The 72,089-nt window shown below is 41.5% G+C and overlaps 1 protein-coding gene across 1 annotated transcript; it reads right to left on the bottom strand.

The window, feature by feature from the left end:
- Positions 1-19,072: 19,072 nt before the first annotated feature.
- DUSP10 (dual specificity phosphatase 10) lies at positions 19,073-53,411 on the bottom strand. The gene is made up of 4 exons (XM_067564917.1): positions 53,291-53,411; positions 50,546-51,394; positions 25,703-26,074; positions 19,073-21,202 (listed from the first exon to the last, which is right to left on the bottom strand). The coding sequence occupies exons 2-4, from the start codon at positions 51,348-51,350 to the stop codon at positions 20,937-20,939; spliced, it is 1,443 nt and encodes a 480-aa protein (XP_067421018.1). The 5' UTR covers positions 51,351-51,394; positions 53,291-53,411; the 3' UTR covers positions 19,073-20,936.
- Positions 53,412-72,089: the final 18,678 nt, after the last annotated feature.

Here is a 72,089-nt window from a genome sequence, read left to right as displayed (position 1 = left end):
ATAGAAATGCAAAATCGTTGGTCTATGTTGGAAGACATTAACTACCTTTGTAGTCGCACCCAGCCATACCCTGTCAGATAGATAAGTGACTGTATGTGACTCAGGACTTACTGGCACCAGGAGAACCACCGGGACATGCTGGCACCAGGAGACCCCCATTATGTGTTATAAGTACTCTATGTGCGGTAAATGACCTGTTAAGTATCAGAAACTCCACTATACGATCTGTATGTAAAAAGGAATCTTAAGCAAACCTATATAAGCCATCTGTATTTTGTACTAAGGTGAAGTTCCAGAGATCAGCACGGGGACGTGCTGCCTGGGCTTCCCAATAGCTATAGCTTCCTGTGTGTATGTCACAATTAAAGTTCTGCTCGATCCAAACCTAAAAGAGAAGCTGCATGATCTTTTCCACGACAATACTGAAACCAAATTATCTAATGTCGGAACCACAATTTCATAAATTTCACTTCCTAGACTTCAATTCTTATCCAGTGGTTAACCCGCTTTCCCCCTCCAACAGAAATATTATAATACAAATGTTAACAGAACACTCTTAAGAAGTAAAAGTTTAATCATTTTTGTTCACCAGAAATTTCTCAAGTCTCAAGAATTTTACACACTTTAATGAGTGTCTTTAGGAGACAATATTTAGGGCTGTTCAAACCTCAAGAATTTTTCTTTTTGGTGATTTCCCCATTGGACTGCATGTATGCTCTCTAACATGTGCACACATGGTGTGGATGGCTAAGGCTAGATGGGGCTCAGACCCACCAAATCTATCTGCCATTTTCTGAGACTCCCTGTTGCCCACAACCATGCCCCACTCAACAGATGAAGCTTTGCAACCAGTGACATCAAGGCCAAGGAAGGGGCTGGGGCATCACAGGGGAAGGGTTGTGCCTGCACACAGATGCACACATCATGTAATGCCGTGGTGGGCTTCTCTGAATTCGCAAGTAGCAAGAAGCAGGCCCAGCCCCATGGGACAGGAACTGCCTCTGCAGAGTGAGATGAAGCAGGCTTGCTCTCCATCCCTACCTCCCACCCTGAGAGCCTCCCCTCCGCATGGGGTCAGGATAAAGACAGCAAACCCACAGGAGAGGAACCGCCACTGTGTGGTGAGTGCAAGGTGGCTTGCTCTCCAACCTCACTTAGTTATCCTTTAAAGTGAACGGTGAATGTCCTTGACTCCACACCACAGCCCTTAGAATTATTTTACTAGTACACTTACGTCATTTATTACCTTACTTGTGTCCAGTTTTCATATTTTTACTACATTTAAATGCTTGTGGCAACAGGGGAGCTGGGAATTTCAATAAGAGTTCTTACAGTAGTAAAATTAAGCATGTGCATAAGTGTTCACAGAACTGGTCCCTTCCAGTTCACCTTCTGTAAAGCAGGACTAATCCTTCCTTTTTTTCTACCCATTGACGGCCATGTGTATTTAGATTATAAACTCTTCAAGATAGGAATTTTCTCTTACTGTGTGTTTGTACAGTTCTTAGCACAATAGATCCCCTGTCTAAGTGGAGTCTCTATGTACTACTACCAATAATAAAAGATTAAAGTAATAATAATTTAGGAAAAAAAGAGAAGAGAACAATCCAATATAAAAATATGATGTAAAAGGGAGCAGAGAGCCATGCAGGATGGAAATACAATAAAGATAGGAAGAGAGAGAGAAAAATCTTGGGAAGATCAGGTACTGCATTGTCTACTCCTACTGCTTTGCCTTCCCACTAACCCTCTCCTCAGTCTTCTGCAATCTGGATTCTGCCACAGTCCATGACCACACTTCTACTGATTCCGCTGAACAGGATTATATGGCCTCCTTGGTTGTGTTGTTTTCTATCAAGAATTAAGGGACTTAAGTATTATAAAACCAAGTCTACAGTCTCAATTTACACTAAGCACAGGTCAAACAAAGTTCTTTCCCCAACATAGGTAACTCCCTGCATTCCTGTGAGCTAGCTTCATTCAACTATCATTTTGCCAATAAAACCTTAAAGCCAATTTGAATATATTCTAGTGTAGAATTGATTCAGGGGATGATGAGTTTAAAGACAATCATATTTTGATCAGCTTCAATTTAAGTGTTCCCTTTAAAAATTATGCATTAGAGGGGGGTTTTTTTAAATCAAATTTAGGCAGCTGACAGTGCTATATGAATGCTACTTGCCTGCCAATGAGAGTCAGAATGAGATGGATGAACAAAAGTTTGATGACTGTTGTTCATTTGAAAGAAGTCATTCATTTATGTGTGTCTCTCATACATATATGAATGACTTCTTTCAAATGAACAGTCACTGAACCTTTGTTCATTCATTTCAAATATACAATAAATATTTAAATGCATGCAGACCTACATGCAGAGAGTCAAATTCAGCCCTTGCATATGGGATACCGCTTCCATTCCAAGGGAATTGCGTCAATTTATGCCAAGACTAAATTAGTTTTAAAGTCTTTCACACAAATATCCCCAGAATAGAAGAAAGGCAGGTACCCATCAATCAAAGGCTGAGTAGTGTAATCAGTAATTCATTCCTTGATTGCTTCTTCCAGGCCAGGACATAAGGAAATATAGTACTAGGTATTATACGCTGTTTTAGTTAGCCAGGGAACAAAAAAGCCAATGAAAAGATACAGGGTCTTCCTTTGAGTAAGAGCTTCAGTATACAATCACCTTTGCTTCTGTACAAGAGAGCAGTTTTTTGTGTCTCATGAAAAAACACTAAAAGTTGGAGTTATGTAGAACAAACATGCAATAGACAATAGCGGGAGTTACCAAATGGCACTATTACAGATAATACAAAACTTATCTGTAAACTATCTCCGTTGGAGGGGGGAAATGGTTTAGCCACCAGATAAGAATCAAAGTCTAAGAAGTGAGATTTATAAAATTACATATAATTTGAATTTGGAAAAATGCATGTTAGTTGTGACGCAACTCTTTTTAGAAGTTGCAGCATTACACATGTAAAGTTCATTCCCTGCCTACATCTCTGACTAGATTTCTCTCTTAGGCAATATACTCATGCAAGCAAACAAAAAGATTACATACAATGTCTATATAAAATGAATGAGATGGTGCTGGTAATTTTCCTAATTACACCACTACACTTGGCAGCTGGAAGCACCTCCCCTCTCTTCAACAAACAAGAGCAAAACCTTATACTTGCCTAAATAGTCAACATAGAATGTACAAGATCCTGTACATTACACTTGATTCCCTAACTGCACTGGGTGGCACATTGTGGCACTCTGTATCTCAAAGCAGCACAATGGAACCCCGTATTCACCACCATCATATGACGACGATATGTTTTGTACAAAGTATGCCTTGCAAGGTATCATTTTAAAAGGCTTGATCTATTGAACATTAATATCCTGTTGGATTGTCTGTGCTATCATTGTATGTGAAGTTATGAAGTTTGCTATGTGTGCGTTATTGAAACGTTGTGAGGTTGGGAACACCCATAACCAGCTTTTCAGGTATAACAATGGAGTAGCCAGACAGCGTTAACGGCTCATGAACACGCATCAGAGAAAGAATCCACTGTCTCAGGAACTGTTTACAATGGAAACTTCTCTGAGAGAGCACATGTACAATGGAGGCTGCTTTACCAATGCTTTACCACCACTCTCCTCGCCCCCCCCCCCCCCCCCCCCGAAAAGCAAAGATCTTTCCAGCAAACTGGAAGATGCTATAAAAGAGGGGAAGTGACATCATCACTTGGCCTCTCCTCCCTCCCCTCCCCCTCCCCCCCCCAAACACAACACCAACCTAGAAGAAATATCTGGAGAACAAAGACTTTTGAACCGGGGAAGGATGATCCTGGGCTAGAAGCAGTTCCAGTCTATGTATTGAGGATCTGTAACCTGCTTGTACCATCTAACAGGGTGAGATACAGCTTGATTCAAATCCTATTTAGTTTGTAGAACTTAGACTGCAAATTTACTTTGTTTCTTAAGTAACCAACACTGATAATCACTTAAAATCTATCTTTCTGTAGTTAATAAATCTGTTTTATATTTTATCTAAAACAGTGTGCTTGGGTTGAAGTGCTTAGAAAATCTCAGCTCAGTTTACAAAGGCTAGTGCATGTCCTCTCCACATTGATGGAGCAACGGACTGGATAATGAACTTACACTGACCAGACTTCTGACCATAGCAAGACGTTGCAGTTCTGAGGTGCAGGACTGGGGAGCTGGGAGGGGAGGGAAGAATTGGCCGAGGCCTTTCTATTGTTGGTTCAGGAGTGGCTGGGGAAATCATTCATATAACTCAGCTGAGTGTGTCCCTGCCTGTGGATGCCTGTGTAAGTGCAGTACCTACCAGAGGTTTGTTTCTTGACACAGCATCACAGCGTGAGAGGGAGCCCAGATTGGAGGGACAGAGGGCTCAGCAGACCTACAGTCCAGGTTGCACGCTGGGGATCCCATCACACACAACATGTTAATAATCTCTTCCAAGGACTTATCAAAGGCAAATGAACAGTCTTTTTCTCCCCTAAAGATGGAGTAGAAGATCAAAGATAGAAAAATGATGAATTACCAAATAAAAAATGTGTGTCTGAATGATAAAGATGCTAAAAAATCTCTTATGGCAGACTTTGCTTGCTTCTTGGTCAGCAATCCACATATGGCAAGCTTCTCTATAGGTTAGGTTTCATCACAACTATGGACCAGTTTTCTATTTTTAATACATCTCCAGCTAATTTTCATAAACTATATTGCAAATCTGGACCAGCACTTCCAGTTTGCTCCCTTTCATCAAACACATTCCACCCTTCAGTCACTTCCTCCTTCCTTTCATAATAGTCTTGACTTTGCTTTCCTTTGAAGCCCCATGCTTCCTTTTGTTAAGCCACAAATCACCATTGATATCTGACTTACCCCCAAATAAACCCAGTAATCATATGCAACAAAGGCATCATGGTCACAGAGTCCTATTCTTGTGAAGTTAAAAGGAAACTAACTTACCATGGGAAAGGAGGGGGAATGTGCTTTTTAAGTGCTGTATGCTGTAAACTATAAAAGGCATGATGTACTCTGGGCTTCAGACAAGTGTTTGGTAGCAGCAAAAATATTCTCTCTTAGCAGGTTCAGGAACAGCAGTACATTTCTGGAATGTTGTTCTTAGTATAGTTACGTGCCAGGGATTAATGGGCCAGCTCAGTTAAAATAAGAGCAAACCAAATTTAATAAAAAAATAATGGGCCAGATCATGGCATCAGTTTTGAAGCAAACACCCCCATTCATGTAGCCCAATGATAATATTCAACAACTAATGCACTTATGTGACATATGCAAATATTCATTTATTCTCTGATTATTGGCCATACTATATATACAAAGTACATTGCAAATATTCATTAGTTCTCAGATAATTATTATGTATATGTGTATTCTGCCAGCACACTCAGCAGTAAGATGCAGTCCCTGTCCCAGTATAAGTAGTATAATAAGAGTGTTTTCTCCTTATATTGTGCCTCCCGTGTGAGGATCTCAGCACACTTTACCAGCATTAATACACTGAGCACATGAAGCCCTTGGGCAGTAGGTAGTTTACTACCCTGATTTTACAGATGAGGAAATTGAGGCAAAGAAATTAAGGCCTCAGTTGTGAGCCTGGCTGCATGCCCATGCAGGGAGTCCTAGGGGCACAAAGAGCCCCCTTGCACAGGCTACCTGCAATGCCAGACAAGTGCAGCTAGGCACTGTTTACTTGGGCTGGACTGCAAGGTTTCAATCCGACACTAAATGACTTGCCCAAAGACACGTTAGGATTCACTACTTAAAGCAGGATTAGGATTTAGAAGTCCTCTTTCTCAGACCTGCCATTACTCCATTAGATTACATTGCCTGTCAAACCTTCTCTCAGCTCTAGAAGCAAATCCCAACTGAATGTTTGGAAATGTTTCCATTATTCTTTCAGTTTGGATGCCTCTGCATGCCTTGGTTTTAGCAGAGATCAGAAAAGCAAGGACTGACATACAGAACAAAGGATTGTACTCGTTGGGTAGATAGAGCATCTTGTTAGAAGTTCTCCCTAAAGTATTGATTCTACCTAGATTTCCATCCCAGCTCTGCAGACTCAAGAGATTCAGTGAGTACTTTGGATAAACTTTGGGGTGCTAATCTAAATCAATCCTTTGATTTATTATTATATGGATGAAGGACCTTCCAGAGTATTTTCAACAACCAGAACATAATATAGTGTTATAAGTTTAGGGCTTGATTGTAAGAACATCTCAACCTAGATTCCCTTTGTGCCCCCACAATTTTAATAGCAAACATATACATAGGACACAATGGATGTCTATTAGAGATGTAACAGAGTTGCAGATGGAATGTGGTTGCTAGATATCAACATTTATCACTTGTACCCACACAATTGTAGACTACGTCTAAAATTAGACCCTTAAAATTTATCCTCTCTGTGCTTCCACACAACGGTGTTGATATGAGGCCATCTTGGGCTAGAGCCTGTTTTCTTGTATAATTTTTTAAGGGAATGAATTTACCAATTCACTTGGAGGCGCATCAGGCACCCTACAGCTCACAAGGACTCTGTTTTATTTATTAGTGACAATGAATTCCTTTCATAACTCACAGCACTACAATAAATTATTTAGGTATCCCACAAATACAAAAGGCTCCTGCTCTTGAATATTTGATGTGGCTGATAGTTGTACCTCTAACATGTTTAATATACGACTTCTCATTCCTGGGTAGTCCCAGCAGGGACATTTTTTGATTCCTCTGTTACCCGCCAGTACCAAAAGATGCTACCATATACCTTACTTGTACCATCAATAGATTAATACACAGGGATACCAGATTCACACCATCTCTGTACTTGTCACATGATTTGGGGATGACACACAAATCTCAAGGAGTTTGCATATCCTTCTAAATTACACACACACACACACACACACACACACACACACACACACACACACACACACACAGAGAGAGAGAGAGAGAGAGAGAGAGAGAGAGCGCGAGCGAGCTGGATAAATAATTCATTCATTGGTTCGCTGACAGTTCAGGGAAAAAAAATCAGTTCAACTTGACAAATTCCATTTTTCAAGAATGTACAGCAAAATTGGAAAAAAACAAAACAAAAAACAAAAAACAAAAATTGCATTTTGTTTGACCCAAAATGAAATATTTCCAGACATTTTAAACCTTTTAAAAATAAGAGTAAAAGGAAGTGAAGGGCTAGATTCACAAAACTGCAGGAGGTGCTCCTCTCGTATCTGAGAGCTTGATGGTTAGGGCACCCTCACCTGAGAGGTGGGAGACCCAGATTCAAACACTTGCTTTGGAACAAGGATTTGAAGCCAGGTCTCTCCTTTCCCCTGGAAGGTCCTAATCACCAGGCTATAGGGCATTCTGGAACACAGTTCTCCCACTCTCTTCTCTTGAAGCTGTTCCACTTTGCATAAATAATTAAATAGTCATGGGAGTAGGGTCTCAAACTTGGTTCTTCCATAGCCCTGGTGAGTGACCTAGCACCCAGGCTATAGATCCAGTTTTGCACACGCATGCACATGCACAAAGACTATCCAAGCAGCCCAAAACTATAATGGGCTAGAATATGCCCAGGGCTGACAGAATCTTTGGGGAATTTAGCTGCTAAAATCTATGTCTCTACTGAGCATGTGAGAATTAATATTTTTTAGGCATATAACTTGGCCAAATTTGAGTTAATCATCACAAAGGTGCAGGGATGCTAGAACAATTTTTATAGTGGGGGTGCTGATGATGGAAACTATGGAAACTCAGGTCCAGCACTACTGCAAGGATGGCAAAAGGCTACCCTCTATCAAATTTCAAGTCTTTGCTCCAAAACATGGAGGTCACAAGACCATGGAAAGAAAAGAGCACCAGAATTTTTTTTTTTTTTAAACATGAGCAAAAAACAAGGTTACTTACCAGTAACTGCTGTTCTTCGAGATGTGTTGCTCCTGCAGGTGCTCCCCCTCCTGACGAAGGGTTGCACCCATTGAGGGTCCCTCCATGGGGTCCGACTCCTCGTCCAAGGAGTGGTGTGTACGGGCCTTCTCCTGTGCCAGAGGCACGGACTGTAGCCCCAATGACAGGAAGGATGTGAACTTTGTGGAGGTGTCAGCCCTCCCGACGACTGTCCCCCCTGGGAGACCACGAGCCACTGGGCCGGCGGTGCCATGCACGTCCTCGGTCTCAGGTGCCCTTCCGTGTCGGGGACTGCCATCTCGATGTCTCTGACCTGGAGGATGACGAGGACCGCCTCTGTCACTGCGAGCAGTTTCAATGACTGGAGGTGCGCTCCGAAGAGCTAGACGTACCAGAGTGTCGTCTCGGTACTGATGACTTTCAGTGCCGTTTGCCTTTTGGTGACCAAGACCGGCGCTGCTCTGAGCTTCCGAGCCGGACTCTGGCGACCAGGTTCCACACTGTAGACTGCGCGGTGCCGGGTCCTCTGATGGCGACTGGGTTCTGCGCCGCCTCAGTGCGGGTGAACTCCTCAGTGTCGGGGAGTGGGAGCTGTCCAAGCACCACCTGGCAGACCTCAACCAGTGCTGCCTCCTGGCCTGCACTGTCTCCAGTGCTGGGGATCGATGTCGGTGCCGAGAGGGAGACTCCTCGTCCTGAGTTGAAGCAGGCTGGCTCGATGACGCTGACCTGAAGCGACTGCTGGGGGAGCGTCTTCGCTCTACCCCCTGTGGTCATCCAGCCAGAGATCTTCTTCCCAGTACTGGGAATCTCCACCGCCCTTCAGGGGAACCCAATGTGGGTTTCCCCCCGTGACACCGGCCCCTTCTCCCTCAGCAGAGGAGGGTATGTGAAGTGGCGTAGGCAAGGCCAACAAGGGTCTTGCCACCTGAAAAGCCTCCGGTGTTGACGTCATCGGCAGGGGCACTCTCCCACCCCCAGGAGTTGGGGGAGGCTCCCTGACCAGAAATGCAGGCACCGGAGAAAGAGTCTCGATGGGCCGACTTTGGTGCATCTTTGTACTCGACCCTGCCCATACCGACGGTGCAGGGGAGCGTTCGCGCTCCATGTGTGCCTTCTTCCTCCTCGGTGTCTGCGATGCTGTGCGGTGCCGAGTTGAGACCAGTGCCAGCGATGTTGCTCGGTGCCGAGTTGAGGCTGGTGCCAGCGGTGCACTCTGCACTGAGGTCACGTTTGGTGCCGAGGGCCAGCTCGGATGCTGGGTGGAGCGCTGCCTCCATTAACAGGGCTTTTAACCAGATTTCTCGATCCTTCTGAGTCCTCGGTTTAAAAGCCCTGCAGATCTTGCACTTGGCTTTTCTGTGTGCCTCCCCCAAGCACTTAAGGCAGTGGTCATGGGGGTCGCTGAGCGGGAAAGCCTTCCCACAGGAGGTACATGGCTTGAATCCTGGCGACCGGGGCATAGCCCGGCTGCTTTAAGTCTCTGCAGGGACTTGCCTTATCTCTAGGTACACTTAACAACTACTTAACTAACTAAACTATTTAGAATAACAAACAAGTCAAAGAAGGGGAACAGTACTTGCTGAGAGCAAGGCTAGTTCCAGCAACTGTCACAGGCGGAAAGAAGGAACTGAGGGGGGGCGTAGGGCCGGCAGTGCCTCATATACCGCAGTATGTGTGCGGGGCTCCAGGGGGCACCAGAGCCAGCCCTATGGGATCTGCTAAGGGGAAGAAAGTTCCAGGAACCGAGCACGCAGGCGCGCACTCACCTATAGGTGAATGGACATGAGCAATCACTCGAAGAAGAAGAATATATTTTACCCTAGCCTTGTTCTCAGAAATGGTCAAGCCATCTTGACTGAAAATTTTCTGAACAATTAAGCCTCAGACAGATACCTGGCATGGAAAATTTCAGACCAAATGGTCACAATTAGGCAAAGTAATACACAACTGAAAATAGGGAAATGTTAGGCAAGCTTAATAGTAGGCAGCACAACCAGCCCCACCTATAACAACAAAAAAGCCCTCGGTTTCCACCCAGGACTTTAGCTCAATGTGAAGCACTAGTTTCCTTCGCTGAGAAGCTGACAGCTCCCCCTTTGGGCTGGATGGAGCTGCGGATAGCTTCAAACCCTGGCCACACCTGGCTTTCTGCTCAGGGAAGGCCTACTAGGCTCAGCTGGCTTTCAGTCCTCATGGATGCAGCATAATCTTAGAGCTTCGTGGAGCTGGGTGTACTGGCTCAGTTTCAGGCTATGTACACACTGACGGCAGTCTCAGTCTGTATTGCTGCCTGTGGGAGCTGCTTCTCTGAAGCCCTCAAACTGGCAAGAGAGCTACACTGGGTATCATTTTGCAGCAAGATGGTCACCTCTGGCCATTAAACACGTTAAGGAAAAATGACTTATTACTAGTTGCACAAGGCCTTCATAGTATCTTATCTTTATATTGCACCTTTCTTGCCAAAGTACTTTATATATAGGAAACAATTCAATCATCTCTGGGGTGAAACACAGCAGCTGTTTAACAGCGCACAGCAACACAATCACTATGCAAGAGAGGAAGTGAAGGAGAATACCATTTTCAATTGAAATAGCAAGAGGAATTTTAAGTAGGCAGAATGTAATTAATCTGTGTCTTTGGGCCGCATGTCTCGAGTTCTGCTGAAAATGTTCAGTAGCCTTGAAGTGGCACAGGCGTGGCTAAGAGGAGGAAAATGCTTACAATACACCCACTTCTGGATTTGATGATGTTCCAGAGTCCCTTAATCTGATTTTCCTTTGCTACTTTGCAGTAATGAGTCCTGGGTTAAAATTATAAAATTTGTAATCTTCATCTTAGTAATATTGAAGCAAAGGTGGTAAAAAAAAAAAAAAAAAAAAAAAAAAAAAATGAAGCTGATCTATTTTATTCTAATGATTTATGTTATGGAGGATCTGGGCTAGATACTGCTGTCATGGCCAGCCCTGCCAGAGGGCATTCGGCTCAGGATGGGATTCTTATGTATGTTTACAGGGTCAGATAGTTAAAGTTGATGAAGTTTTATTGAGTTAGGCCTGAATGAACAAAAGAAGTTAGCTCTAACTTTCAGGTGCCTAGAAAAATCAGATTCACAAAGCCTGAGTTAGGCACCTAAGCTCCAATACACTGAATAGGGAAAGGAGCCGTAGACCAACTCACAAAAACCAGCATGCTAGACAAAAAGCTGCCTAAACTACCAAGGGGAGATACTGACCAGAGGTGTGCGCGCTGAACCCTGCCCCTGCCTCAGACATAGGGCCCTAAGTCTGGGCTGCAAGGAGGTGCCTCGCTCTGCTCGGGATTCTCAGGTACAAACCCTCTCTTCATGTTGGGCGCCTACACCTTTTTAGCAAAGGCCCAGAGGGGAGGGCTGCCACTGGGAATGGTAGCAGACTTCTCTTATAACTTTTAGCCCTGTGATTAGGGCACTCACCTAGGATTTGGGAGACCCCCCGTTTGTATCCCCCATCTTCCTGAGTGGGATAAGGGATTCCAACAGATATCTTACCATCTCTCAGGGAGTGCCCTACACAGCAGGCTACAGTCATTCCCATGCTTGTGCACAGGGGCTTGCTTTCTCACCCAGTCCCCCCTGCTTCGCTTACTCTAATTATTTATCCAGAGTACAACAGGAGAGACTATGGGATAGTCTGATGCGGGGCTCCCTCAGGCCAACGGCTAGAGCGCCTCACCTAAAAGGTGGCAGATCCTTGTTCAAATCCCTTCTTCCCCTCAGGTGGAGTGGGGGGACTTGAAGTAGGGTGAACATCCTGACCACTGAGCTAAAAGTTATGAGGGGGTCCCTCCTCAGCTGTTTTGTGTGAACTTGCATGAGGAGCCTGATGTGGTAGACGCCCTCTAAGCATACCTGCCAGATCTGGTCCTGCACATGATTTAGGCAGCCTCAACCCTTCTCTTCCTAAGGTTCATGAATCATACTCCTTAAGCAGAAGGCAGGCATCTGGGGGCCTAGAATGAGGCTGCAGCACACATGCTCAAAAGCAGGAACATGGGCACCTAGAGAACTTTTATTGCAAACACTCAAGCGCCAAGAGACTTTCAGTGTCTGCAGGGTTCAGCGGGAGTTTTGTGGAGTGCAGTGGTGCACTCCTATTGTGCATCCAGGCCATAGTCACTTTAGTTAATAGGACTTAGGATAGGAATTTTAGTCATGAAGGGGAGTTGCGGGGAGAGGGGGGTGAACTATGAGCGTTTCACCCATTAACTGGACTACTCATTCCCTCCATATAAGCTGTTACTTCACAAAAGTTTTGTACAGCTCCCCAGGAACCCAGGGGCATTTCAGGCCAAGCAAATGACTATTTTTCCAGACATTTTCCCCCTCTATTTTGTGAAACAATGCAAAATGAGACTGAGGGACTCAGGCTAGTTCCTAGAGGCCAGGTGTCCTCTTCCCCCAACTTACAGTATTAGCAAAAACATTGGCAGTCTCAGCAGAACGATTAGAGAGAGTGAACTATTCATGCACTGTGGAGGTGAGGCAGTGTGACAGCACAGATGCCTTACCACAGCCACGGCTCTGCCTGTTCTGTACCAAAGAGCAAACTGTGCTGTTGCTCGCTAAGGCAGTGTAAAGTTCACCAAAATTATGCACACTTCTGCACTGATGTATTCTTCTGAAAGGACAGAAACCTCTATGGGTTCTGTGTAGTCTCAGCCATATAAAGCCAGCTCAGTCAAGCGGAAATCCCTTTGGGCCTGCTGTAGAAGCTTGTCTTTTCCAAATACGTCGAAAACACAACCCCAAGGCTGAATGCAGGATTGCTGAGATCAGGGCTATTCTGGTGCAGACAAGTTATGTACTGCTGATAGGGGAGGATTAATGAGCCAGGCTGCTCATCCGTTGCAATTAGAAACAACACAAGCTATTTTGGTGCTATTTCTATGCAGAGAACTTGAACTGCTTATCAGACCCTACCCACTTGTAGATCTCTGTGTAATCAAGGCTATGTTAAATATAGGATGACAAACCAGTGGCAACATCATATATGCTGCTCCTGTTTTAGAACTAAAATTGCAAAGGGCTATTTGGTAACATTCGTACCACAGTAAGAAAGGGATTAGCAAGAAGTTCTAACAGGATTTTGTTGTCACTTAATTGAAGTTCAAATTGCTCTGGCATTTTAGCTGCATATAGGGCAGCAGGATGCAATTCAGGCCTTAATGCACCATGACTGCCAAGCTGAAGGGCCTCACCTTATGGGTCTTTATTAACTAGTCAATATATTAGTCAGTTACCAGCTGCAGAAAAAAGCTGGCAGTATAATGTAATGATTAAAGTACTGGGACTTAGGACTCTTGGGTACTTTTCCTTTCTCTGCCAGTGATTTGCAATGTGACCTTGGATTAGTCACTCAGTGTTACACTGCCCTGTGAAATGGGGAGAATACTATTTACACACCTTACATGGATGACATGAGGTTTCGTTTATAAAGCACTTTAATATACTGGGATGAAAGCTAGCATGTAATTGCAAAGTATTATTACTCTTAAAGAAACCTAATTCTATCTTAAAGCAACAAGTGGGTTTTATAAAGGTGCTTTCATAAAACAGCATGGTATATTAAGTATTACTTAATCTGGATTCCTGGGCTTAGGTTTCATTTTATAAATATACAATAAGTTAACCCTCAACATGTAACTAAAGCAGAAGCAAACTACAGGGCTCTGCTATTTCAATCTTTCAGACGTTTTTGGTGCCATGTTGTGTTTGGTATTCCAGTTAAGTCTTTTTTACCCTAATCCACTGCTGTAGGATACCTAGTGTGTGTAATTTCTCATGACAATGTCAAGTGGTGGAAAAATGACTAAATCACAAAAGAGAAGCCCAAAGGGGTTAAGGGTCACATTCTCACAGGTTCATCAATTAAACTTAAGCATGATTACGTGTGTTGCTCTGGCCATTGTCACTGGAACTTCAGCTAGCAAAAGAATTAGACTGCTTTAAAAGCAGAAGAGTTGGAATGATTAGGAGCAAATCTGGGAAATCCATTCAGACTAGTCATCCCCACCTCATCATCCACCACCAGAAATTAAATGGCTAAAAATATTAGAGGGTGAGTGATTTGGAAAGATTTAGTCTCCAGGAGTGGGATATTTCCCAACTGGGAGAGAAATGAGTTGGGACAGACACAGGGTACCTTAGCCTAGTCTAATTTTTGAACAGGGATATCAGATGACTAGGTGCAACTTCAAACTTTCAGATCTACCTACAGACACCAACCTCTCTGTGCTAAATTCTCAACCAGACAATCTCTGATGCTTTATTCAAGCCTTTTTCCCCCAACTACACTGACTGTATTTTAACTTCTCCCCAAATACATTTGCAACCCCAATAGATCCCTATTAAAAAAGTTCTGTATTTTAAGGAAACATCTGCCTGTCCTAGAAACATTTACTGTAAACCTCCAAAGTGATGTTTATTTAAATGAACTACTTATGTTTTGCATTAGTTTAACTCCATATTGAATTCCTGAGTGACAGACAGCCTTTTCAGCTTGTATTTCGTCCATTGCAAATAGGACTTAATAAATTCATGATATCATAATCTCTTCCCCACATCAGCATCACACATTATATATGGAAACTTTTGTCCCCAAACTTGACACATATTTAAACAGGATTAATTTCTCCCATCAATGAAATGCATCCATACCTGAGGCAGAATAAAGCAATTATTTAATCATGCATGCATCAGAAAAATCCTGGACAACAGGAAGAATATCACCTAAAGTGAAGACTTCTGAAGGGAGTTAGATGAGCAGAATGTAATGAACAGCATTAGAATTTGGCCATGATTTGGAGAGAACACTCCATTCGTGCTGATAAATCCATGGCATCTTTAATAGACCAAAAGGAATTAGGAGCCCAGTTTATTACTCATCCAAACTACTGTATCTCAAGCAGCTCAACACACTCTAACAGACAGGGATATTGGCTCCAAAAGGCAGAGAAGCCAGAAAAAGACAGAGAAGCCAATTGTTAAGTCATCAATGAGACTTCTGAGAGCACCCTGGTTTTTCCCCGTGGGGTCTCATTCAAGTCCTGACTCTGCTTCTCCTCTGACGTCTCACAAACATCCCCACTCTAGCTAGCATGACAACAAAAAGACGTGTGTCAGCCCAATGACTGCTTTGAAAATACAGTCTTACCCTCCCAGTGATGTTCCCTGCATCGGTTACAGTTACCCCAAGGCAGCATGTAGCCTGTCAGGGAGTCTGGCTCTGCCTTCTCTGGACAGAGTGCTTCCAAAGCTGAACCACATTCTCCGACTTGGACTTGAATAATGCACATCACCTGCTAAGAATTTCCCTGCAGAATGCAAATTAAAAAAAACAGACAGATTAAAAATCAAGTATAATACATTGGGTTTCTTCCAGTTTAGGGAGGGATGGGACAAGACAGGGAGAAAAAAGTGGCTGATCTAGCTGAAAAAGCAAATTGCACCCAGTGGAGGCACTTTGAGTCAACATCCGCATCAGACCACCATTAAAGGCAGCCCACGCAGATCAGTTGAAAACCATTTCCCATCAGTGCCAGCACTGTACTGCCAAGTATGTTCAGCAGTAAAGGGAAAGGACTCTGATTACTACCTACCGCTTTCACGCTGTGTACACATCACTTGAAACTTGTTCATCAATGACTTCCTCCAGGATGCCTAGAGTAGTGGAAACCACACCATTGGCAATTCCTCCACCACAGGCAGGCATATCACAGGAAGGAAGCTACCTGTTAAACAGCTGATGGCTACCTCATCTCTTTCTTTGATTCCTTCTTTAGCTCAATCAAGAAACAAGAGGTTTTTACTTCTTATGACTCTGGAGTTCTTCTTTTGTATTACCAGGAATATTTCTTTTTATTTGTAGCAGATCATACAAAAGGTGATCAGACTTACTCCAGAGCATTTACAGGGCGTTTCTTTGATACCCACCCCACAAATGTCTTAGCTTAACCTGATTACCCAAGAATATTTTTGACTGTACTCTCCTACCATCTGGTTGTAGGCACAACCACCTTTGAGTGATGCATTAAAGTGTTTTTCTCTATTTAACACCACACTTCCTGAAGTTGTTCCTTGCTAAAATATTTTTAGCTCATGTGTGTCACATTAATATGAAGGAAAACTTTATTTAGAATTTCTCCTCTTTTTTACAACTATGTCACAGCACATTTGTGAAATGTAAGAGACTCATCAAAAGCCATCTACTATACTAACAGGAAGATTCAGCTCTATTTCTGGTGTGATCAAAAAAAAAAAGCAGACTCTGGTCCAATTAGTGTTGTAGGAGAACACATCTGCCTTTCACCTTTGAAAGTCCAAGTTCAAATCTCAGATAGATCACTACTGAAATGAATTAAGTGGTCTCAACCTTAGTAGATACTTAGTTTAAGAACTAGACATATTCTACAGTTAGTTATTTTGTCATCCACTAATTAAAACTAATAGTTTGCATTTAAATAGATCTCATTAACTTCATTTTTAAAAAGAGAACAAGTTCGCAATTTGAAATGGCATTTAGTTCTAAAAACTTGGTATTTCAAAGAGAACGTTTGAAGGTCCCGTTTCCATAATACAGATCTTGAGATGAGTGCTCTCAGGAACATGACACATTAAAGATCCAGAGGAGGCCTCAAGCAGAAAGAGAAAATAGAAACAAAAAGTTTAGACATTTACTTATGAGTTCAAGTAACAGAGCTGATGAGAACCATTTTCCCTTGGATACAAATATGAAACTAAAACAGAACAGGGAAGGGAATTTTTGTTCAGCTTGAGTCATTCAAAACACACACAAAAGGCCAACCGCTTTTACATGGATAAAAAGTTTAAATTTTCTGGGGATTTGCACCATAGTCTATTACATGTGCTGCTTTCTTTCAAATACATGACAGATAGTCAGACTTTGGACTAGACATTAAGACATTGGACTAGAACTCCAGAGATCAATGTTTAATTCCAGCTCTGTCGCAGTCTTCCTGAGAGACGTTAAACAAGTCTCTGAAGGCCAGATTTTCACTGATATGTAGACACTTAAAATTGAGATAGGCGCCTAGGGGGATTTTCAGAAGTGTACCCAAGCACCTTTGAAAGTCTGGTCCCTAGTCTCTCCCTATCACATTTCCTTCCTCCCAATTAAGGTTGCAAGCTCACTAAGTCAGGAACTCTCTTATTAGAGATAAGTACATCACCTAGGACAGTGGCACATAGTGTGTGTTGCGGGGAAGGGAGGCTATCTGGGTATACTACTGCAATACAAATAGATAAGGAATCCAAGACAGACTTCTTATTCTCCCATCCAAACAGTTACAAGGAGATGCTCTCTAGTGTCAAAAGGTTCCAACCAAGTAATTCAGTGTTGGTCCTTCAGGTTTCAACTCACTGCAGTAAGTTGCCATTTCCTGCTATATTAACTCCTAGTGCCCTTCTCTTCTGCTTTCTTTGCTTCAAGCCACCAAAGCCACATCTGTGCATGTAGTAACAAAAGGCCTATTGGTAGTCACTGTAGACAAGCTACTACACTGTGGCCTAGTCTACATCGACCGGCAAATTCGGCAGCAGTTGACGGGAGTTATGCAAGCTACGTAGAGTAGCTTGTGTAACTTAGGTCGACTTCCTAACTTCTGTTCTACATGCAGTCTCCACTGTGCTGCACCGATGGGAAATGTGCACCCATTAACACAGCGCTATGTTTTTTCTAGAGGTGGTTTTAATAGATCAACTGAGCGTGTCTTCACTGCCACTCAATCGAACCAGATAAATCGATCTGACAGTGACAAAGTATAGACATAGCCAGAGTAACAGCGTACTGGAAAAGGGAATAGTTTGACTGGGATGGCATCAACTGCTAAGGATTCCCAAGCTGAGATCATCAAACTCAGTTCACTTGCGACCTATTGCAGTTCGTATCTTATGTCTCCAAGTGGAGATGTTAGCAAAAGCCAGGCAAGTTTTAACCTTCTAGTGTTTACTAAGCTTTATACCACCTCAACCACAAAGCTGAAAGCATTTAAGTTCCTCTCTGCAACAGTGGCTACGAGCATTCAGAGCAATGCAAGCCAGTCCCAAACTAAACATCTCTGGGTGCAACAATGACAGGGGAATCAATCAGCTAACTCCAGAAAAATCTGAAGTATACATTGTAAAATAATGCATTTACTCTACCAACACCACATCCTGGGCTACAGAGGGAATTTTTAAAAATTTGGCTTTTTGAAAGCCATACACAATATAAACTTGAATCATGTCTAAAACAGCAGAGATTGGTTAGCATGAAATTTGATAGAACGTGAGGGAAGGTTATACCAAAATAGCTGACCTTTGTCTTACTTGTAGAGATTTTAATTAAGTTATTCAGTATTCGGAATCAGAAAGCTACAATGGAAGTAAATAGCAATTTTGAATCTCACCCGTATAAGTGGGGAAGGATGAGTATCTATAATAGCCATAACACAAACAGACCACCATGTACTGTCTGTGCACATGCGGGATGTGTTGAATAATCCATTTCCCTTTTAGCACTTACAAATTAAGATTTGGGTCTTCACTCACCTGTGACATAGACTGGCTTTCAACCCTGCTGTGTTTTTGCAAGATGCCTCAAGTTTTCTGGTTCATGGTGAAATGCAAGCACAAACAGATTTTTACACCACCTCATTTGTGCCTGCAAATATGTAGTATGACAGCAGCTGTTTGCACCTGTGATTCACTGTGGCTACAAAAATGCATCCATAAAAAGACAAAGCATTATTGAAAGTCCGGCCCAAGTACAATGAAACCCACACAAGAGGTCTTCTTTATTTAAAAAAAGAAGAGTCCTGTAGCACAGGACAGTTTTTCTGTATACAGACTAACATGGCTACCCCTCTGGAACTTCTTTATTAAGGAATCTCCTTTCCTCAATAGCACCCAAATGCAAACGCACTGTTTCACTTTCAGTAAAGTGTGCTCTCTGTTAAATAACTACATATTGTTGGTCGCAGGAGTGGTCACTGCTGACTGGTTTCATTGCATATGCAACATTCATTAAGAAGGATACAGTGGAAAGAAGACTAACCGTGTTCAGAGAAAGAAAAAAATCAATACTAGTATAAAAATAATTTAATAAAGGGATAAGTTTCAAGAAAATATTTGTATAGTAACATTTTTAAGCAAAAAAGTCCACAAAAATATACATGTCTAATATGTTTATACATAAGTTTTTCTGACATGCCCTGTTGTAATTAAGTTCAGTCCATGTAGATTTTGGTTCATGATGCACCATCACTGCTATCGGACTTCCTGGGATATTTCAGTTTGAACAAAAGTCATATCAGAAAGTTTTTTCTAATCATTTCAGGTTCATACAAATACACTGTGGGATGGCAACAGTCCACAAGGAGACCAGGTTACACTGGATCATAAAAAGAGAGACACTTTTAAAAAAGGGGTAAGCCATCTAATGAAAGAAATCAGTGCTAAACACTGAACCCACAATGTACACCACACTTTTACACTGTGACATGTCCACAGTGGGGTGGGGGCAATAAATGCAGCGAACTGAGAAATAACCCCGAACATGGGATTTTGAATTGTGAGATTAGATCCCACTCCCTCTTCACAGAGGACAGTACATGGTCCAGAAGGGGACATGTTCCTCTACAACAGACAGCATGACATAGAATGTAATAAACTAATCAGGAGAGGGTGGCGGGGAGGTGAAATCAGTGGAAGACTTGATTCTGCCATTTCCCAATGAGTGCTTTGCTATCAAACTGCAGAGACAACAGCTCCTCCCTGAAAAGCCCTCATTGATTGTTCTAGTTCATCTCAACTGCCCAACAACTTGGAAAGGAGGGGAATAAAAGAGAGGGAAGGCTATGGCTACCTGTTTCATCAAATGCAGTTGTGTAGTGCAAAAAGCCCCAGTCTACAGAAAGCAAATGAAAAATGTATTTACTAAATAAATAAAAGGACACACACTTTCAAAAAGAATTTTCATTTTTATAATCAAACTTTTTTTTTTTTTTTACATAGACAACAGAAACACACCAATATTTTGTGTGAAAAATATCTTAAATAAAACTTTGCTTGTTCTTGATTTTTGTACATTCTGATATACATATGTAACAAGGTTTATGGCACTGTAACCAGAATCAAAGGAAACGAATAAAAAGGAAAGAATAATTGCTTTTGTTTATTCCTTCTAAACCAAGCCAGCTGCCGTCACGCTTCAAAAATTATTATTATTAGGCAGCCAACTGTAATCAGCTTGCACACTCAAAATAAACCCCAAATTATTATTGCACAAGAAGCCAGTGAAGGCATATGGCATAGAATGGTCAGAGTCCCTTGCTGTTAAAACCTCTTTACACTCAAAAATAGAAAAATAGAACCAGAACATGAAACACGCCAAATAAATGTTTTTTTCTGTCAGGAGTTCGAAAAGTGCCTGGCAGTTATTTTAAGCTGCTCTGATCTTCTTTGCACCAGTGAGCATTTTGCTTTATCTTTAGCAAAGCCTTTACAGAATCAAGGCCCATATGCTTCAGAAAGAGTCTTTTCTGCTTTGTTTTGGCTGTTTGCATGTTGTTTTAAACATCACTTTCTTCGGTCTATGAACCTGCACAGACTACTTAGCCACAAACTCTACAAGTAGCTGAAAAAGAAATAAAGAAGAAACAAAGAAGCATAGTTTTTTCCTGTTGTGTTGATTTTAAAAAAAATGACTCATTTTGTTTGAAAACCTCCCTGCTTTGTCAGTTTCTAGGAAGGGAATCTCAAGGGCATTCCATTAAATGTAGTTAAGTTCTTGGATTTGTTTTAAAAACCTTTCCTTACAAAAAGGTTTTTATTTACCAATTTTGCGCAAAAAAAAAAAAAAAAAAAAAGCACAGCCCTTCCCCCACCCCCATTGTCAAGTGAAGAATATGATAATTCCTTCATTATATGCCACCTCTAAACTTCACTTTCACACTACAGTCTCCACCCCAATCAGCTTTGGTGTAAGAATTCGTGGTGTCACGCCATTATTTAGATCTTCTTCAAACTCCAGTAACTGTCCCATAAAGTTAAGATTAGGAGAAATGATAGGTCGTTTGCCTTTGACAAATTTATAGGCATCCGTCATGGTCATCCGTGTGTGCTTCATTAAATAAGCTATGACGATGGTGGCAGAGCGCGACACACCAGCCTGGCAGTGAATAAGGAGGCCTTTTCCACACTGGTGAGCTTCCTCTGGAAACAGAAACAAAAAGACAGAAGTAAAACTTGTTGCTGGAAAGAAAGTTTTGTTTTTAAATTAATTAACATCAGATAATCTCAATGCAATTTACAATTAATTGGAAGGAAAAGGTCAGTGAAAATCCCCTCTCAGATTACACATACATAGCAAGATCATTTTTTTAATAGTGGAAAAATCAACTAGATTGTAAAAGAAAGTCCTTTACTTTCTGCTGCATTTTGGCTCAGGCAGACAGTTTCAGATTTACTGAAGTCCATTTCTTATCTCAATTGATCTTTCACTGGCACAATTTAGGGTTGCCAGGTGTCCAGTTTTCAAAATCACTGCTGACCAGACACTAAAAGTCTGGTTACCATATGTCAGGAGAGGTGCTGCATCATCAACCTGTGCCAACCATGAGCATAGTTTCGGGGGCATTATCCCCCCACCCTCACTGCCTCCCCCCTATTTCTGGGAGTGCAGAGCAGTGCTTGCTCTGCTCAGCCTGTCCGGGGAGGGCAGGAGGAAGGCTCTGTCTTTCCCACTCTGCATCAGCTAATGGAGCCCTGCTGAGGTTGGCAGCTCTGGGATGTTGCTTCCTGGGTCCTAGTGCCCATTGTAATCATCTTCTCCACGTGCTGAGTCCTGTTACTGTGGAACAGTGAGTACCTATAGGGGGTGCACAGCAAAGGGGTGGGGGTGAAGAGGCAGTGGGGAAGGAAGGGGGATGAGGGAAATGGGGAAGGGGCAGGGAGAGGAAGAGGGTAGGGGGCTGAGGGCAGGGGGAAGAGAAGGGCAGGTAGGGTTGCCACCCATCTGGGTTTTACCCAAACAAACAATCTGTTTTTTGGCTTCTGTGTCCAAGTGCCATTTAGGGTTACCAGTTGTGTCTGTTTTTTGGGACCTGGCAACCCTAAATGGCACCCAAACCAAAAGTCTGTGGGGAGAAGGAGAGGTGCTGAGTCGTCAACCCACACCAGCCCTTGCTCAAGAGAGGGGGGGAGGGGAGGAGCAAGTAGGGCAGGACTTCAGGGGAAGAGATGGAGCAGGGACAGGGCCACAGGGGTCCAGTCACCAGCGTTTAAAAAGGTGGCAACCCTAACTGCAATGACTGTGTTGCAGGCATGGCAGGGAAATACTTAGGAAGTAGCCCAATCTTTGGTCAAGGCACAAGCCTAGAAAGCAGGAGAGCTGAGTTATATAGGACATTTATGCTTGAAATGGCAATAGAAAAAACTTTGGTCATATGACTTATCCCCATTTAAATGAGGAAATGGAAGCCCAGAGGTAAATAACCCCCTCCCATAATGGTGTAAAAGCTCAGTCATTCATTGTAAGGTGCTTGGAAATATTCTATTCTGGGAAAGATTTCTACTGATCTATACTTTAGCCTGACATTCTTTCACAATCTCTTTGCAAAAGCAGCAAGTATTATACTCATTTTACATAAAAGTAAGCTGTAAAGAAGTTAAATAACTTGCCCAGGTCACTCAGCAAGTCTCTGGCAGAGTTGGGAAAAGAACTCAAATTCTGACGCCCAGTTTCCTACTATATATGAAAAGAGGAAAAGTGATATGCTCCAACTTCCCCTCAGTTTTAATCACCTTCAGCAGCACGAAGAAAGGTGGTTATGACAAATACCATACCTAATCTTAGCCCAACTCTAAGCATTAAGTAAACATGCATGTCCCTTGATGTAAGCACAGTAAGAGTATGGGCAGATTTTGGGGAGAGGGTATCTCCAGGAATTCTACCTTAGCATTATCTGGAAAAAACAAAAATCACTACAACACCACTCCCGTCCCCCCAATGAACATTTTTTTGAATGACAAATCCCTAAAGAAAAAGCAATGGAACCTCATAGGACAGTCTTAACTCTAGGTGGGTTGTAATTTGCACAAAAAAATTCACAAATCAAGTTCATGCACTTCACCTGGGTTAGAGCAGAAGTCAAAAATCAGCTAACAGGCACGGATAAAGAAATATTAGATCAAAAACAGGACTTTTATTCTGATAGTATAAATTAGACTAAATTCCCCCAGGATATTTTTTCCAGTTCGCATTAGAGGAAGTAAAAGCTGGAATTTTATAACTGCATGAACTCTTGGTACTTATTTCCAGAAAGATTCTGACTTCACATTTTATTACTTCAGTCTCAAAACCCCAGCTTGACTGACTCAAGTTTTTTTGTTTTTGTTTTGTTTTTTAAAAGATGTTTCCTGATCTTTTCAAATGCAATTTAAAATTTCTCCCAGGGCAAGAAAAAGCTTTGACTGGTTACTTAACAGCAAATTTAGCCAACTGATAAAATATTTGTTTATTAAATACACAGGCAGGCACTCAAGCTGCAGTTATGAAAAGGAAAGTAAACTGGATTTAGGAAACACTTTCTAGCCAGGCCAGGGAGAGGCCTTCTTGCAGTTTTCTCTGCACTTGGATCAGGTTATAGCCTCTGCATTGTTTGAGAATGGATTCAATGGGACCTAATCCTGCAGTTGATATGAATACTGAATATATAACCTTTTCTTCTCAAGAACGGTTGCGGAATTTAGTAATGTCTGAACATAAAACCAAGCCTGACTGCATCTTTCTGTCCTCGTGAATCAGAAGTTTAGGGCTTGCCTGATTTCATGAGCCAGCTTCTCTTTTTTACTCAACGATACAACGCAAGACATCATCCCTCCCTTGTGTGCACCTCCTCACTTTCCACAGAGAAGCCATTTTAGCTTTTCCATCCACTCCTGCTGTAATCCAGATTTTGTGAAGCTAATTTGGTACAAATTGGAGCACATAAGAGTGAAATTGGTGACACATGATCAATTACAGATTATTGCTGTGCAGACAAGTACACAAGGAGAAAACTACACTTCAATAGCCTCATGCACTACACTATTGCTACCCTTGGCAGAGCTGAGCATGGGGCAGCAACCGTAGGAAGCATTTGCCAGATAAACCAGTGAAATGCAGTAGAAGAACAGCAATTCTGAGCACTTATAGGGAAAGATTTCACAAAACTTGTAGTAAAAGTCAAGATGTTAACTGTGTTGGAATTCAGCTGGGGATGCTAAGGTTATAATTACCTTCTGCCTACTTATTTATATTAATAGTCACAATGATGTAACCATTGCTTGATACTCTTGGCCCATTGACAGAACAATTTAAAAAAAATACAGCTGGACTGGGTAGAGTCGGAGAAATTCTCCACACCCTCTCCAAGCTGACACTAACCTTTGCACCGCCATGAAGAAAAGTAACATTAGGTAGTTTCAGTGGAATGTGCTATTCCAAGAGCTTGTCTACGTGGCCCTGCAGTAAACTCTACTATGGGGTATTAGTTGCAGCATGCACGATGGTGTTGCGCTGAAACTGCCCCATGTTAATTCTACAACTGCAAACTAAAAGGTACCTAGCTCGCGTTAACATAGGCCAACTCCTATTTCAAACAACTATGTTAATTCAAACTTAGGCTAGTTGCCCGCAGAGAAACCCACCCAGACCCCCTGCATATGTACTCCGGAGGCTAGCTACACTGTTATTTTTAGTATGCTAGCTCACGCAAAGCTACTGCACCTCTGGCTACATGAACTAAGCAGCACATTTGCTGCTGCTGCTGCAGCCGCAGCATGTGTAGACGTACCCTGTCACCTAGCAAGCATGCTTTGAATGAAGACTGTATATGAATATTAACTTTTCATGGTTTAGGCAGCAATAAGAACAATGGAAGAAAAATCTTAGCGAATTACTTTTAACAGACGACTTCAAGATTGTACATATGGTTAGTTTAAAGTAATTAATGCCTAAAAAAAATACAGTTAATTCCTACTGAGTATGGGCCTCAAACAAACAAACTTACCATGGTAGGGCACCAAATCACTACTGTTAATTGTAGTATTTTCAATCATTACTAAAGTGGCAGCACTAAATAGAAAGAAAATTGAGCTATTCTGTCTACCTGAGTCTGGTTGGCATGATAGTGTATGGGGAAAGCTTGCACCGACACTGATGTTGCTGCCTCTCAAGATTTAATCATCAAGAGTCTTGCACTATTTTTAAAATCACTGCTCCTAGAGTCATATGATTAGGAAATAGGTCTCAATTTTAAAAGGGTGCAAGTTTTTAAGCTCTCCTGGTCATGGAGAAGAGCTGGAAAATGTGATCAAGTGCACCCTAAAAACCCAGAAACCATAAGGCAAATAAACAATTTTTTAAAATAAAAAGTCTCATGATTTTTAAAGCCAATCTCATGATTTTGGGGAGCATGACTCATTAATTTTGAACACTTCAGGTGTGGCAATATTGCCACTGTGTATGGATAAAGGAGGACTTGGAGCCTGACCTTAATAAGAGGTGCACAATTCTAAAGTCAATGAACGCTGCAGGCACTCAGCATTTCTCACAACAAATTAGGTCTTAATGAGCCTTCTGAGCTGTCAGTGTAGCACTACGTTCATTCAAGGTTTTTGAACCGCTAGCAAGGGTTATAACAAGAGTAATTGCCAGGCAAGGATAGTTACCAATGAATTCAAAAGCCTCTTCGAAGTACTGCCTGAGATTCTGCTTGTTGCTGTCAGTGGCAGGGAGCCGCTTGTAGTTGAACAAGCCTTTCTCGTAATGATAGAGGGGGAGGTGAGTGGTCACATTGATTACATAACCTATGTTCATTCTCTGCATCTTCTCCAAGTCCTGAGCATCATGCTCGTTTCCAAGGAAGAGGAAGGGCAAGATGGGGGTCAGCTCGGCATTCTCTATGTCTGGAGTGGTGGGGATGGACTGAGGTAGTGTGGCCGGCGCCGCAGATGCACCTCCTCCTCCTTCTGGGCACTCCTGAAGTTGGAGGGAGTTATCACAGAGGTTTTCATGGTTTTGTTTAAAACTGCTGAGTCCACCTGAGAGAGAGAGAAAGAGAGTTTGGGCAGAGATTTCAGCTGGAGATTTCTTAGGAATATACTGCTCACATGAAAGAAATACTCATATATAGATTTCTTCAATTCACATTGCCTGAGGGTTTGCCTCCTTAGAGCAGGTTTTCATAACATAGTGGTAAAAGTGCCTAATCCCCAATCAATGCTGGTGCTTATGTTTTTGTTACCACCAGTGAGCTGTACCATTGGTAACAGCTGCTGCAGTACATCCCAAATAGGGACCTTTTTTTTTTTTTTTTTTTTTGGGGGGGGGGGGAGGGGGGCGCGAATATAGACAAATACCAGGGAATAAGTGAACAATCCAACATGTTTCCATGCACACAGCCACTACCCAACATGGCTGGAACCTCTAATTGCGTGGGGTGAGAGAAAGTAGTTTATCTGAACAAAGCTATACAACATTTTTAATCACTTTGCTTTCAATTACAGGGTTAAACATTTGAGCTGTAATATACAAAGTCTTAACTTTATCTGTTAATGGGCTTCACTGATCTGTTTAGCAGAGAAAGCCCAGCAGGGCACTCACACAGCATAACATTTTCATGAGGAAAAATGTCAACAAATGGAGGGGGGATGTAATCCATTAATACCTCACACTGGGCAATAGAGTAGTGAAGTTTTGTTTTTAAAATAATTTATTCCTTATAAGACAATCACACTCAAGGAGCTCACTTAACCTATGGCAAACAGCAGCCCCACTTTTTCTGCCTAGACTAGATGCAAATACTCAACATATATTATTTTTAGGACATTAATAAGGGTGAGGATATGGATTGGAGGAAAATCAGTTTAAGTTACACTTTCTCTGGGCATCCTATTATAATTTGGGATTTTAAAGCAGCATTTTGTTTTCAAGCGGGTGGCATCACAAAACACTAGAAAGAAAAAGTAGAATCATTTTTAAATTATTTCTACACCTCATTCTAGGATGACATCGGCTCCAGGCTCCCCACCTGCCTGGTTTCCATAGCAATTACACAAAGGCATACAATGACATCAGCTGGCATGACATCAGCTCTTTGAGTGCAAACAATACTAGAAGAACTACTTTGTTTAAGGCCTTTGGTACAACTCTGTTCTTGGGAGCCAATGATGTAATGCTAACAGGTGGCTTGGGACTGCCTTTGCTTAACTAGGGAGGGAGGGAGAAAAAAAAAAAAAAGACAGAAAGAAAAGATACATGTATAGAGAAGGGATATCTTTGTAAGATGATGTGTTTAATAATACTCAGGCCATATACAGTAATGCACAGCCAATATTTTGAAATGATCAAAATGTTTGGATTCAAATGCACTTAGATTTAACTAAGACCAAAAAATTCAGAAGATATAAAAAAGGTTACCAGAAAGAGCTGCACCGATCAAAATAAAGGCTTAAGAGTCATCATCTTGCTAAATGTTTTAAGTTTAAATATAAGAAAGTATTTGTCTGCTTAGTACACAAAATATTTTTGTAATTCACTGCTAGAGGAAGATTTTAAACTATGGAAACCCAAACAGTGTCATATTTACAGGATTTGTTCTTCATTTGCTGATAGTAACTTATTGTGTCTAGGGCCACAACCATGTTAGCAAACTGTAAGACACCTCTCCTATCCTTAAAATCCCCCAACTCACACATCATCATCAGGAGTTTTAAAAACTTCACTCTAACAGTTGCAGAACAAAAATGTGCAAAGCAAACCTGACCTGTAAGGTCTCTGCTGAAGAGGTTATTTGAGAGGGAAAGTGCAAACATGGTTTAAATTGTCCGGTTTAAGGAGTTGTGGCTCAAACATATTTTCTGCTGTTCCTATAAACTGTAAAAGGAAACATGGATTTTTAAAGTAAAAGGTAAAGATGGAAAAGATAACAGAAATATTCTCTAATTTTCAGTTTCAGAAGCGATTGGGAGAGAGGGTTAGGCAAGAGGGTTAAATGTTTGAATCCAAATACCAGGATCCAGACTCACTCCTAAGGTTTAGGTTTTGATAAGAACCAAAATCCTCAGTCCACACACATAAAAGAACAGCTCTTTTCTGAGCTACTTTGAGTCAAGATGGTGAAGTCTTTCAAGAGGTCACCTCAATCAAACTGAAACCCTGTCCTGATGCAGCCTTTAACCTAGCCTAAACAAAACATGAATTCTGGTCTTCCCAGCTCTTCTAATTTTGAGGTTGCTTTGCACAGTATGGACAAGTGAGTGGTTGCATTCTAAAGTATTATTTTACATTGCAGTAGCAACCAAAATGCGGTAGGCACTTTCCAAACACAGCCTCTGCCCTAAAGAGCATGCAATCTCAACAATGCTGCCAAACTCTCCACACCTTTGCATGCGACATTCCCCGCCCCAACCCCAGATCCCCCACCCCCACTTCCACTGCAATTAAGTGGACTAAAAAGCTGTAGGCTGAGCCTATACTCTTAAAAGCAGGGGTGTTTGTGGGAGGAGGAGGTGGTTAGGGCAATAGCAGAGCAGGAAGGTGAGACTTTGGTGAAGTCAGAGAAAAGAGGACTGGAGAATGCAGAGCAGCCTCCATCACTCTTCCCTTTTTTCCCCCACCCCTCCTATCACCCAATCTCTGTTCCCTCCTTCTTGGCCCCTCCTCTCCCCTGGTGGAGGGAGACACCAAGCCACCCAACTGCTCCTCCTCCTCCTCCTCAATACTTCATACCAGCTTGAAACCAGCAGGTGGAAGCAGAGAGAGTGGAGGGTAAGAATTTGAGTCTATGTCTACACTTGCTGCCAAATTCAGCAGCAGTTGACGGGAGACACACAAGCTACATGGAGCTAACTCCTACTTACCACCATGTCTTGCACTCCCATTGACACAGCGTTACTCCACCTGGCGGAGGCTGAGTAATAGCGTTGATTTCCGGGTCGATTGAGTGGGTCTCCACTTCCACTCAATCGATCCAGATAAATCGATCTGACAGAGGCAAATTTGCTGCCATCAGTCCAGACAGACTGAGTGCCTGAAATTCCTCTGCCACAGTGGCACCTGATGGTGAGGAGCAGAAACTGCAGGGGAATCCCTAACAATCAGGCCAAGGCGGCTGCCAGGCAGTGGGATAGGGCTGCTGAATGGCAGGCAAGATGCAGGATGTGTATTATCTCTTCGGGGGGGGGGGGGGGGGAGACACGACCAGCATAGAAACAAAATGATAGCCACAGCTATTGATGATGTTTCCTACTTGGCTTTTTTTTTTTTTTTTTTGGGTGGCATTTCTTAAAAAGATAGATATTATCCAAGCACAATCATTTTTCCAAAGCAACTTTCAGAGTGCACATTCCCCAAGCATATGCAGCACTGAATTCAGGCTGCACATTAGACATTTTTAAAATACGTGGCCTTGGAGACACAAGCAAAGAGACAGTAGACAATAATGCAAATACTTATGAACCATGCAGTGAGGTGAGTTGGGGGAAAGAGGAGGGAATTTTATAAGTTATGAGATTAGTTAGGCTCTCTTTAGCTTTGCTCTCCCCACACCAGATAAGACAAAGCACTCTAAACAAGCATTGCAGAGAGAAGCAGCTAAAGAGAAGGCTCCCCTTCATAAAATAAAGGTAACTCACTAGATAGTAAGACATTCTTTATAAACCAAATTTACAATGTGTTTCCACAGCACTTAACATAATGGGGCCTTGATCCTAGTGGGTTGTTTGGCACTACATGTAATTTAAACATGTACTTTGTGAATACATCTGAGTGCAATTTATTGCACTCACTTGCTGGAATAATAATATATATCAAGTGAATTTCCTGATGTCCAAAGTCAAGATGGGGTCCCCATCCGCATGTGTGTGTGTGTGTGTGTGTGTGTAAATAAAACCACGAGAGCTTTCAGTGGATTAGTATTCCTTAAGAGGATGGCTGTTATCCCAGAATTTAACATCTGTGTTCTGTAGAAAAAAGAACACAAAGAAAAGAAAAGGTCGATACTGACCTGCAGCTGGTCTGTTTTTAAGAGTGGATGCTCCAAAGCTAGTGTGACAAGGACTTCACCATGTCACTGCTATCAGGAAAAGAACCTCAGGAACACTGGGTAGGAAGAGCCTGGGAGGGGCATGTCAAAGGCTCAGTATTTTTAGCTGTCAGAGGATCTATGGGTGACACTAATCGGTTCTGCTGCACTGTACTTCCAAAGCTTCCCAGGTCATAGTGCAAAAATAAGAAGTGTCATGAAGAGGGTGGGTAGGTTTGAGAAGAATCAAAAATGAAATGCATCAGTTGTATTATGTATTTTTTTATGTATAGAGTAAGATGCACATTAAAAGATGTTGTTAAAACTGCCAGTAGCAGCCGCAGCGCGCGCGCACACACACACACACACACACACACACACACACACACACACACACACACACACGTCCAGAGAAGCAAATCATAAGTCAGAGAAAAAAAAGAAAAGAAAAAACCAGTTTGTTGGCATGGGAGTCTATTTTTGAGGCACCACTGAAGAGACAGCTATAGAGATGTAGATACGGTACCCTTACTAAGGGTGAGTAGTACCTTGTTCCATGAGAGATCCGATTGAAGTCAGTGACATATTCTGGTAGAAAACACACACAAAGCTATAAAAGCAACTATGGCCCATTTGATAAGAATTTAGATCTCCTAGGCAGAGTATTATGTAGCTGCAAACACCATGTGGCAGACTATATCCACTCACCTGCCTGTGATGAAAAGTATAACTTCACCCTATGACAGTACAATGCAGCCATTTCATTACAAGCATTTATGCAGAGATGGTGCAAGCACTTCCATACAGATTTCACCCAAAGTGGCTGATGAGCAGATTTTCAGGGGGTCTGAGCACACCCAAATCTAATTGAAGTCCATGGGATCTGTGGGTGCACAGGACATCTAGAAATCCCAGGTATTTCTTTCATAAAGACTGGACGCAAGGAAGCAACACTCTTCATGACAGGCAGGCTGACCTGTCATCTATGTAGCAAGACAATTCAAAAGCCAGATTATTTTTGGTAGTCACTGATGCAAGCAGCCAGAGATTTGTGCCATTATGGCTACATCTGAAATATTTCCCAGAAACTGTATATGTTCCATCGGCCTTCTCTGCCAGAGCAGCTAATAACTAACAACCGACTGCAAAACTGTCTTGAGAGTTCAAAACTTTTATGAGGCTGAACATATCAAGTCAGCCCCATACCCTCCAGCTCCAATGACAAGTTCTTCAACTCTGCATATGTTCATCAATGCCTCAATTACTTTATTCTCATCAAAACAAACCTCTCGTCACTACATTGTAGTCTCCGGAGAACAGCTGCATACCAGTTTCAACTGACTGAAACCCACTGAGGATCATCTGGTTAGCAGAAAAAACAGGCACAGGTAGATTAAATGGAGATGTTGAGCCATAGCAGCTTTTAAATAAGAAAAAAAGTATACTAGCTTGAGTTGTAACAATGTTACAGATATTCAGTGGGTATTGTATTTGTATGCAGCAGACACACAAAATGGTCTCATATAGCAGAGACATGCTAATCAGCTTTTATTGAAACTTTCACTAGCAGTATCATCTGCAAGATCAAGAATTAAGAGTGATTTCATTCCAAGAAAATCACTAAACGGTCTATATTAAAGAGCTAGGATATGGCAGCTTCCACCACAAGGCCTCAGTCTCTACAGAAAAACTAAAGAATAGCACAATCTGTTGCTGACCTACAAGTGGTGCATATCTTTAAGTTCCAGTTTTAACTGGTACTGTATGTTCCTGTTGTGTTACAAAACAGGAACATATTTTTGACACATCACAGACTGTAGATGTGATGTCAACATTTAGACAGACCTTTTAAATATCTTTCAGAGCTATCCTAAAGATTATAAAACAACACAACTTCATGAGATAAAACCAAAGACTACAGGAAAATATTGGCGAAGGACATATTCTGTCTATATCTTGTTTTCCGAATTGCTCCAGCCTAAGTGTTCCACTCTTACTCTATTCTGCTCTGCTGCAATCTTCCAGTAATACCAAGTAATAAAAGTAATTCACTAAAAGCTTTAATGGTTTTTTAAAAAAGCCCACTTAACATATGAATAGTAGCTAACTGGATGAAGCACACACACCAAATCCGGACTATAAACCCAAAATTTGTAACGTCCAAAATTAAATAAGGAGTTTTCAGCAGGTAACATTTCGGGCATATCAGGAGCAATAACATGGCCGTATTGCAACAGGCATGCACAAATTGTTTAAGAGGCCACTTTGGATTTGTGCAAGGACAGCCTGTTCCTTTAAACCTGTAACCTCATTTATTTGCATTACTGCAGAAAAGCACTGCCAAAAGCAACAGCTGATGAAAGTCTCATGTATTTTTCCATTAAGACAATAATTAAACTGCTTCTGTGTTATTACTAATGAACAGATGACTTTATGTCAAATTGATTCAAAGCGCAGGATGATTCAAAGGAAAGTCAATGTGTCTTAAAACAACACACAGAGGGACATATATTGCACTGTTTAATTTTAATCTGTCCACACTATAACAAAACTACACTAGCATAAACAGACCTATTCAAAAAGCCCTTACCTTCCACCATCCCAAGAACTACACTAGCAAAAAAAATCACACTTAAGGCTGTTTAACAGTTATAGGACTGTTTTCAGAAATTATCTGTATGCCCGGGGAGTCAAAATCATTCTGTGAGGTGGGCTAAATTCTGGTTTTATTTATGACCCATGATTTGGGGCATGAGTTTAGGACTGGAGCCCACAAAGGGTTGGCCACAGAGCCACAGAGATTTGCATATCAATCAAGGATACAATACGGTCTCTATGTAATAACAAATAATAAATATAATACTAAAATTTAAGTAAGTGCCCAGTTGTGTCACACAGCATCACTCAATGGAAAAAAATTTGTTCATTTTATGATCACTGCTATCCCTGACCTTTGTTCCTCTTTCTTCTGGTCTTCATTCCCTTCTTTTTAGTGTGGTCTACATCCAGGAAGAGCTTTGATTTAACTAAATTAGTTCATCTACTTTGTGTGGGCATCCTTAAAATTGGTCTAAGAGCAGCTAAAATTGATTCAGCTTAATTGGGTAAGAAACCAAATTAAGTTCAATTGATTTTAGCCACAAACATATTTAAGAATACCCACTCAAGGGAGTTCAACCAACTTTTTCCTTCACGTAGACCAGATTTTTGTCTCTCATCCATTCATCTTTCTGCATTTCCACTCCCCTGTAACAATTCACAGTTCCTTTCCCCACATTAGGGGCTTCACTCCCAATCACTTCAGCAATGAAATATTTAATATTGACATTTAAAGAATTGACACCCTCCAGTGAGATGAATGGAGGCTGGGGGAGTTCACATCTCTCAAAGCCTTTTTCCAAGGCTTTGCAGACTGACAAAATACATTGCTGCAGATTACACTTGTGAAAGGTTATCTTCACAGGCCTGAAGGCTAGATATTGAAAGAGGATGGGGTTTTTTTGTTTTTTTAAATGAAAGCTTAGATTCTACAGAAGGTGATGAGTCCATATCTTGCATGATGGAATCAGACTGGCCAGGATCCGGCCACAGGCCTGGTGTTTGACACCATTGCCAAGGAAGGGGTTAGAAAAACATGCTAGCAACACCTGAGCTGCAATGCAGCCCCTTTCCACTGCACTGCTGCATCAGCAGCCACAAGAGAATTACCCCAGCACTGGGGATTCTACAGTGGCATACAGCTAGAGAGCTGTCCCCATCCGTGTTGCTGGTACGGGGATGTGGAGAGGCACTAGAACAGGAAGAGCTACTCTCTCCACCCTCCCCGGTGATGCATGAGGAAGTCACCCTGGGTGCTGCTGCACAGCTGTAGCAAGGAAGGGACATCATCTCCTAAGAGTGCTTCTAGTTTATATCAAAGCTGTTCCTGAGGCTTCAGGGGAAGCAGTAGGTAGTTCTGCCTCCCACATTTATCCCATACTGATGGGGCCGATTCAAAAAACACTTCAGATTAAGCGCAGGATTTCCTACCATCAAGTACAAGTTTTTTGTTTTACCACAAACATCCTTGAGGGTCACAGTTTAGGCCATGGCTTCGACACCTCTGCTTCAGGAAGTCTAAATCTCCAAAAGCTGTACTGCTACTAATATAAATAATGGGTGCTGTGGGGAGCAAGTGATAAGAGGGAAAAAAAGGCACAATTCTCCTTAGCTTAAAAAATAAAAAAAAAAAAAAAGGAGGGACTGATTCTGATCTCCTTTACATTAGGGAGATTCAGAGTACCTCCTTTGCCTTCCATCGAGTTTCTTGTGCAAAACCTGGTGTTAGATCAAAATTGGGCTCAAATGACAGCGTGTACAGGTGAGGGAAACTCAGCACATAGCAATCTGATAGAAACACAGTTACATCGAGACTTCTGCTAATTTTAAGCATTTCTGTTTACCCTCTGAAAGAAGAGGGGAAGAAAATCTGTTGCCACAGCAAGTGCTCTTCAAGAGTGAAATTGTTTACCTCAGGTGCCATCCTTTTCATAATACGAGTAGACTTTGCTGCATCACATTTGCCTCTGAAATCTGCCCAGTCTTTGATGGAGAATTAAAAAAAAAAAAAAAAAGCCACGAGTGACTTAGACCTTTCTATGTATGTTGGTTACTAACAGATTAGAGGAGTCTTGCTCTCTAGTCCTGCAAGCATTTTTCTCACCTGCCAGGGTCTGTCTGCAGCATCTTCTAACAGTTCATAGCAGGTTTTTTGCCCCCTCCACACACAACTTTAAGTGTAACCTTGCCACAAAAGATTAATCTTAAACAAAAAAACAAAAAAAAGTAAACAGTTGACAGAGAACAGCTTCCACCTTGATACACCTGATCTAATCTAGTCTCTCTAATCAAGCTACCAAGGTGAAAACTTCATAGCACTAAAAAAACAAACCAAAAAGGTCAGACAAACCAAAAAGCTCTGCACATTCCAGAGAACCTGCAAGGTGAGTTCCCCACCCCCCATATGAGAAATACCTAGAGAGGTTGGTTTATAAACAAACCCTGGTCTAAAGGAAGTTAACAAAGGTTAAAGAGTTGCAAGCACATCCTTGACAACATTGCGGTCCTTTCTGGTTTCTAAAGAGTGACTTAGGATAAGAAGATTCCCACACCTGTATTAACACTTCTAAATTTCTAACAACTCCTCACTGCCAGAACTCTGGTTCAGAGGACATTCATACATACTCTCTCTCTCTCTCTCTCTCCTTCCCCCCATAACATATAATCTCCTCAACCTTGTCTACACTAGGTAGATTTTGTACTATTTTCACCAGCAATAGTGCAGCTGATAAACATAGCCTTCCTTTTTCAACCATCTAACATTCAGCTGCTAAAACAAGCTTCCCTTCCCACCTCCCATCACTCATGCAACAAGTCCTTTCTCTGGCACCATGCCTTGACACTGAAGTCATTCTCACTTCTAATGGCAGGTCTATGCTAGAAGAGCTACATCAGTGCAGCTGCACCGAAGCAGCTGTGCCACTGTAGCATGTCTGTATGCTGACGGAAGAGCTCTCCTGTCCGCATAATTACTCCACCTCCATGAGAGGCAGAAGCTATGTCAGCAGGAGAGCATCTCCCGCCAACATAGTGCCAGTGTGGACAGCGCTTAGGTTGCAGTAACTTGCATCACTCGGGGAGGCGTCTCTTTTTCACATCCCTTAGCAACGCAAGTTAGATAGACTTAAGAGGCAGTGTACACATGCCCTGAGGCTCTGCACAGCTCTTCCCTGCCTGTATTTTATCTCCTTTTTCCCTCCACCTCAATCCATGTTCTCTGACCACTCTTCCAGTCTCATCTCCTCATTCATAGCTTTTCCCATAGTGCTCTCTACTTGGAACTACATCCCTCTGCCCCACCAACCCTCCTTCAAATCCCTCTTCTTCCCACCATTAACTTCCACTCTTGTGCCATTTATTCCTTTTGCTCTTCCTGGATAAGTAGTATCAGACCCTGCAATTCACTCCTTAAGGGATAAGGGTTCCTGCTACTTTGGTTTCATCCATATGCCCATCCTAAGGAAAGGGACATAGAACTAAACTCAAGCATCTGGACTATTTGGACGATCCTGGCGGGTGAATCTGTCCAGCAGCTCTGAGGGTTAAAACAAAGGTGCAAGAGAGGCTCAAAATACTTGGCAAAAAGAGACCTGTCCCACTTTTGACAATGGGAAAGAGCAAGGACATATCACCTCCCTTGTAGTAGTTTCCAGGATACTATGCCCCACTCCTTAGGTCTCCTGTCTGCTGGCCCTGCCTAAGAGTCAGGAAACCTTATATCTAGCTTCCTGTAGGATACAAGCTTGCTCCTAGTCACATGCCCTGCAACTTTAGCTCCTAGTTTTGAAGGCCTCCTTCCCTCCCCTCCTTCCCCTTCTCCCAGGGCTGTAATGAGCACACTGGTTTGCATGCATGGGCCTCAAGGCCCAGTGATTCCTTACAGTTTCATACTCAACCCTCCACCCCTTGTCTAATTTCACTAGAAAGCCTTCAGTAATTATCTTCTTTTTTGTCTCCCTACAGTGCCATGCAGAGTTATGATACTCTGCAAAATATTCAGAGTCTGATTTCTTACTTATTTCCTCTCCCCCCACCCCCAAATCCTGAGTTTTAGACCTAGACTACCCATCAGCATGCCTTTACATTTGTCTTCTTGAGCATCTAACAACCTGACTTTAACATGCTGATTAAGGTGCACAGCCTAGGAGAATCATTGGCCATGTGGGTATGTTGTAAAAGACATAAAAACCAACAACTTTGCACTGACTTTCTAGGCCCCCAGCCCCTGCCTCCAACTATATGAGGGGAGACTTTTGGTGCATCTGCCAATTCCAAGATTACTACACTGGTTTTAAAACTGGAAAATGGAGAATGGCCTGAAAAAAATTATTCCCAAGGGCATATTGCATGGCAGTTTCTTCTAATTTGTTCATTTTATGTTGTTCTTAGCCAAAAGAGAAGGCAGTGTTCTTTATTTTTGGACACTAAAACAAAACAACAAACCCCCAAAGACACACTATTGCTTGTAGAAAGAAAGGCAAGTGAAGACTAGTCTTAGAATACCATCCCTGGATAGTGGGCATTTATAGCAAAACTCACAATTAGGCCTGTCACAACTTCTCACAGCAAAAGTATGCTTTCCATGGGGATTTAAATTAACATTAAGTCCACTTAAATAGTCAGTGGAAATGTCAGCATAAACCCCGAAGGAATACATACTTCTATGAAAAACTCCCACTGGAAACTACATTAAACACAAAGGTCATCTAGAAATATTAATTTTTTCTCCTCTTTTGCACACAGTTTAACACCAAAAAAATAAAAAAATACAATAAAGACACCACAAAGGTTTTACATACGCTAGTGACTGTCAACTTTGACTGGAGAAAGTGAAATAGCACTTAGAGAAAAAAGTATCTCCATTTGGGGTTTTATTGCTGAATCTCAATTCTATCTAGCCATCACCATATTTACATCTAAAGCAATAATGGCCATTTGCCCTTCAATGCAGCCTTCACATTGACACAGTCAGCAGCTGGCGTGATCATGTGATGGATTACGTGAGCATTAAGGCAATGCAAAAGGGTACTGGCTCAGCACATATAAAGAGGGAAGGGGTAAAGTTTAAAAAAAAAAAAAAAAGGTCACCATTGTAAATCTGGAAGGGTAAGAAATACACACTTCTGCTTACTCTGTAGGTTTTAAAGAAAGCCACTGTTTCCACAACTCATCTGTCCACTTACTCACTTTATGCTGTCAAGGGAATATATTTTCTTAAAGGAAGGACAAACTTTGCCATAAGTGCTATAGGAGATACTGCAACTTGCTTCTTCAGAGGACAAAGATAGCACCCTCTCATCAACAATGCTGTGGCTACCTTTGCAACAATTCCATTAGCCCCACATACAGCTGGGGTGGGACTGAGCCATTGACAACCCATATCAGCAATTCCCTAGTAGCCCATTCATTACTGAAGAACTTAAAAACAAAAACACAAACTAAAAACAAACATACACCTTAAGTAAAGAGTTTCTACCCCTTTTGGTAGTAAAGGAAGCCTTCATAATCTGATTTACTGCAGCATTATCTTACAGAATCAGGAGTCAGCCTGACAATGGCTCAGAGGTGCGACCTGTTCCCCCAAAGCAGTATTAATGCTGGACCCTGATGATGACCATTTTACATCTCAACATTGTTTCCTCCTCCATCACTCCAGAGGACTATTAGTAGGAAGACACAGCTTCTCTCAGTTATGGGTAAAGGTGGAGTACCACCCTTTCTTCCCTACAGCACCATTTTAGTTCTTTCTTCCCAGCATATAGAACTAACGTAATTAGTTTATAGGACAGAGGTATGCAGGGAACTTAATGAAGGAAAGCGAAGTCAAAGAGAAGAGTCTTGTACTGAGTTCTCAGAGGAGGTCGTTCAGCACTTGCCTCTCTTACGAGAGAGGCTTCACTAGGTCCAGCTGTTGTGAAAGTTCTGCCTGCTTGTACTCACACGCCTCCCCATAGTGGCCAGCAGTTTCATGGTGCCAGTGGATATAACTGTTATGGGAGCTCACAGAGGGTGGCAAGACTCACCCTGCCAATCCTATCATGGAGGGTGCTGTACAACCACAATACAAAACATGTATTTGATGGGAAGTCACTGCAGAGACTAGAGCACCCTAGCAATGGGGTTCGCACTGGCTTGTTGCTAAGGAGCTTGGTTGCTCGTTTGTACCAGTTAGGGAAGGGTTTCTCCCCCTGTCACTTTTAGGGCAATAACAATTCCTAGCTGTTTAGAGGAGAATTCCCATGATGCAAGACAGTGCACAGATCAGCCTGCAGCAATCCTAAGAGAACATCCATCTTCCCAGGGTAGGGCCATAGCACAGGGATGGCCACAGGCAGCCTAGGCCAGGCTAGACTTAGGTAGCTCAGGGCGTACTCTAAATTATGCTAAGAGCCACACTGGCTCCAAGCAGCCTGGAACTGAAAGAACACAAAAGGTGTTCTCCCACACTGCTCTGCCCCTCCTCCCCCAGCTGTCAGTTTTCTGCCTGAAACTCTCTCAAAGCATGTGGTATCATTCCTATACATAAAAAAATAGCACCAATCCACCCTGGCACTCATAAATACCAGGTATATGGTGGACAGGATGGTATGCATTCTTCTGACCAGCTCCAGATGGTCAGTAGATGTGCTTTGCCGCTAGATCTACTAGGCCACCCTATGTCACTGAGCAGCTCACAAAGACCAAGGCTGTGGACCCACTTCATAGGAGTTCTGTGTCATCCTAACAGTAGCTAAATAACAGACCCTAAATCTCCATATGCACTGGGAACATTGGGCCCATTTACAACTACGTACAGGAGTCACTATAACAGAATTAGTACACACAGAGAGTGTCTTTAACAGGCTTCCCTATAATATTGAAGGAGCCTGGGAACATTCACTAAAGAATGACTTAACACTGGGCAAATTATTCTCTTCCCCAAACTTGACATCCAAGAGGCCATCAGGTAGCAATAACTAACAAAGCAGCCCTATGTTCCTGTATGGAGCGGTTTTCCACACAATTCCTGGGGAACTTCAGGTAGACTGTAATCATTGCAATCCACTTGATTAGTCATACCTGCTGCTGAAGAAAGAGCTTTTCTGTGGGAATGTGATGCTACTTTTCCTATGAAGCTGGTTCCTTAGGCCTTAATCATAAAGGTGATAAAGGAAGGAGAGAGATGGGAAAGAAAAATGCAAAATAGGAGAAAGACAACTATGACAGAGAAGGCATGATCCCATACACTGCTTTAAGTATGTGTAATGTTATTGAGATAGTAGAAACAGAACCCTGAACTCAAGCCTTGGCAGATAAGTGTGGAAGGAAATGAGTCTACATTATCCAGTGAGTAGAGAATAGGACTGGGAACAAAGAAACCCCAAATTCTAATCTCAGTTCTACCACTGACTCATTGAGTGGTCTTGATCAAGTCGCTTAAATTCAGCCTGGGTGTCAGTTTCTCCATCTGTAAATAGGTCATAATGCCTCAAGTGTGAGGTGAGGAATAATGCTTGTAAAGAACCAAATACCTTACACAGTTCTTATTTTACAATTGCATTTGGAATGTAAATGTGCATGTATATATTCTGCTAGTGATTTGTGATTATGAAAAGCTGAAAATAAATTTAGGGTTAAAATATCAACTATTTTTAGTCTTAAAGTGCCAGTGAATTCTAACAGTTTCAATAGCGTGCATAGGAAACACTTGCAATATCTTAGAGACCAAAACCAAGAGCAACCTATTATTTCAGAGGAGGTAGAAGCAGTTGTGGTCTCAGAACAGGTCAACTGCTGAACAATAGCTTTTGGTGTATAACATTATTGGCCAGTCACTTATATAAGAGCCAGTTTCAGGCTTTAGCATAATAAACTGACTAAACCTTGCATTCAACTAATGTGACAGACACTTGCAAGTTACTCCCAGTCTTTTGGTTTTCTGAATTTCCCAAGGCATTTTTACAAATAATAATTCATGTGCATAATTCTTGCAAGGGCAAGGAGTGACATGTTTCATTTTATTACAGACATCTTTAGAGTCATCTCTTCTCCCTTTCAGTGAATCAAAAGGGGGCTAACTCAAATATTCTAAAGATTTTCAAAAGCTTTACAGTAGTAATATAAATTTGAAACAAACATGATCACTCAAAATTTTATTTCCTTCTTGGATCCCAACCAGTCTACTATTATTAGCACTAACAAAGTGCTTTACAACTTCAAAGTATTCAGTAACAGGGACAGTGGTTACCATTTACCCATGGTTACTGACCAGTGGTAGCTCAGATGTAGTTTTGCTAACTCATTTTGTTGCAAGTTTCACTATATTTGGTGTTTTTCCTTAAGGCCCAGCTCCCAAAGACAGACTGACAACTGTATGGAAAGTTCAGCTTTTATTCTATCCTTCATTGTTGCAGAAAAAAAATATTGGGCCGGGGGGGGGGGGGGGGGGGGGGAGAAAGAGTAGAGAATCACAGCTCATAACAGCCCAACATCTATTACTTATTTAAAAATATCTTATGTTTTGGAGTGGCCTGACTGATTTTCAAAGCTTGAGTTTGGCAATGCTGCAGATGTAGTACTAAAACATTAAAAAATTACTGTTGATAATTCTGGGTCAATTACATTTAATAGTAACCACGATAGGCAAAGTATTAGCTCTGTTTTATAAACTGGGAGTTGAGAGAGAGAGAGAGAGAGAAAAGAAAAAAAAAAAAAAAACCACACAAATTAAAATGACTTGCCCAAGGCCTCCCAGCAAGTCCATTATGTATGTTTAATCACACAGGGATAAAGTTATCATTGCTGTGACTTGGCAGTTATGGCTATTGGCCCAGATAGTGCCCCCATGATCTATGCATAGATATACCCTACACATGCAGATCTCTTATCTTCTCCACAGAAAAGGAAGCCATCTCCACTATGCTATTCTTTCCCCTCCCCTCCCCGAACCATACAGAGGACATTCTATACCCCAACAGGGTAGGAAGATGTTCTCCCTACAGACCAACAGAGATCTAGGGGTGGGATGTTGGAAATCCATGCTTGAATCTTCCCCTTCCAGGCAGATTTTTCCAGGCCCTAAAGGTGAACTTTAATGGGAGCAAAAATAATTCCCAGTACAAAAAAGTTCCAAGATTTAAAACAAAAAAACCCCCAGCTCTAATGATGAAGCATCTTGGGCAAAAAGTATCAATGTGGCAGAGAAGTGCCCCTCGCTGATTGCTCTGGAATGTTCCACTGGCCAAACTGCAAGGATTTGAAAGTTAGCATTGTACACATACACAATGTTTTTAAATGTCAGTACAGTGTTCTAAGCAGAGGTAGGGTGCAACTGGATGATATATGGCCAATCTAGCGGTCTACTTTAAACATACTGGAGGTTTTTAGTTATGTATAGGGTTTTTATTTTCCGGAGGTTGGCGTGGAGGGGTGGGTAGCCTGGCCTGATCCTACAGACAGTTGTGCCCACAATAATTTTGGGATTTTCCACATTCATAGGATCAGGACCTCTGTGCAGTCAGTGAGGCACAGGTCTGTAAGAGATACGAGTTGCATTAAAGCCAAACAGAAATTCAGTGATATTAAAGGAACTGTTCTCTCTCTTTTCTTAGGCACAGAAACAAGGCAGCAAATAAAAGTCACTCCAAGTGCATTTAATCTTATGCTATTTAAGCCAAATGATTTTTGGAGCCTGTAAATACTGCGCCCCACATACATTCTAGAAGATTCTAACAAAATTAAGAGAATGTTACAGTTGCACAGTTCAAGTTGCATGCTCAATCTTAGCTCTGCCCTCTTGCGCATATTTACATAAAAAGGTTGTTATAAAGAGGACAATGATCAGTTGTTCATGTCCACTGAGGGTAGGACAAGAAGTAATGGGCTTAGTTTGTAGCAAGGGAGATTTAGATTAGATATTGCTGGCAGCCGGTGGGGGAGGGAGGGGGAGAGGGAATCCAATTATAAAACATAGTTAAACTCTGGAACAAGTTACCTATGGAATCCCAGTCATTGGTGGTTTTTAAGAACAAATTACATAAATGCCTGTCAGATAATCCAGGTACACTACTATGGCCTCATCATGTGAGTGATGAACTAGATGGCCTTCTGAGGTCCCTTCCAGCCCTAATTTCTATGGTTCTATATGCATAATGACAATTTTTATATTATATGATTACATTTCCTTAAAACACAATGCCATGCATTTTTTCCTACAGCCTGGTAAATTGCAATTTGTAGTGTACCTGAAGGAACTTTCATGGGGTTGTCTGCATAAACAGAGTGGCAGTAGGAAGTGCTACATTTCTGTATCTAAAATTTGTAGCAAAGTTGAATGCTATACTGTATTACTTGAGAAACAGTATGTAATCATGAGAATAAAAACCATTGGACACAGAGAGAGAGAGAGCGCACGCGCGCGCGCCTACTTTGGGTATTTCTTGCTTTTGAGTCCTAAAATATGCACCTTTAACATTCTCTTACTTATTCCATCTACAAACATGTTAAGAAGTCACAACTTAAAGACTGGTGGTTGATCCCTCACAGAACATTTCAGATTTGTTATAAACCCAAGGTAATCTTAAGAACCTTTGATTATTAAGCACAAAAACAATGTCAGCTGCTATGCTGAAGGAACCAGCCCCACCCCCATATGCGTAAACTTAATAGGCATTACGCAGACATACCTGCACTCAGCAGTGTTCAGGTTACCACTTATGCCTAGAACATAACCTACTGTACAAACAAATTACCAAAACAATGCCTAGCTTTGTACATCCACATGACAATTAAACACTAACACTCATGCTGGAAGTCTCAGTGGTGACCACTGAGCCAGCAGGTGAAGAAACTGATCTGCCTTACATTCTTAAGGAAGGTTTCTCCAGCCAGGGTTGCGGTCCATTATTGGGTAACATGTCAAAGCCACAATAGTGCAAGATGCCTTGTTTTCACTGCTTAACAAGAGGCTTGTTTCTTCCTTTACCTCAGGGTAACTAAACACACGTGAACTATCTCCAAGGTTTTAAAACAGAAAAACAGTGACGATAAGGCCCTGGAAGGGATATAGGGCTGCTTTCCTCATGGTAAAGCTGAACAGCCTTATATCCTTTCCAGGGGCTGACTGTGGCAAATTTACCTTGCAGTAAAACTGAAGTGCCCTAACTACCTTGTGTTTTTTACTTCAGAACAGTTCATGCTTTACCCCCAGGTTAAAAAGAACACACCTTTTTTAGCAGTGAAGACAAGGCCAGTGCTGTACCTGGTTCTGTGGTTAAGCAGGTATTGCTGCCAGGGCTGTCAATCCAGTACCTATCAACAGCACTAAACTGTCACTGAAGGGGATCTTAAATATGCAATATTACCAAGAACAATAGAATTTTAGTAGTAGGTACTGAATGTCCCATACCAAGTAGGGTAAAGAGAATGAATGGCAGTATTAGTAATTTAGCTACCTATCACCCAACTCAGTAGTCTTTTGCAGATCCATACACTGCTAATCCCCTTCACCAAATGCCAGCTCTTATCTCATGCTAAACCTGCCATTCACATTGCAGGTTATGTCACACCCAGCCTTACAGAGATGGAGCCAGCCTCCAAAAAGAGATGGTAAATCCAGATTGTTCCTCCACAGTATTGCAGGGATTGTTCTTTTAAACAATTTGCTTTCTAATATTCTTATTGTGGATTCCCAGGTTATACGAACATTGAAAACCTTTGAAAAAGAAAAAAAAATGCAATATTGGAAGAAAAACAGGACTTCTTACACCTACACAGAAGTAGTCTCCTGCTTTCTTCAAGGCTGAGTGTGACATCACCAGCACAGTGCATACTGGGGTATCGCAGAATAGGTACCATTTATTTTGGAGGCAAGAACAGCACTTTATGTAGCTGCAAAGAGAAAGAATAGTTTGCGGCATATGAAAAACTGAAGTGTCCCTTTAATGCTGTTGAAGGGATTGAGAATGTTATATTTTCCAAGAATATTTGTGCCTCAGTTTACCTACATGCAAAATTAGTATAAACCCCATGTACATAATTGGAGTAGAGAGAATGTAGACAAGGTCTTATTCGTCTTGTCAACTCCACGGGAAAAAAGGTGTAGTTTTAACATGTTAGCTAGTACATGTTAAAATCTTAGGGTGAAATCCTGACCCTAGCTGGAGTCAGTGGGAGTTTTGCCATTGATCTCAGGGGGGTCAGATTTTTAATCACACTCGGATTTTCACATATTAGTTAACATTTAAAAATAGACCATAACTACACTAGGGAAAAGGTGCAAGTGACTATAGTGCATTGAGATCCCTGGAAGAAATACATGCTAAGTATTCACACATTCTATTGGCCAATGGGTTTGGTCAGTCACAGAGCAGAAATCTGACCTTTAATTATACCTCTGGAAATTTAGAGTAACTCTGACATCAATGAAATGATGTCATATTTACAACAAAACATAACCATGTTGATTTCTGAAGAGAAAATGACAACCACAGCAACAGAGAAGAAAGGTGATAACTGTATTTCACAGAGAGCTTGGTGTTTTGCATTAGAAGGACTTTAAATAAAAAGTCTACAAATCTCACATTCTTTAGGAATTATTTTAACTTTGTGGTTACCTGGTTAAGCTAGTTAGGAGTCCAGAAATTATTCTTAGATCATGACAATAAGCACAAAGTGTCTTGTTTGCAGGTTTTACACTCATCACTATAACAAGACCTAAAACACTTCATTTATTCCCCCTTGGCATGAACAATGAAAAGATAGTACACCAGAACATAAATAAGGTCCTCACACCAAGAGGAAAATAAAAGGAGTTAGAAGGGATTCTAACTGAGCTTTAGCCACAGTTCTCTGGGTTCATATAACCCAATTGTGCACCATACTGTGAAAAGCTGCACGAATTTCTTTAGAAACAAGCACCCTTCAGCAGGATTGCCAATCCCATGTATTCAAAATCTCAAATCAGAGTCACCTCTTAAAAAAGTGTGATTGGCTGGGGGGTGGGGGAAAATCATAGGATTCCTCCTCATCCCCCCCCCCCCCCAAAAAAAAAATTCCACATAGCTTCTGGTTTCTAAGCCTTTACAGTTCATTCCCCTCCCCCATCCCCAGATTTTTCATGCAAACCCAGACAAACTTTTTTTTTTTTTTTTTTTTTTTAAATTAGAGCAGAAATATTTATGTAATTACATGACTCCAAGATCTGGGGTTTTAAAGGGGAAAAACAAAAACACAAAAAAGCAAACCCCAAGGACTTGAGATAAAATTGAGAGGGTTGGCAATACCGCTTCAATTGTAGATTAGTCACTAATAGGAGAAGTATTTCCCCTGTAAGGCACTGAGGTCCCTTCACACCATAGGTGAAATCCTGGAAGTGCTATTAACTTCAGTGAGGCCAGGATTTCCCCCATGTCTCTCCCTCCCACCGTTTCATGGGCTGATGAGGCTAAGGATCAAGCCATCAGGGCCCCCAGTCTACTTCCATTGAATACAGTGACTATTTTTCCATCACCTTCAAGGAGAGCAGGATTAGGGACACATCACTGATATTTTTCCACCCACTGACTTTGGAGGAGATGGAAACAAAACAAAAAAACCCAGAAAACCAGGAACAGTAACGCAAAGCAAATTGTCTAAGTCACTTAGCAGGAACTGGTGAAAGACATTACAGAACTGATCACAGTATGTGGTACCCTAAGAGGAAAAGATATGACTGTGATATGCAAAGAAATCCAACCACTAGAGAAAGTGCCTTTTAAATTCTGATAGCCACTTAATACAAGCATTTACACTAAAGGGAAGGAAAAAAGGGGAAGTTGGGAGGGAGGTGGGGAGAAAGCTATTTTCCATACTGTATACAACCAAACTAAAACTTTGGATTTGGTCAGGATAAAATAAAAAGTAGTTTAAAGTTTACACAATTTGATGATAATGCCAAAAGTTCATGACTTTTGTAAATATAGAAGTACTTATATTTGTTATTCAAAAAGACATAGCAGCATTTTAAACTTGGCTTTTGAAGTGCTTAAATCAAATGCAAATCTTACCTTAATTATAAAGAAAAAAATTGTACCCCTTAACCAAATGAAGTGGAAAAGAAGAAGTCCAGAGAAGACAGTTGGGAGGGGGAGGAACATTAGAGTGTAAAATCCCTACATAAGACACAAAGGCAAAGACCAATCCTATTCAATACTGCCCAGCTGTGTCTTCTTGTTGCAGCCCCAGTACAACATGTAGTCCTGTTAACATTAAAGATAAGTTATTAATTTCAAGTTAAACCAAGTTGCTTAAGTGTAAATATGACTGGAGAAATTTAAAGTGTCTTTTATCAATAGTTCTGTCTGGTCTTAGAAGATCAGCACAATATTTCCTCACTGTTAAAAAGAAGATTCAGACATCTAGAACAAAATACATCTTGGACCGAGGTCACCAACCAGAAGAACTGTAAATTAAAGCAGTAATTTAATCCCCAAGGCCAAAGGCTCTGAGGTTCTCTGATCAGTTTCTCCTCAATGTGACACTGCTACACTAAAACGGCAACAAGGCTGCTTGGTTGACAGGCAGCACCATACATGGAAAACATGGCACCAGATCAGGGGGACATAAATTTGGACAGCAAGGTTAGCAACCAATGTTTACAAACATAAAACAGAGGATCAGATGGGCCAGCAATAAATTATGACTGGATTGCAGTGAGCAGGAGAAATCTCCTAAAATAAAAAGCAAAGAGGCTTTATATCCTCTCGTCAGTTTTAGTTCAATCCCTAAACACACACACACACACACACACATACACGCACACACACGCTATTGAAGCATGATGGAAAAATCCTATCTGACAACTGGAACTAAACAACAAGCACGTCTACTGCCACTTTCCAAGCATGGAAGTCTAAGTAGAGCCTTATTTACTCTATAATATCCCTAACTCCAAGAGACCCCTATTCAGACCCCATTTCAAATCAGGTGGGGAGAGGGAGAGGGTTTAAAAATGCATGACACCTGTTTAAAATGGGAGACCTCTTGGCCTTCTTCCACTTGATGCACTTTCCCATGCTAATTCCATTCGCTTTATACCTCTGTTAACACATGGTTTTTCTTCCCTTGTCCTCTACCTCAATTTCACCCCAGTTGGCAGAAATAGTTCAGAAAGAACATGTGATAGATGGGGGAGGGGGAGGAATCCAACCTCTTCTATGAAGAGCATCTTCTGAGCCAACCACTAAATGCTTCTCACCAATTTTAAAACGATCTGCTTCAGAACAGGACCAAAGCCATATGTGCTACATGATGTTGCAAGCACTCTATGAGATCTCAGCAAAGCACCAAGCAAGTAACAAATAGAGGAGGCTATAAAAGCCATGTTTCAAGCATGACACCTGTGTGGACTTGCTTGCTACTGTTCCAATTGCCTAATATCTCATGGACACCAAATATCTATACAGATATACCCTCTCTCCCACACCGTGTAACAAGATCCTGGAATTGTCATGATGGGATATCATTTAACCATATCCTTTTTACAAAGAAATATAGAAAAAGATCCCTTTTTATAAAACATTTCTTTGGTGAAAAGGTAAGAGTGTCAAAACTGTGGGGATAAAGGAAAGCTTTGTTCAGACAGAACTATGGCCAGTAGCATTGAATTTAAAAGGATGCCTTACTCTATGATGTGCCTCTCTGTCCCTTTTGCATACACAAGAATCATCATGATGGCCTAATGATTTCAGTGAAAGTCTGTTGGGAAATAGTGCAATTGTCAAAACCAAATCAATGTCACCGTGAGTTGCAGTTAATGCACAAAAAAGCCAAAACATAATTCTAAGGTTTAACAAAATCACAACTCTGAGTGAAGGCTGCCACAAAACCTTTAATTCAGCTACATTTTTAACCCATCTAGTTTCACAGAATCCTCTAGCAACTCTCAGAACAGAGTTTAGCTGCCATAGTCTTTGTGGTAGAATTGCAAAGCTAGAAGAAATGACTTCTGAGGAAAGATGAAGGGAGTTCAGTATGTACTGTTTGGCTAAACAATAGCTACAAGGAGGGGGAAGAACCAGTAGTTCATTAAAACAGTAGTTCTTCTGAAGTGGTCTGCAGGAAAAAACATTTCTGAGCAGAGAAATTATTTTATGGGCCTTCTTGCCAACATTCCAATCCTGTATAGTTTGGATCTCAAAATATTTCACTATCAGCCACCAGAACAGGTTGTGTATAGTATGGTAGTCCACTGACTGATCAGAGAACCACTGTAACAGGAAGTCATCCTGTACTAGTAACTGGGACTAGTTAACCCAATGGCTCTTCCTCTTCCCCTTTATTCCACCCCCTATTGCCCATCTCCAACTTCTACGAGCTAAGTTTTTTATGAAGACTAAAATAGCAAGGATGGCAGGACTGCTCCCCCAAAGGTCAATTTGATTATTTGGGTAGAGTACTGCATCTTCTAGGATCTTTGCCCTGTGCTAGAAGTATTTTTAGTCCAAATGCTTATAGTTGGGAAAATTTAAAATTCAACACAGAAATTAGGAATCTGGCCTGTTTCCTCCCTCTTTTCCCATCTACCTTCACCCCCAGATGGCACTATTCAGTTTAAAAAAAAAAAAAAAAAAAAAATCCTTAACACCAAGCTCTATCAACTCCATATTTTATATACAAAATACATGCTAAAATACATCCTCCCCTCTTTTAATCATAGACTTATAATAAATGGAGAGCTGGAAGGGATGTTGAGAGTCCATCTAGTACAGCCCCCTGTGGGACCAAGTATACCTAGATCATCCCTGACAGGTGTATGTCTAACAATATGGTTTTAAAAACCTCCAATGACAAGGATTCTACAACCTTTCTTGGAAGCCTATTCCAGTGTTTAACTACCCTTATAGGTAGAAAGTTTTTTCTCCAATATCTAACCTAAATCTCCCTTGCTGCAGATTGAGCCCATTACTTCTTGCCCTACCTTCTGTGGATGTGGAAGACAATTGATCACCATCCTTTCTATAAACAGCACTTAAGACATTTGAAGACTTATCAGGCTCTCCCAAGTCCTCTTTTCTCAAGGCTAAACATGCCCATGATCTCCTCATAGATCAGGTTGTCTAAATCTTTTATCATTTTTGTTTCTTTTCTCTTCTGTCTCCAGTTTTCCTACATCTTTCTGGAAGAATGGCACCCAGAACTGGACACAGCATTCCAGCTGAGGTGTCATCAGTGCTGAGTAGAGTGGGACAATTATTTCCCAATTCTTACATACAACACTCCAGTTAATACACTCCAGCCTGTTTTTAACTTTTTTTTTTTTTAAAAAAGCAACTGCATCACTTTGTTGACTCGTTTGTTTTATGATCTACTGTATCCTCCATATCCTTTTCAATAATACTACTGTCTAGCCACTTATTCACCATTTTGTAGCTGTGCATTTAATTGTTCCTTCCTAAGTGTAGTACTTTGCACTAGTCTTTATTGAATTTCATAATGTTGATTTCAGACCAATTCTACAATTTGAAAAGGTTGTTTTGAATTCTAATCCTGCCCTCCAAACTACTTGCAACCTCTCCCAATTTGGTGTGAACTGGGAATGTTATAAGAATGCTCTCCACACCGTTATCCCAGTCATTATTGAAAATATTGACCAGACCCAGGACAGACTCCTGTGGGATCCCACTAGATAAATCCCCCCCAAGTCTGATAGCAAAACATTTATAACTACTCAGAGTATGGTCATTCAGCCATTATGTATCCACCTTACAGTAATTTCATTGAATGTTCCTTTTGCTATTGATGACTCTATACATATAAGATTCCCAAATAGATTTTAAGTATATATCTTTCAACCAAACAAAAGAAACAGGAGGTTTATGGCAACAAGACAAAACAAACCAGCAGATTATTTTGGAGTAGTGGGTAGAAGTACCTTTCAGAACTAGAGGTTCCTTGCCTTCTCGCTTGAGTGACTCCAGCACTATGTGTAGTGGCTGGGAAGGCATTACTCGGCTTGGCTCATTGGTATTCTCATCATAAACTATAATTTCTTTGGAAAAGATCCTCTTGAAGGAGTCCTTGCCTTCCCGGCAGGAGATCAAGTCCAAGACAGTGATCTTGCCCTGCTGGAGCCTTCTCCTGCTGATCTTGTCAGAACAGTTAATGTGAACAGCCCCTTGAATGTGACTCTTATTGTACTCCATGAATGGCCTGCAGTCAATGATAACAGGCCCTTGGTTCTGTTGGTGGCTCTTGTTGCCTTTGGTCATCTTTTTAGCCAGGTCATTAGGATAGATTATTTTTATGCTAGCTAGTTGCTTAGTTGTGCCTGAGGCTGGGCTTCCCACTCCACCTGATGGACTCAATGTGCCCGTGTTCTCATTGTTGTTGACCATTTGGTTAGCAGGGCAGGTGGTAGAGGTTCCTACGTTGGTGGTGCTGCTGGTGCTTGCTTGAGTTTGGGCCTGATTGTCCTTGTCGTAAGTTGCCACAGTGCAGCAACTGGCACTGCTGCATCCACAACTCAGGGAGCGTGCAGAGCCGTTGGATGAGGGCATATACGTGAGATTAGCAGCCTTTAGGGACACAACAGCTGTGCCAAGGAGACTTGTGTGACTCTCACTGGCAGAAGAGGCAGATTCAAGGTAGCTAGAGTCTAAACAAAGGTTGAGATCCTGAGGTCTTACTGGCCTTGAAAGTGCCACTACTACCCTGTCGTCTAAAGGAGATGGAGGCATGAGGAGGCTGAGAATTGGCAAGTCAAGAAGAACTCAAGATCCGTCTGCAAAAGGAAAAATAAAAAGGATCACATGACACATACTGGGCCAGAGATTTCTAAAAGCGGTTTCTGATACTCATCACCAACTAGAAGAGTGATCAGCTCAGAGCAGTTCACAAAGGAACCTTTCCCAACTCTGCAGCAGAAGTTTCAATCCTTAGCCTGCATGCAAAGAGAATGCAGAATATGCAATTGGCCTAGACCATGCAACTATAATGGAGAGAAGACATTCATTTACATGCAGATGCTGATTTACTCTGAAGTCTTAGGGCTGCAAAGCATACAACTGACAAAGATAATAAAAAGGCATGTTCTCCCATTTCTCTGCTCACAGCAAGGGACAACAGAGGAAGATCTGCAACTTTTCTAGCAAGCCAGAATAAAACTAGCCTTGGAATAAATCCTTGAGAAAGCCATTTGAAAACATGAACTCATATCGATAAATAAAGGCATAACAAGAAACAGAAGATGCCAGAGATCATTATGGAATGCAGGCTTGTGCCTTTCAACTGCATCTCCCCTTTTCACATCCTTGTACAATTCTAATAAAAAAATATACAGGCCTGGAAACTCTAGCACCTCAAGCAATCCTAGAGACAGAAGCACCCTCCCCCCAATGAACAGTTTTAGAGACTCGAAAAATAAGGGTCCCTCTCAACCCCACCTCTCCAGGTCAAGATCTGTATAAGCTTTAGTGTCTCATCTACCAAGAGATACCACATAAAATTAAAAATGCTCCCCCCTCCCCCCCAAAAAAAGAAAGAAATGAAAATCCACCAACAACTTTCAGAGCATCTGATGCCACTCTTCAAAATACATTCCCTCAATCTAACAATGAAATAAATCTAACAAACTAAAAGTGACAGAGCACTTCTAATAGCAGTTTACCCCCCCTCCAGCATTATACTGTCCATGTTTACAAAACCCTCCCCCCTTTTCCCCCCCAGGCCAGAGAATACAAGCCCCTCCACCTCCTTCTTTTCTCTAAAAAAAAAAAAATCTCTTGGCAGGATGAATTTGAAAACATCTTCACAGTGGGGAAAATATGTATCATCTATAGATGAAAGTTGGCACTAACATGACAAAAAATGAAATCTCAGGGTAGAAACAGATCAATCTTTACAAAAGGACCCCTGGTAAATTGTCTAGTCTATCCCTCCTCCTCCTCCTCCCCCTTTTTGTAAAAGAGCCCAACAGTCAAACATAACAGAGAATTTAAAAGCAATCTCCTCCAGCTAGTAAAGAAAAACAGCAGCACAATTAAAAATAAAAGCCAACTAATGTTATTTCAAAACATACATAAAATCAGTAAGATTACAAAAACACTTCACAGGATTTGATGCCGGTTAAAGAGGAGTGTTTCCCACTTTAGATACAAGGATATATGCAGTTTTGGAAGATCTGCATTTCTGCAGCAGAGGATCGTATATTTCCAACGAAACCCTGAATTCAGAATAGAGCTAACGCTGCCCTGCTTAGCACCACTAACCCCCCACCCTCTCTTCCCCCAGGACATACAAAAATGAAGTGTGTGTGTCTGGCCTGGTGGGGTGGGGACTGGGGAGATAAAGCCAAAAAAGTAGGAAGAAGGTGCAAGGCGAGCCCTCCGTGTATTCTGGTCTCTCACCCCCGCGATACACACTGCAGCAATCCCAAACAAGCAAAGCCTCTTCCCCCATCCCACCAACACTCACTGGAAATAAGAGAGATCAGAACTACGAGGCAGTACACGCACAAGACTGTTGCCCAAGCTGTCTACACCGCCACTCCAAAAGTAGCATTGCATACAGATGAAGCTATGTCCTTCCCTAACATGATGTACGTTAGAAGTACTGCACCGGTGTGTAACAACATAAACGCTGCCCGCCTCTGTCGTTATAATCAGAGCCTTCCACTTACTTCATAAATAAGTATATCCCTTCAGCATCTGGCGCTTGGCGGTGGCTACGGAGTTACACGTTAAACCCCCATTCACTCGGCTTCATTGATCTCCAGCTGCAACAGAGTTACTTTCTCTTTTGCTACACTGTAAATGTAAGGTTCGAAAGGGGCGGGGCGGGCGGGCACGGACGGCGCCCACGCCCAATGGCGGCTCTCCCCTGTAAGCGAGCGGGCTCCCGGCGCCTGGCTGCCAATGGCTGGAGGCGGCGGGGTGGGCGGAGCCGGGGGGGGCGGGCTTCCCAGCCGCTTGGGGATGGGTTATCCGCCGTAGCTTCGGCCCGCTGTGGTATAACGCGGGAGGGGCGAGGGGTGATGTCATCGGCAGCCAATCAGAGGCTTGGAAGAGCCGGCCCGAGCCGGAGAGCAGCAGCTGCTCCGTATTTACATGTAAACCGACCCCGCCGCGGCATGTGCTTAACCCGTCCGGGCCGGGGCTGAATTGTCCATGGGGCCGGGGCGCCCTCCCGCTTTCCTCGCGCCCCCTTCTCCCTCCTCAGTCCTGGCTTCGCTCTCTTCTCTTCCCCCTCTGCCGGGTCCCCCCCTGCCTCTCTCCCCGCCCCTCCGCACAGCCTCGCCGCCGCCTTCTGTGAATGAAACTCTCCTCTCCCTCCGCAGCAGATTCCTAAAGCGAACCCGCCGCGCCGGCCGAGCAGCTGCGGCCCCGGGCGCTGGCAAGGTGGATGTGCTCATGTTAATCCCCCCGCCGCCGCCGCCTCCTCCTCCTCCCGGGCAAGGGGTTCACAAGATAGGGGGGCACCTGGCAAGAATGCGGCTCTTGCGCCAGACGTGGGGAGGGAGCCCGCAGCCGGGTCCAGCAGCAGCAGCCCGGGCTGTGCGAGCCCCCAGCTCGAGCTGCTCCCGACCGCTGGGCCTCTCCGGACCCGGAGCAGGAGGGACGCTCCGAAATGCGGGGCTTCAGTGCGATCGCACGCGGGATGGTGCTGAGGGGTCTCAGCCTCAGGCGGCGGAGAACGAGCTCCCCAGGGCGCGACAGAGAAACCCCCCTCCTGGCTGCCCCGCAGCACCCTTGCTGCCTCCACTTCCCACTCCCCGGCTGCAACCTGCCCAGGGTGGGTCACTCAGCAGGGGGGGAGGAATGGAGCATTGCTAAGGCATTAGCCACCCAGCACACGCCTCTTGGGCTGCAAGAGGTATTGGGGAGGGGGGAGAATCACACACTAGATTCATTTTTTTTTTCAAATCTCCCTCATTCCAGTTGTCACCGTGTGAATCAGCCCTGCCCTGAAGGCAGCAAGTTGCCTTTTAAAGAAAGCTGTTGTCTTCCGCTGCCAAACTGCTTCATGGGGGGGACAATCCCAGCTCAGTACCAGGCTTCAGCAGCCAGTGCATTCATGACCGCCACAGTTCAGCACCCATGCAGCTCTGATCTGGATCCCTTCCCAGCAGGGCAGGAGCCAGTCAGATAGTTGGAGGGAGCAAAAGCATACAATCAGTATTAGGATTTACAGGATCATAGACACACGCACACGAAATCCCATCGAGGCAGAGAGGCAAGGGAGTACAGTGACCTTGGGTATGAACCAGGACACACAGTGTCTTTGCTATTATTGTTGCTAAAAGGATAATGGGGATTAAGACGATCATGGAGCGCAGTGCTGCCTGCTCCTGTTGCAGCCCTCCAGCACAGATTCAGTACAGCAAATTAGTGTGCCTAGAAAGAGACTATAACACAAGAATGAGAGATGACTTACCATTTCATACATCTTTGCAAAATGCTGTGTCAGATGGCATTTTATTTCAAAACTTGTCTTTGTCAATTATTTTTAAAAAGCTATGATTTCATGTGCCTTGCTTTTGCCATTTTCCCTCCTATTGGTTATATGTCACATTATTGCTATGGAGTTTGAGACAGAAATGATGGGACTGCCACAGCTGTTGTGATTTTGACTCCGTTTGATTGAAAGTTGTTTTACCAACATTACACATATATCAGGAGTCACTTCACCCACCACTGGAAAGCAGCCACTGGTAGAACAGCAAACACTGCAGGGTATCCAAGAAGATGGGGATTCAGATAACTGGAAGTAAATTATCAGGACTGGAATTTGCTTAGGACACTAGAGGCTTCCTCACAGCAGAAAATTCTAGCATTGCGAGCATCAGCAGTGCTTGCAACACACCTCATTGCCTCACAAAAAATGTTTGCCACAGCATACAAACACAAGCAGGCAGCACTGGACATTTTGGTGCCCTAGGTCACTGTCAGCCAGAGATGTGGGAATGCTGAAAGGAGCACCTGGGCAGGAGCTACTTCTAAAAAATAGATGCCTTCAAAGGCTGCCTACATAGACTACCATTGATGTCAGCCCCGCCAGCATCACTCCAAGTGCACTTGCTGTGGGTGAACTTATTTAGGAAAAATTAAACCCCATAATTCGATCACTAGAGCAACTCTTCCACTGGAAGTTATAGTTTAGACAAGGCTCAGGCACGTTTTATCATGGTGTCATCTTACTCTACACTGAAAAGTTTTAGGCAACAGGATGGTGAAAATGCCCAAGTTAACTCTGAAATACAGTCACCATCACTGCTACCATCCTTGGAGCTGACTGGTGGGGAATAAGTCTGAATTTCCCTGTTATAGATACAACCAGCAAACAATTTACATGCTTATAAACTGTGCATGTTTCATTTCTGTAGATAGAAACTACAGAACTGTTCTATTTACAAGTGTTATATGTATATTTTTCCATTCATATAAAATCTTATAGGAATAGTTTGTATAATCCAAATAATATTTAGACTCAGATTTTAAGGCCAGAAGAGACTATCATGATCATCTACTTGTAAGAGTCAAGCACTTATGTTTAGGGCTATCTAGAAAACAAGAATTCCATTTCCAAAAATGGAGATTTCAGCATTTCTTTCCAGGCCAATACAGTACAAAAACTTTCAGGGTTTTTTTTTTTTGTTGTTGTTGGTTTTTGTTTTTTTGTTGTGTTTTTTTGCGGGGGGAGGGGAAGAGAGAGGAATCCACAAAGAGAATCCCATCCCAGAATAGTCAGCATCATAATGGTTAGGGCAAGGATCAGGTCCCTGCTTTGAATCAGGAAGAACAGTGACTTGAAACTGGATTTCTGACATCCCTGGTAAATGCACTAATTACTGGGTGGGCGTACACACACACACAAATCAGCATTTTTCAATGAAAAACTATTTAGTTAAGCTCCAGCTCAGCTCTATTTATATTTTACATATAGAAAATAAGACAATACAGTGTGTGAGTTCAATGCTGCTAACTGTGAGATAGATATCCGCACTACTATGATATTGCAATGGTGCAGTGAGCGGATAAGGCACACTGCACATTGCAAAAGATACTATGAGACCATTTCATGTTCCACCAGTTGTCAGGGAATTTGCTGTGCATCTCATGCAACAGACTGCACATTCATCAGCCCAGAACTCCCAAACATCTTGTCATGGCATTGTGTCAGTACTGACCCAGAGAGTAGTGTCATCTGTTGAGGCTCCACCATCGAAAAGAAACAACAATCAGTTAAAAAAATTTCCCTGTGGTACAGTGATGTGCAGCCTATGGAATTTGTCTTTTTAGATAAGTTTCCTCATAATCCTGTTCACTCAAAAAAAAATTGTGTGCTAGAGTGAGCAGAATCAAGTGGAAAACACAATAATTTCTGAGATTGGAAGCCATAAATCACTCTGAGTGCAGCACAAGGTCCCATTGTAGCACAAAGCCTAACATGGTAAATCTGTAAGTCACTGTATGCTGTACTTCCATATTAAATCTTTAGACAGCTGCAACCTGCTCCATGTTATGCAAATTAGGATCAGCCCTCAGGCTCTTGGTAGGTAACTAGTGCAATGCTCAGATTGGCAAATTTTGGATTCCTCTGGCCCAAATTAAAATATCCTAGGGAAAAACAAAGGAAAGCAAAGTAGGGCTGGGGGGTGAGAGGGAAAAGTCATAAGGTTTCAGAGACAAATTAACAGGAAAATACAGATGAAAGGGAGACAGAATTTCTGGCAATATATTTAGACACAGGAACTGATATAAAATACCGAGTTCCTTTCTTTTTTCCAAGGGAACTGCAAGGCAAAAATGAAAATTGACTTCTGAGCTGCAGAGGCCCACTAACCAAGTTGTGAGCAGGCATTTCAGCAGCTATACAAATTTTTAAAATTCTTTTTCCTACTTTGTATTTGCTTAGTATTTGCTGCTTCATTGACAATATCCCATAATGCATCAGTGTGTCACATCAGAAATACCTCAATTTTCATTACAACCCAAGCAATCTGGTGAGGTGACAGAATGATGTCACTTAAGGTATCTTCACCAATCAAAGAAGTGTCAATGGAATTTAATCTAGAAACCTGAATCTGAACTTCTTTGGTTTTCCTCGGTGTAAGGCAAGAGAGATGTTGTGTAAATTTGAAATACGAAATCCAAATAAAGGCCCAGTGCTTTCATTGAATCCAAAGCTACAAAGGGCCCATTTTCCAGATCCATTTTCAAGATGGTGGAAACTTCCTGAGACTATTTGATAAAAGCAAATGTCTGCATTTTAGAACGAAAACCTCAAAAGGACAGGTTGCAAGACTTCAATAGCATTGAACACAACCCTGTAATTCTATCTGTAAACCCAAACCTGGCCCAAATCTAACCAAGATCCAGATCCAGTCACCTTCTCCTCAGCCCATCTTTACAGAAAAACTTCTCTCCTGGATGCCTATCAAGTTAATGGGTTCTGTCACAGGATCACAGGAACATGTGACAGTTGAAGCAAATAAACATAGACTTTGCTTTAGGATTCTAACACAATTACTCTTCACTTTCACCACATAAGAGATATACAGACCTAAGCAAAACAATGAGACACCTTTAAACCATTGCCTGCCTCCGTTTCTTCCCTGTATTTAAGCATTTGTTGGGAGCTGATCAAAGCCTTCTAACGAGTCCAGGATCTTTCCTCTCCTACTTCTCTCCTCCACATGGCTTTTCCTCCAGAACATGGAGTCTCTCCATCTTACTCCTGCAGTTAGTGTGCTCCAACCCTGCCTGGTCTGGCAGTCAGAAAGGTTCCCCCTCACTCCAGAACCCCATCCCTCTGTTCCCCTTCTGGGAAATTCCACTCCTTCTCTGGAGATCTGTTTTTTCTAGGCTTCAGCCACCCCGTTGTTCTGTTCAGGCATGGTCTATTCACTCATCTTAATACCTGTCACAAGGAGTATGCAATAAAAATACAGTAAAAATAATCATAAGAGCTTTTAAACACAGAGATATATCATAATATCAACCAGAATTAATCAATTGCACACAGACAGATTCCACAAATAGTCACAGAGCCATTCAGCACAAACCTGTGCTCAGCTCAATCTCTAGTTTTTGTTTGCCACTCTACAGCAGCAATTCCAGATCCCTGCGGGCGAGGGGAGGCGGAAACCAGTGGGTATATCATAGATCCAAGAACTTGGCTTTCCAAAGTCTCTTCCCCTTGAACTGTCAACTTTCCACTAAGAGCAATTGATTCTATGTTCTAGTGAACATTCTGATTAAGTGAGCCAGGGAACAGATCAGAGCAGCTTTATTCTTTATCGGAAAACACAGCAATCCTATTTGGAGGTGGAATACTTACTGATGGCTTATGAGCTATAGGTTATTTGCAATACTGAATACAAATAAAAGATTTTTACAGATATAGAATTACTGATTAATGCCTTTTCCAGACAAGAGGTTAAAATGATGTGAAGAGGGAATGGTGGTGGTGCTCTCCCAAATTTTGGGCACAAGCATGGCTTGATCCCCTTGAAAATGCCAAAGTGAGACTCTACTTGCAGATTTTCTTAATATGATTGATCATCCTTCTTTGTTCTTGCTTGTTCTGATCAGCAGGATAGAGTTAATGTTGATATTGCTGAGGCAAAGACAGTAAGTTTACACTTCCCCCAAAGCTATTTTTTCAAGCTGTCTACAGACTCTGGGAGACAGCGCTGATTGGTTTACACCTTCACATTTTGAACCCTCAACCATAAGGGTTATAACATAATTGTCAGCATCATCCAGAAAAGTGACTGATTCTCTGTATTGCTTGCTATGAGGTGGTCAAATCTGACATGTATCCAAAGCAAACACTTATTAGAAAAAAATGTTTTGGTTACTGATTTAATAGGGCATTTGCCTTATACTTTCTTACCAGACTATTCTATATTAACTAAGACTGAGCAAAATGATTCATTATGAATTATTTTTTATGAACTTACCTTGTGGAAAAGTTCTATAGAATTTAATAGAAAATAAGTTTTCTATAGATTATTTTGAATCATCCAATAATATTTCATTCGGGAATGTATCTCTGCTGAGTTTTCTTACCATACAAAGAGGGTATAAATGTACAACACTATTTTATAATATGTATGGATTTGTATTGAACTTAGCTTTGTTTTTTTTCCTCATTTCAGTTTGATTGTTAATGCTTTCTGTCCTTGTACAATAAAAAAAACCAGAAAAAGTATCCTTTATATTCAACCAAATTTTGTAGCCTTAATAGGACTTTCTGTAGAACCTTATTGACTTATTGACCTTTTTATTACATTTTATTGGATTCTGCCATAAGGATTCTTCTCTTTCTTCCTGCTCACAGAATTTGCATGACCCAATTGTGATATCCTCAAGTGTATTTAATGAATATCTTTTTAAAATTTTTTGCTGTCTGGTTCCACTTGTATTCAAAATTCAACCTGTGTTGCTTAATATTCTTTCTGCTTCATGACTGGATGAATGTGCTGCTGACATAAGCACAGCAGGCATACGTGTTTATTTATTAAATAAACCTGCACATGTTTATTTACATTTCTGTTTCTGCAGGTAGTTGAGTACATAACGTTGAAGTCTGTTTTTGGCAAAAATGTTTGTCATCAAAATGTGGTTGTTCTGATGTTTGCCGGAAAGCAAAAACAAAAATGTTGAGAATGAGGCCCAAATGAATTTATTTTCAAAAAGTGAAACATTCACAACATTTTTGCAACTCACACTCTATTAACTGAACAAAACATTTAATCCATTAAAGTTAACATGTAATTAAACAAATCTTTATCCTTTCCATTTCTGTTAAACACCGATACATATTTTAGTAATAATCAATTTACACAGTAAGTTATAACCATGTCAAACTTACCAGTAGACACCATTTTAAAGTGGCCCCTAAGAAAAGTCCCTCCTTGTTGAAGGATTTGTTTTGTGTGTCTCATTCTAATCTCCTGTTGAACAATAGGTGACTTTGTCCCTTGTTTGGAATTAAACACAGAAATCCTATCTAAAATACTGCCATAGCTGTTTATATTTTTAGTACCAGTCTGCCAATGGCTATGTGCAGTACTTGACCTGTGTGTAAATAAAGATTAAAGTCTACAGCACAAGCAGTCAGCTTTCAAAACTACTGCTAAGGAACGTGTAAAGGAAGGTTAGCAGTCTGATTGGGCCAGAGCTGGCAAACAGTATGAAAAACGCTTTCCCCATCATGATAAAAACAGTAGTATGCACTCTGCTCAGTAATGTTTGCAAGGTCAGGTCCTTAGGTTTCAACTTCTGTAACTTGGGCTCAGGCACATTTGCCTCAACAGTTGTTGTTTATATTACAGTAGAACTTGAAGGCCACAACCAAGATTAGGCCTCCATTGTGCTAGGTGATGTATAGACATAGTAAGACACAGCTCCTGCCTGAAAGAGAGCTCACAATCTAAACAGACCAGATGGAGAAAGGAAGCATTGTCCCCTGTTTACAGATGGACAAGTGAGGCAGGAGAGCTTGACTTTATCTGAGATCAATACGCTGAGATTCAATACCAAATGCCTATGCCTTAACCACAAGATCTTCCTTCCTCTTAAAGAGTCTTCTGCCTTTACATGAGACCATTAACATTGTTAGGGTTTATGTGTTGTACACATGCACCTGGAAATGAGGGGGTTCCTATGTAGGACTCTGCACAGAGCAGATAATGAATTTATGTAGCACCTTTCTTCCAAGGGGCTCAAAGCACTTTACAAAGCGAGCCGTTATCCCAGTTTTACAGACAAGGAAAGCAAGGCACAAAGGTTGATTGAATGACTTGCCCAGGGTTGCATAACAAGTCCACAGCAGAGCAGGAAAGAGGGGGGATGGGGAGTCAGAAGACTGATTCCAACCAGCAATCCAAAATGATGTTTAAATTTTGCAGTGGGCCTCCTGTACCTGCTCAGGTAGTGGATGGATTGAATAATAGTCACCTCTCTGTGTGTGAAAGTCACCACATGTAGAAAGCCAAGCATGTCTTATATTTGCCTGGAGTTGAGAGGACAAAGTTTTTGAACTCCATCTGCTGGTGATGGAGCTCTCATAGGTTCAAAAGCCATCTGCAATCCCACCAAATTCATGAAGGAAATTGTGTTCAGTGAGGTCAAATGAATGAATAATCTGAAAAACCTCTTGATCTATATATTTCAGTTAGACTTTTGCAAAAGTAGAATACCGTTATTATTATTTTTATTTTTTTTTTTAAAAAACCTCTTGTCCTCAAGACACCTTGCTCAGTTATCTTCAAACTTCCTCCTTAAATCCTCCCCTAGCAGCAGAGCAAAAGTGACAAGTTCACCCAGAAGTTGGGGTTTAAAATATTATCTAAAACTGAGTTTACAATGAAAGGCTAGTCCCAGCCCACACAATGGGGAGGGTTCTGTCTACCTTTTAGAAACCTGACTCCAACCAAACAATAGTAACAAAAGGATGGTTTTAGCTCTCTGCAGCTGACCAATTCACCCTGTGTGGTGTTAATTTCAGAGCCTCCCTGAACTGAGAACTTTACAATGCTATGGAAGACACTTCATACCCATTCTGGCCTATTGTATTATGCTACTTTTTCATGCCAGGATAAACTCTGTTTACTTCAAGGGAAGAGTACCAGCATATAAATAGTATGGTGATTGGCACAATTTAAATGGGTAGTCAGATAGCTAAAGGATTTTTCTACATGCCTGCTTGCACCAGTTTATCTAGAAGTTAACTACAGTTTTAAACCTATTTTGTTAAATTGAGGCAACTGTGTAGTTGACACTTCCCACTTAAAACCCCTATATAAATACTTCTGCATTGGTTTAATGCTGGCTTATAGCATTTTAGCTTGCCTCAGTATGAGCCAATTTTTTAAAAAATACACAAGAATGTCCATGTAGGGATTTGCTCCTGTTTAACTAAACTCATTTTTTAAAGTTATTTAAGTTAAATTAGAGCAACTTCTCTTTTTAAACAAGGCCAAACTTGCTTGTCCAATAACCTCAGTGGCAAGGAGGCATTTTTTCTTTCAGCTCCTTGAAATTTCTTCTTTTAAGCAACTGCTGTGGGGGATGGGCACATGTCTAGTTTTACCCACTTCTGCAAATTTGTCTATATAGCATGGATGGAGAAAAGGCAGTTCAGTCAGAAAGCCTTAACTTTACCTCTGGAAACTCAACAGATACCTAGGGTATCATGACTGGGAATAGCCAGCACAAAGGGGCTACAGGGCAAAAATGCTTTGGACCCAAGGTCCTCATTTCAGAGAGCTTTACAAGCTAAGTTATAAATGTAACAACAAATAGACTATGAGAGCTAGAAAAGGAGGGGATACAAGTCAGAAGAAACAAGAAACCGCCCTTCAGAGAGCTGTATAACCCAAGTTCTAGTCATTCATATTGTCTCCATTCTGTTTTATTAGTGAGGGAGTGCTCTTTCTCTCACACTTTTTATTGCAGCTGGAGCAGAAGCAGACAGTGCTATAATGGAGAACAGAAACAGAACCCAAGTAGAAAGGAATGAACAAGTCCAATTAGAGTTGCCTTCATGTATCCACTTAACACTTTGGTTTCATAAAGACTATATTTTCCCAAGCTTTGTAGCTGAATCACTATGTCAACTCTAAAAAAAATAAGTGAATGGATAATTACTGCTACTACTAATCAACATGAACCAAGAAAGTAATGCACAGTAACTGACAGCTGTATGGGGCAAATTCGACTCTCAGTTACACCCATGCAAGTCTATTGATTTCCATGAGAACAAAATCTGGCATTGTGTGTGTTGGTACAAAGTCTCCTTCCCAGAGGCAGATATCCAATTGTCCTGACAGAGCAGCCGACACTCTGTGAACTACAAATAAATGTGTGAGAGATGTGAGGGTCTGGAAAAAAACCTGGAAACTTTCAAAAACAAACTCCTCCCCTCTCTCCCCCAAGGCCTAGTATGGAAAATTGGGAATTTTGAGGAAAATTGAAAAGAAAATTTTATGTGAAATATTTTCTCTCAGAAAGAACTGTGAAATAATTTTTCAAGTAATGTTTAAAATTATGTTATTACTGTCACATTTCAGTCCTACAAGAATGTTTACTAGTCACTAATAAGTATTTCTAATGAATTTACTTTATTTCAAAACTTATAGTATTAGGCAGTTACAATTCCTATATACTGTAAGCCTACATACCATATATATCTATGTAATCCCTGGGTCATGTTATTACAGCCCCCACTGCCATCTTTACTAAAGAACAGAAGTGAGCACAAGGGCCATTCCTTGTGGATTGTCACCTGCCTGTTTCTATTACATCTGTCCTGGTAGTGGAGTTTGGTGTGGAGACAACATAAACATGAGGGGGAAGCAGCTGCTACTCTGAAGCTGCTCTCCTCCTGACTGATCATAGTGAGCAGCCCACTCATCCCAAAGATATCATCTTTCCTCAGTGGAGTGGGTTGACTCCTTCTGTCCTGTAGGGGAACAAACAGTCTGTTGCCTGCTTGTGTGGAGTCACTGGGGCACATAGCAAGAGGCCTATACCTGTAAAGCCTTGGAGAAGAATCTTGAGGGGCTAGAAGTGATCCCGCCTGAGTCCTGACCCTGAAATCCATAGGAGGAACCAACCACACCTGGCATGGAGGAGCTCTTATTATTTTTTTCTTCTCCCTCAGCAAAAATAGTGCAACCATCTTCCAACATATGGCAACATTTCCACACTGAAAGTCATTCAGACAAAAAAGGACCTCTATTTTGCAAATATTGACAAATGAAATATACATTTCCAAATGCTACCAGGATGACCAAATACATCCTTGCATGTATGAAATGTCCTGCAGATATTAAAATAATTCTTCATTAGTGGAAATGAAGGTCAAGAAGAAGTGGGTGAGGTAGATGTCACTGACAATGGTTGCACTTGCAACCAACGTTCTTGATCCAGAAGTCCTTCTGCTTCCGTGATGTCACCATCTGGAAGTACTGAATACTCAAGTTGAGCACCTCAACCACCAGGAAAACAACAGACATCTCAACCAACTATATCCAAAAGATTTCCAACAATGACTACATATATAGACAAGTTGATTTTGAACATCAACAAAAAATTGACCAAAAGCCCTCACAAAAGCGATACACAATTCTGGTATTCCATTATCAGTCACAGAAAAGTTTTTGGCTGGCAGCATTTGAACTATTAAGACCATCATACCAGTTACACAGCAGCCATTCTTTGAGCAAGCCACTTCTACAGTCAGAATACGAATATATAATGCAAATTGTGCAAGAAAAGAAAAATCAACGAAGTACTTTGTCTGGCGGTACTTACAGATCGGTAGACAAAAGTAGGGGGGAAGGAATCATAAACTTAGTGATAACACCTCAATCAGTGTTTTACAACAGCATTGAAATAGGAGAGAACAGATATACTGCAGAGCATATTATTAGTGAAATATATGAAGTACTAGAGAAGATTGGAAGTGGGAAAGTATTTGCTCAGCTGTCAATGCCAGTATCATGAAAGCAATGTGGGACATCATAATGGACAAATATCCACATGTTATTGCAAAAGGATGGGCTTCCCATGGCCTGAACCTGCTTCCTAATGATTTAATGAGGTTGGGCACACTGAAATAGATCTATAAAAGAACAAAAAGTTATAAAATGTGTGAAAACTACTTGTAGCTTCAGTCTTTAAGAAGCAGCTGGAAGAAAAGCATGGAAAGAATAAAATGGCAACACAAATTTCCTAGCAAAACAAGATTGGGAAGTGTGATGTCATCATTTGAAAGTTTATTAAAAACAAAGACGCGCTTCAGGAAATAGTGATAGTTGAAGATCTTACTAGTTAAAAATGTACGACACACTGTACTTGATGAGGATATTTTCTGGGTTCATCTGCAGAACTCTGTGAGGATTCTACAGCCAATTGTATCTGCAATCACTGAATCTGAATTAGACAAAGGACTTATGTCAGACATTCCTCAACTTATAGCCATGGTAAAGTCAAGTGGTTTTGAGAATCTAAGTGCATCTCCTCTCACAAGTTAGGAAGAAATAAAAATGAAGGACTTCATTCACAGATGTAACCAAGTTTAGTTACTAATATAATCTTGGAAATGCTAGCATAGCTCAAGGTTTTTTCTTGTGATATCTCTAATCTGAATTTGTGTTTGCAAACAAATACATGCTTCTGTAAACCTCTTAGATCCAAGGTTCAAAGGTAGAAATATCAGTGATGATACCATTGGTACAGAATTTGAATGGATTACTAAACAAGCAATTGCTTAGGACTAGATGTTGGAAAAGTACTTTCAAATGTTGCAGAATACTGCACCTCTTCAGGTATTTGTTCCAGGAGTGCAATCTGCCAAGCATATTGCTCCTACAACATGATGGCAAGGCCTTTGTACAACTCTGACTCTTCTTGCTTCTCATCTGCTTCAGACTCCTCCATTTTTTGCAGCATGTGAAAGAAACTGGTCAATGTTTGGAAGGATACACACAAAATCATCAAACGGGCTAATATGTGAAAGTTGTTTCAGTTCAGGCAAATCTTCAGTTTAATGAAGTACATGAAGATCATAATGAAAGTTCAGAATCAGATGTTGTGGATCTTTCAGACACAAATTCTAATTAGAGAAATCACAAGGAAAAACTTGAGCTATGCTAGCATTTCCAAGATTATATTAGTAATTAAACTGTTAGTTACACTAGACTTGTTTATAGGCTGGCTAGTTTTGCCTATAATTATGACACTATATATAATGATAATACACTACTAAAAAGTCTAGTGTTTACTGTAAAGTGTGGATATATACCACCTGTTTGTCCTTAACATTATGCTGTGTTAACTACATTATAATACATTTATAGGGATGTTCATTTTCCAACATTTTCTCTAGAAACATGAATTTCTTCCGTATCTGCATTATAACATCAGGTCTCAATTTACATACTATTTTGAGCCCTATAGACATAACCTTCCTTTTTGCTTACAAGTCAACAATAGGATGCTTTGTATTTTCAACATTTTATTTTCCCCCCTATTTTAGAGATATCTCAACAGGTAGAAAAATGCACTTAAGTGCAGCTCCATCTCTAATACTAGGTATATTTGTCATTATTCAAAAGTAAAGAATTTATCCTTATTTCTGAAATATACTTTACCAAGTTTTCTATGTGCTAATTAAATTATATATAATACATTTCTCATTCTTAAATAAGTAAATAAAGGTTAGTTTTGATAAGCAAGTAACTATTGCAAATACTTCAATTTTCCCCAAAATTTCCCTTCCCTCCTCCCCCCCAAAAAATCAGGAAAAAACCCTGTTTTTTCCCATGCCTTCAAAATTTCTGGAAATTTTACATCTCTAGTATGTAGTGGGTGAGCTTTTGCTACTCTTGCATCAGTCATAGCTGGCACTGGTGGAAACAAGACTGAGCATTTCCAGGCTTTTATTATATTATTCTGAGACCCTCGAATGAAAAATGTTATAGAACTGCAAAGCATTTCTAAGCATAACAGTCAAGATTGTGTCCTGGTCCTATACTTCTGCGCAGGAAATAAGATCCCACTTCTTCACCCTACATAACCGCATAGGGCTTGATCCAATCAGAATTTGGATGATAGGTGGGGAAGGGGAGAAAGAGGGCTATAGAACTTTTGGTCCATCCTTCCAACCATCTCTTTCCCTCACAGGCAAAAGGTGGTAGGAGAGATGAAAGAGAAAGGCAGACCCTATTCATAGGCTAGGTAAAAGTTGGAAACTGCACCCAAGGAGAAAGGTATTGCTTACTTTTTTCTTCCTTCCTCTACTCCATAGGCAAAAGGGAAGCAGGGCAGGAGTGTGACACTTAGGGCCTACCTACACTTGGAAGTTTATCACAGCAGCTATTCTGGAATATTATTCCAGAATATGAACAGTAAAAATAGTATTTTGGGAGGAAGAGGAGGGAAGGAAAATTTGGGGGAAAATTGAAGTATTTGCAATAGTTACTAAGTGTTTATTCTGGAATATTATTCCAGAATAAGTGTTCGCATCACTTGTACTGTAATATAAGAGTGATTTTATGAAGCTAAATCAAAAAAAGGCACTCTTACTCCAGAAGAAGAATTTCCATGTGGGCATTTACACTGAAATAACTAGTCCAGAATAACTAATTCAGTAAACTTCCAAGTGTAGAAAAACCCCTAGTTGCAGTGCCTTGGGGTGGGGCATCTACCCACTCTCCCCTATTCAGGACTGAGCTTGAAGGCTCTATTCAGCCCTAATTAAGCCTCTCAAACTCCCTCTGCACTTCTCTATCCAATAGAACAATACAGAAAAGAAGATGATGAAAACATCTGCAGTATCTGTAAAGAGTATACTGCAAAGAACATTGGTTATTTGTCACTAATGCTGAGATCTTGCATTTGCAGGTGTTTCAGAGAGACCCAGCTGAAGTATCATAAAATAAACTCAATGTTTGTCCTAAAGAATACACTAACAAATTTGTATTTATGGCATATGCTTTACATTATAGTATATTAATTTAAATTAGTATTCAGTTCTCATTTCTACCCCATCCCAGTTTCCTTCTGTACTATATAGAGAGGTCAGCAACTCTCTATCAATTAAAATATTATCAATATTCCCCAGCTGCACTCAAGCGGAAACGTCATGTGAACCTAGATCTTTAATAGTTCCAAAGGATATGAGATCTTGTGAATCTTGGAACACTTTCATTCAGCTAGATTAGCCTGAACATTCTTTTCCTTCATCCAGACCAAGAAAGGAGCCTGAAGGAAATATGCCTGCATCTCTTCTCCTTTATACCTATTTTACAAAGGTAACTCCACTGACTTTAGTAAAATGACTTCCATTGGAGTAACTGAAATTTACACCAGCATAGAAGTTCAGAATCAGACCCCATGTGGTCCAGAAACTCATTTGTTAAAACATACGTTTAAAAATTCCTCTTTCCCCGCCATAGTAACATTGCTCCCAGTGATAAACTTCTTCTTCCTCTGAGAAACTTGATTACTGCCACCCTAAATTTGGAAATCAGAAGTTAACTGAATTTCAGAGCCTGACTCTTACTGAGGTCAACTCTATTTCTCTCACTTCAGCTGAACAAACAGCCCAGCTAAACAGCACCCTTCCCTTTGTCAGATTGTAATAATCATCCAAATAGAGACCCTTTCCTTCTTTAGAATAAGAGTTTCCCCTTTCAGGGATGTAGTAGTTTAGTCACCTTCTTCTTTCACTTGGTCTCCTCCCCACTGGACAAACCACTGCTCATTTCTTTCTTATACACACCAGCTGGGTCTGATAAAGGGTATTGTGCACATACAGCTTGACTGTTCCTGTCTACTTTTGTACTACCCATCTGTGGAGCTGGAGTTTTCCTGGTAAACACAAGGCTAAACAACCCAGGATGCAGATAAGTTACCCTGTTACGTTCAGTGTATTAAGGTATGTACCATTGTGTAAGTCACACACTAAATTCTTTCTCTGAGAGGTTACATCCACTGTTCACTTATTAAAATGAGCTGGCAGCACTGCTGAACTTCTCACAATGCTATGTTTCTCAAAGAGGAACAGCATGTTCTCTTATAGCAGTTGAGATGTTCCCTGTATTACTTAGGGAGATGCATACATTAAAGTCTCAGGGAATGCAGGGAAGAGCAACTGAGGTTCAAAAAAGTGAGGCTAAGCTATCGGGAGTAAGGTTATTTAATGCTCATACTTGTGCACTTCCTGCGTGTGTCCAGACCTTGAAACAGAAGCACACAAATATCTCATCTCTATTTATGGCCTACCCAAATAACCTTAAGATCTTCAGATACCATGGTGATGAACTTAGTATATGAAATAAGACAAAATATAGTGCTGCTGGAATTTTCAACTGAGATGGTTCCTTTCTGAGAGAAAGACGGGCTAATTAGTTCAACATTTGGGGGCTTATGCAAATCCTTCTTACGTAACTAGTTCCATTAAGCTCATGGGCTTCATTTGCCTGTCACCCACACTAGTCAGGAGTAACTTCAATGAAACAGACACTGCTGGAAAGCTCGTCTAGGTGAGAAGAGAAGCAGGGTCAACAGTCATACTTGTGTGAGTAGAGTGAGCAGGGTTTGATAACCCTTCTGAATATATAATACTTATTCCTGAGAAATCTCATCTGAGTTTTAGGTAATTCCCCACCCATTGATCATCCTGGTTGTTGTCACTGTACAACAAATGCAGGGGTTTTCCCTTTTTTAAATAGTGTATTAGTAAATAGCTAGTTTAAATTCTACCGTTAATGTGCTTCTTATTACTTCTGCTTTCTCAAGATAACAATTCTATGGTTGATTGTAGAAGTCTCAGCAGAGGGACTTAGAGCAGATATCAGGAATGTTGATTGGAAACAACCAGCTTATCTCTTTGGTTCAGGAAGGATTAACAAACACTACATCCAGAGTCTGTTCAGGCCCTTTCTTCATGGCACTATTTATTGGTTATACCAATAATTTTCAGCAACCCCCAAATAATGCAGCTCAACATAAATCCAACAGCCAACCCAGAGGCTTCTTTGCAAGAGCTTCCCTGCTTTTGGTAGCTCTTCGTCAGTCCTCCTGCAGACCATCTGCCTTGGGTGCCCCTGCTCCAGGACCAGCCATAAAAGCCAACCCACATCCTCTAGGTCTCACCTAGCTAAGCTCTTTCAGCCTTTAAAGGAATCAGGTGCTCTTCAGGTGCTGATCTCTTCTCACCTGGGTCTGATCATCCCTCTACTAGGCCTCAAATCCAGTTCTTAAAGGGGCTGTGCATCAGAAGAAGGCTGGCTGGCCCTCTGGACCTCAAAAGGGGCAGACCGCCCTATTACGGAGAGATGGTATCAGGAAGACACATTTAATTATATACCTCTGAGATGTTCATTTCAGGGACCTGAAACCCATTGTTTTTTTCTCGTTTTTAATAATCCTTGCACGGAACAGAACTGCTGCTCCAGTATAAAGTATCTCTGTTGGTGGTTTTGGTTAACTACCATCACTGCTTCTATTCAGTGGCACACCACACTTGTGGGGAATCAGAGACCTAGGTTCTAGTTGCAGTCCTACTTTTTCCCCACAAAGCTGTATATGAACTGGTGTGTGGCCCTGGGTATCCAGGGTTGAGTGAAGTGGCATTTCTACATATCGAGAACTATCTATCCTAATTGGTCAGGGTTTGGTGAAAACTCAGCACATGAAAGGAATGTATTCTCCTGTCATTCCCATCCCAAATCATGGCAACCTTCCTTCCAACATCTGAAGACTAGACATGGCGGTCTCTGGAGCTCATCAGTAGTCCTTCAAGCACTTGCCAAAGGGAGTTGCTTCAGATCAAACTGTGGCACTCCTCCTCTCAATGGCTGAGTCAATGCTGCCAAATCCTGGGGGCTCCGTCCCCCCAAGTGGTTACATCGGGACAATTGGACTCACCCCTGTTTCCTCATTACAGAAAAGTAATTTCAGAATGCCCTTGTATAGCCCAGTACATCTTCAAAGCACTGTAAAAAGATTAACCAGTTAGTCTTCAAAACACTCTCATGATGTGAGTATACAGTGGGGAAACTGAGACACAGAAAGCCAGTTCTGATTGCACCTTACTCTACAAGTGGTCCCATGGGTTTCAAAGGAGCCACTTCAGGAGCACCTATTCACCATGAGTAAAGGTATCAGAATCTGGCCTAGAGCATTTAGGTGATTTACACAAGGCTATATAGACCATAGAGAAGTCAGTGGTAGAGCTAGGATTAGGATTACAATCCAGGGTTTCACACTTCTTAGCCCCAACCTCAGAACAGTAAAGGCATGTCCACACTAGCAAACATTAGACCCATCATTCAATATCCATGTAGCTCCGCCAGGAGAAACAAAAATAAGAAAGATAGATAATAGCCAGTATAAACAGGGCTTGGTCATATTTGCCACCATGCTAGCAAACCCTGTTCTGAGCCGTGGTGAATTATGAAGTCCAAATTTTGATAGTATGTGGCCAAGGAATGCTGCTTCCCCTTCTCCTCTTTAAAAAAAAAAGCTATTGATTATGAAGATCTAATAATAAAGATACAGTAAATTTGCTAGGGCTTCTTATGTTATTAATGAAGTTGTGACTCAGCCTTAAACTGTTGCAAGAACATAAGTAACTGCAATTAGCAGAGAAGAAAGACTCCAATAGAAAAGTCAAGTAGACCAATCAGTTATAAACCATGACAGATCATTGTGCAGTTGCTTCTGACACTTGTTGTGCCCATCATTCCTGCTACAGGAGGCAAATCAGGTGAATATCAAAAACAAATAGCAGATTTTCTATGCAAGGCATGCACATTTGCTGATTAAAATATTGCTTCCAAATAAGAGAAATCTGATCTGGCCAGTTACAAAAAAAGAATGATAGCTTCCACATAGGACACTATATTGCCTAGTATTGCTCTGATTAAAGGCTCATGGTCGGCATCACAAGGGTCT

Source organism: Emydura macquarii, unplaced genomic scaffold (assembly GCF_026122565.2).
Source record: "Emydura macquarii macquarii isolate MOO-44397 ecotype Brisbane River unplaced genomic scaffold, CSIRO-AGI_Emac_v2 contig_2676, whole genome shotgun sequence".
NCBI lineage: Eukaryota > Metazoa > Chordata > Testudines > Chelidae > Emydura > Emydura macquarii.
The sequence above is the reverse complement of the archived record's forward strand: the minus strand, read 5'-3'. Positions and strand labels throughout refer to the sequence as shown.

Coding starts and splice junctions, on each gene's coding strand:
- DUSP10 (XM_067564917.1), bottom strand. CDS start 51,350: ATGCCTCCATCTCCTTTAGACGACAGGGTAGTAGTGGCACTTTCAAGG. Junction 26,075..50,545: donor GGAACCTCTAGTTCTGAAAG/GTACTTCTACCC, acceptor TCTCTCTCTCAG/GTGGACTCAGCAGTTTTAAA. Junction 21,203..25,702: donor AGAGGCTTTTGAATTCATTG/GTAACTATCCTT, acceptor TTCTGTTTCCAG/AGGAAGCTCACCAGTGTGGA.